The 72,089-nt window shown below is 38.6% G+C and overlaps 1 protein-coding gene and 1 long non-coding RNA gene across 3 annotated transcripts; one reads left to right on the forward strand and one right to left on the reverse strand.

Moving 5' to 3' along the window:
• Window positions 1-6,781: 6,781 nt before the first annotated feature.
• Window positions 6,782-21,198, reverse strand: LOC121312961. Its single transcript, XR_005949922.1, has 3 exons — window positions 20,840-21,198; window positions 19,585-19,718; window positions 6,782-8,934 (listed from the first exon to the last, which is right to left on the reverse strand). It is a non-coding gene; the product is annotated as an uncharacterized LOC121312961 (long non-coding RNA).
• Window positions 21,199-26,793: 5,595 nt separating this feature from the next.
• LOC121312962 (nuclear receptor subfamily 4 group A member 3-like) lies at window positions 26,794-54,997 on the forward strand. Of its 2 annotated transcripts, none has more exons than XM_041244978.1 (8): window positions 26,794-27,111; window positions 31,236-31,400; window positions 34,445-35,310; window positions 40,160-40,289; window positions 43,137-43,300; window positions 44,026-44,225; window positions 48,396-48,574; window positions 53,356-54,997. In XM_041244978.1, exons 1-8 carry the CDS (start codon window positions 26,940-26,942, stop codon window positions 53,628-53,630), a joined length of 2,151 nt encoding a protein of 716 aa, XP_041100912.1. In that variant the 5' UTR covers window positions 26,794-26,939; the 3' UTR covers window positions 53,631-54,997. The 2 variants fall into 2 exon arrangements, with proteins under 2 accessions (XP_041100912.1, XP_041100913.1); XM_041244979.1 differs by lacking the exon at window positions 26,794-27,111 and adding an exon at window positions 32,010-32,091 and having other exon boundaries at window positions 31,323-31,400.
• The last annotated feature ends 17,092 nt before the right edge of the window (window positions 54,998-72,089 follow it).

The following is a 72,089-nucleotide window of genomic DNA, read 5'->3' on the forward strand; positions in this document are numbered from 1 at the left end:
CGGTAATTGGTCATGGCACGGCTTTTTTCAGATAGTTTTTTTCAGTGTGTTTTTAATTGCACTATTCAGATGACAAGCCTACTGCCCAGGCCACTTTCTGATGTATATACACTGTGGGCAATTTATTAGAACCTGTCCACCAACTGGATTTAGCATTGCATTGAATTAGAGATGCAAGATAGGTTGATGATGTGATGGGACCTGTGATCCCTGCAGCACTAAAACAGTGTACCAGATAGTGGAAAACATCTAAACACAAAACATTACTGTAGTTTCATATTAATAATTCATAGGGCATGCAGTCTGGAAAAACCTTGGTAACTTGTAAAATGACCATACCTCGGCCCCAAAGGCTCATCCAAGTTGCCCCTATTGGTTCACATCGTAAGGTATTGTATACACAGGCCTCCCATGTCCTTTACAGCCTGTTCTGAGTCCATCAGCCTTTCACATGGGGAGTGGGCAAATCTCCATTAAACTTAGCATGGTCCTTTCCAAGCAGTTTGGTGACAAGATGCACAAGTGTATGAGTAAAGCATGTGTTTATTAATGCCATCAGAACCTCCCTCATATAAAAATAATGGTACAGCCATAACATATTGTGGCAATGTTGCCCTGCCCCTGTGTATATTTCGGTGTTGTATGTTGCGTGTTGCGTGTTAATGTTGGTGTAGTCATTGGTACACGGGATATAATAAGGATTATGCGCACAAATGTTTAAAATGTATATTTGTATTTAGGCACGAGGACTGCACAGCACTTCACGTGTAGGTAAAATGTAATGTGTGAGCACGGGGAATTGCACTTTTATTAATTCACGTGCAGTTGTACCGAGACTCCAACTGAATGATTGATTAGCAATAGAGTCTTGGTACAGCTGCACAAAAGCAGCATGTTTTCACTCACTCTGGGTTTTGTGTTCGGTAATAGATATAATAATTTCAGCTCACCGTGTTTGTCTGTGTAGTCTGTTTTGTTTTGGCTAAAGTGCCATGTCCTGTGTTTTGTTTGTCTTTCAACCGTTTATTTTGTTTGTTCATTTATTAAATGCTGAGAGCAACCAAGCGCTCAGCTTCACCAAACTCCACCTCTCTGTTTATTCTGTGTTGGTTCCTGGTTCTGGTCTGACGTCACCTACTACAGCCATCTTTTTGACACGTGGTGTCATTGTGGGATTACCAGCGCCTCCTAAACACAGACCAGAGCAGGAACGGCAGTTTTTTTGTTAAAAAAATAAATAAATTTTAAAAAATTAAAAAATGGCAGAAGACGCCGTCACCCTGTGGGAGTGGATCCAGGAGAATGCAGGGCTGGAGGCCCAGTCCATGCCCATAGCCATCTGGGTCCTGTGGCTGATGGACAGGGAGCGATGGGAGGCCTGGGAGCGAGAGCACACACCCAAAACTCTGGAAGAAGTTGAGGAGTTGGTCCTCTGCTACCTGAAGGCAGTGATAAAGGGAACTGCAGTTCAGGTAGCAGGGTCTCCAGAGAGAAGTCATGGGCCAGTATTGACTCCGATTGACCGCCCATTGACTAATGATGGATCGTCCGAGCAGAGGGAGAATGCCTGGTGTCCCCATCTCCACCAGCAGATGAAGAATGCCTGGTGTCCCCATCTCCACCAGCAGATGAAGAATGCCTGCTGTCCCCATCTCCACCAGCAGAGGAAGAATGCCTGCTGGTTTTTCCCCCAGAGCGAGAGCCGCACCAGTCCCCTGCAAGTGAGGGAGAGCCGCACCAGTCCCCTGTAACAAGGGTAGACTACACGCCGCTTCCACCTCTGTCACCAGGAGGTTACACGCCGCTTCCACCTCCGTTACCAGGAGGGTACACGTTGCTCCCACCTCCACCGCTTCCACTGCCAGGAGCAGAGCAGCAGGAGCTGTCCCTGCCTCCACCAGCAGGAGCAGAGCAGCAGCAGCTGCTTCTTCCTCCGCCACCTCCACCAGCAGAGGGCGAATGCCTGCTGGGTCCCCGTCCACCAGCAGAGGGCGAATGCCTGCTGGGTCCCTGTCCACCAGCAGAGGGTGAATGCCTGCTGGGTCAGAGGGTGAATGCCTGCTGGGTCCCCGTCCACCAGCAGAGGGCGAATGCCTGCTGGGTCCCCGTCCACCAGCAGAGGGCGAATGCCTGCTGGGTCCCCGTCCACCAGCAGAGGGCGAATGCCTGCTGGGTCCCCGTCCACCAGCAGAGGGCGAATGCCTGCTGGGTCCCCGTCCACCAGCAGAGGGCGAATGCCTGCTGGGTCCCCGTCCACCAGCAGAGGGCGAATGCCTGCTGGGTCCCCGTCCAACAGCAGAGGGTGATTGCCTGCTGGTATCACTTCCCCCACCATCAGGGGGAGAGGAGCAGGAGCTGCCTCTCCCTTCACCAGAAGGACCAAGACTGGATGCATAGGCTACATAGTCTGCTGAGGAAAGCACGAACTGCCCGACCGCAGTGGCCGAGGGCCAAAACCTGCACCCCAGCTTGTCCTGACTCCCCGTACATCTTCGCCCAAGGATGCCCACTTCGCTTCGCCCAAGGATGCCTGCTGCTCCACATCACCCGGGATTGCCTGCTGCTCCGCATCGCCTGGGGTTGCCGGAACTGCTTCACTAGGGGGTGCCATCAGCTCCTCTTGGCCGCAGGGGTCGGTGTGAGTGGAGCCCCACCAGAGGGAGCTGCCGGCTATGAAGGGGGAGAGGTCAGGAGACCACCTTTCCCCGCAGCAATTTCACTGCAGGAGTTCTGGGTGCTGGAGTACCCCCCAGAGGGAGCTGCCAGCTGTGAAGAGGGGGGGGGGGGGGATCACCAAGGGGCATGACCAGTAGCAGCCTGGCTATTGGCAACATTGCCACCCATGAGCCCCTTAAAGTCCCTGTTCTTGGCCTGGGACTTTAAGCGAGACTTTTGGGATTTTAAGGGGGTAGGTGGCCATATGTGCTACGCACAAGGAGAGGAGATATAATATTTTGATGTATTTTTTATTTTTTTTGTTATTAGTCAAACTTAAGAAAAAAGGTTACTGGCACATGTAGGTCATGTATAATGTCCCAGATTTCAGTTAAAAGATGTTTAACACTAAACTCTCAGGTTACAATAATAAAACCAGGAGGCAGAGCAATAGCATTGTGAAGTGAAAGGTAGCATTGTATTAGGTAGAACTTTAGACAAAGAAGAATTGTGAAAGATTGTAACAATTAATCCTGTAGTTTATAGAAGCTCTTCATGTATTACAATAACAACTCTAGAAGGTAGCTTCTACATTCTGTCAGCATTAAAAGGTGTCTGTAATTTGCATGAATCTGGGTCTCTTATGGTTCCCTAAATCTTTACAAACTTGCCTGGGCTGCAGATGCCAAACATAATTATTACTAATTTAGAAGTCCACACAGAAAATAATTAAGGGAGTGAAGTCAGATTCAGTGGCTTTCTGTTTTCAGAGGTGGGTGTGGTTCTGACTTATTCCACTTCACCCCTTTGTCTCTGAACACCCTATCCCTTGACCCACTGTGACTGTCCATTAGCCCTGTCAACAAAGCCTGCACCTTCATTCTAATGGTAATCATAGCTTTACAGACAAAACCCAAAATGTATACTTTCAAGTCTTCCAACCGGTTCACCGTTGAAAACCATGCTCTGCATCTGCACTTTGAGCTGGGTTTGTATGCTGTGTGTGCCTATTAAAATTGCTGCCTTCTTTCAGGTGCATGTTTTTAAGATGCTGACAGTTTGACCCTGTCAAGCATGTTTCCCAGCTGTAGAGAGGCAATGTCACTTAAGGCTCTGTTCTCTTTTGTCATTTTTCCTGACATTAGAAAATGTGACCGAAAAGACCTATGTGTTAAAGATCACCTGTCACAGAAACCACCCTGTTTTAAAAGTGGCACTGTTAGCAGGGATTTGATTATAGGACAGCAGTCATTCCAGGAAAGTGCTTTTTCTTCACGTTCAATTCATTTTAATTCCGTAACGAGAAGTAAACAGCAGCAGCACACAATAACGCTAAGTAACAAAAATAAATCACAGTTCATTTGTTGATAAGCAATAACATTTTCCACGTTTCAGGTCTGGATTTATTTTTTCTTCAGATGAGAAGCTTGTATCACACAGGTCTATGCTATAACTGTTACTGGGTGCTAGAGGGTATTTCTAGCCTACGTTTAAGTAACAAATCGTCTACAAAAATAAATAAAAGATGGAAGAAATATGTTTTACATCAATTACTCACGCATGTTTGGCATTTAATTATACCTCTGAGATTTCTCTTTTGTTCCATAGTCTTCAGCAGTTAAACACGTCTTTTGAGAGAATGTTAATGCATCTGCAGTCTGTAACATCAAAGCCACTGTCTCACAGGCAAATGCCCTGAGCAGTACAGTACGACTCTGACTGGCGCCTAAACAGGTGTGAACTGGGGCTGTGGCCATCTGTAAGGTGCGCTGTTTAGCAGTGTTAGAACCCTGTAAATGTTGACATTCTGCCTATTTTCAATACTGTAAATAACATTATAAACGATTGCAGTGTGGGAGCACTTGTTTGTGAAACTATTGTAGGTACATTAGATTGAGTCGCAGGGTGTCTGAATTTCCAGAGAAAATATGCACACACGGGTTTCACTTGTCTAGTTGTGCTATGCGATTGATGTTACTGATGTCTACTAGTGGTTTAGGTTTCAAACTCATCTGCTGCTGAGCTCTGCCTATTGACTACCAGCATTGCAATGTGTTTTTCATTAATTTCCATGTAAATTCCCAATGTTTGAACTGGTTTAATATCAAGGTTACTGGACCATAGCCCTGATGATTTATCTCTATTTCTTAATACAAACTATCATGGCTGGACTGATCTGAAGAGGTTGCTGGTGCAGTGAGCACTGAGCTGTTTAAACTGGTGTGTGGAAAATGGCAAAATATATCCCTCGTGCAAAAGCTTGCTTATGCTATGAAGCTATGATAAATTCAGCTGTTTTCTGATTTGAGGGTGGCAAAATATTTTATCATACATGGTGCACCAATGGATACTGCAGGGAAACAGTAAATTTTTTGAGCTAAATGAATAACTGAGTACAGTATCCCCACAACTTGTAATGAACCTCAGCACCTCCTACTTAAACATCCTGGGCCATATTTTCAAAGAATTTACTCCAGTCTTTAACTAACTCCTATTTTAGGAAGGTAAAACAATTGTTAAATTAAAATTAAATAAATAAATAAAAACAACTAAGTTTTATATTCCAAGTTCTCTTAAGCACTGTCTATGTATTTTATCTCATTTTGCAACATTAATATGATTTTTATCTCCTTTCGAAAAGTAGTTAATTAAAGAATGAAGGAAACGCTTTGAAAATAAGGTCCCCTACATCTTTAAAATGTAGTTTTAATGTACTGTCATTCCCATGCTTTTCTCCATACCAAGTACAAGATGTGAGAGATGGAATATGTCAAATTGCATGGTAGATGTGCGAGCACTCGCTACTTTTTAAAAAATTTTGATCAAAAGAATGATAGTAGGAATTTTTATTGATGTCGTATCAGTTATATCCATTGTAAGCAGTATGTTTACTCAATAATTCAAACAAGTAAGAAAGTGATATAAGTAGCCTCAGATTCCTGCCAGTGAATAAATGCAGCTTGATCAGGGAAACCTAGGGGTTCATCACACTAAACAACTTAGTTCCAGAATCACCAAACTAAGGGGAATGTTCTCTACAAGCCACAGGGCACCAGCTGTACATATTGAACTTCCCACTAGTTAACAGTTCTTGACCTGGCCCTTGTCCCTAATGGTCCTTCTCAAACCAGGTCCCGGATGTAAAGGTCAGTGCCCATCTCTTCTGTGCCAAACCAGCTGTTTGAAGAACACATGCTCATTACCCCAGATGGGTGCAGGTTTAGAATCTGCAACATGTTTTTTGGGAGCAGTGTGTGAGGGCTGGTAATTGTACAACTACCAATGAACTCTCAAATAATGACAATGACTCAAGGCAAAATTAAAAAATGTGACAAAAGCAAGTTGTTTTGCCAGAAGCCGCTGCTACAACTGTAAATGAAAATTACTTGTGAGGAACATCAAATGGGATCTTACCCTTCCGATAGCTATTTTGATTTAAAAAAAAAAAAAAAATGTTTGGTCTCTCAATTAGGAGCTGTTTACACAGACCTGTGGCTGAAATACCAGAATGACACTTCTGTACGCTTTTTTCCATTCAATGTGACGCCATTAAAATGATTATTTGAGAATCAGGATTTTAATAAAGCTGAATAATACAAAGGGGCTGCTTGTGTAATGGACTTCCTGTCTGCATCATATTTGGACAATGCCTGTATTTTTGTATGCTTGTTTTTATTACACAGCTCATATGAATGGCTTACCGACTATTTTTAGCTCACTTGAGCTCTTTGTAGGGCCTGTGAGCGGCAGTTCAATAGCTTTCAGAATACAAAAAATATAATTATGGCATTTTTTACCACTTGGGAATATTATGAGACCCACTAATGCTTTTCCCTGTGACACAAAAACACAACCTAAAGATATAATTTAAGACATTAAATTGAAATCCCAATATTTCTGTATTATTTCATCATCTCTTTATTCAAAGACCCTGAGCAGGGTAACACATACAGCCTCCTACGGTTACAATAGATTTCTGACCACGGTGGGTTTGGAGGTACATGACCATACATCATCATGACACAAACAGAAACTGTGCATCACAGTGACACAGAATAAACAAATCTGCAATTCAGGTTTCTAAGTTCAGTTCATGAGGGTTTTTTTTTTTTTTTTGGGGGGGGGGGGGGGGGGGGGTTTATCATGATTTTTTTTTAATTTTGTTGCTTCCATTTTTATGGGGGAAAAAAACCCTTGTTAGTGATCACCTAATGCTAATTTCCAATAACAGTGAAGAAGAACAAGCCTTTGTGCTCTAATGTGAAGCAAATTCACTGTACAATTAGCTAAAACTGTCTTAAACCATTTTAAAAGTCTACTCAGAACTTCAATACCTGCCACAAAGTTGTTTCTTGGTAGTATTTAACAGGTTAAAATGTTTTTTTTTTTTTTTTGTTTTTTTGCAAAGATGGCTGGATTTCACTATCACACAGTAGGCTTGAGCACATGGAAAATATTCTACACCCACCCACACACACATTCACTCTTATCAGCTCTGTTGATGCAATCTTCCTATCTGGCTGTTCACAGCCACCAACAGAGGTGTTACAATACATATAACCACACTGACATTGTAGACCTATGCACAACCTGGTCCTACAGCTGACCTTTATTGGAGCATTTTACAGCACTGGAGAATTCCCCTGGATTGCATGAACTACGTACTGGTGGTTTTGAGTGGAGTTATCTTTCAATATTACAAAAACATATCAATAGCCGTGCTGGTCTACATACAAGATGTGTGTATGAAAAAGTTTTTTTTTTTTTTGTGATGTTGAATTTGATTAGGATCTGCTAAAATATACATATACACATATAAAGACTAACTTTTGAGAACGTAGTGGAAATGAGGAATGTTCTTCTTTGTCTTCTATTTCCAACTGTCACCTTGCTAATACACTTCTGTCGAAAGCTACAAAGCTAAAATAGAAATCTACAGTTAGCATTGTTGAAAGAGTTAGGATCCACTGCAGTTTAGATTAATAATGCTAGAGACAGACTGTGTTCAGATTGCCTGGTGTCTAGGTTAAGCACTCATATTACAAACAGAAGCCACTTTGTGGGCAGTCCGGGTGAATACAGCTGAGAGGGAACACTGGGATATGGCATACGATAGTTATAGTCCAGGGGCTGTGTCATTGCACATACCATTCAGTAATGATACAGCCATTATTTGAATCTTCCTAGTCTTGTACATGTTAAACTCTCTCCCCTGCTATTACAAATATATTTGAAAATAAAAGTACACATGTGAAATGTGTATTTAAAATCATCAGTGTTATTAAAAATTTTACACTGGTCCCAAATTATGTCAGCACTGTAAAAGTGTTCCAGTCCTAATGTATATTCTCAACTTTTAATAAAATGTGTTTTTTTTAAATCAGAAATTGGACACAGTACATTAACAAGTTTTCATAACTACGCACACTGCAAGCATCTTAACTACTGTATTATGCAAACGAGTTTGGCTCGTCTGCATTTGTGGTTATAGAGCTTTTAACCTCACCTTACCTGCGGGGAACAGAGTCCATAACGGCAGTACATCACACAGCACTGCTAGTTGCACTTGCATAGTTGCAAATTAGTGTTGGAAGCCAGATCTTTTTAGTTTCCGTGCAATTAACTATGTCATATAAACATACTGGTATTTTTCATTAAAAAGTGTTGGGGAAATACAGGGTTGAAATCTTCAATGGTGACACGAAACTAACACAAGTAAAATTACACTGTGAACAAACAGAGCAATTACCATGCTGGTCTATCCAGCCCACTGTTGAGCTTCTAAAGGAATGTGGAATTCAGAATTCAAAAACACTCATGCAGGCAGGATCTTCAATGAGCGATGAACAGGTCTGACAGGTCTGGCAACTCCAAGCCAGTGTTCTCATCACTCCTCTTACCCCAGCCCTGCCTGTAATACAAACCTGCCGTCTGGGACCTGCATTTTGTTGTTGGACAGCCAAAGAGTTGAGGAGTTCACAACTGCTCCAGTTTATCTGTATTCAACTTTTGTATAACCACTCATCTGCTAGCTTCTAGTACAAGCTTTTTCCACAAGTCTGGAAGATATCTTTTGTCACTTTTGTCTTTTCCCCCAACCTTTTCAACCCAGACATTCAGTTATCCACGTTCCAATTGCTGACCAGGATTATTTCACAGTGGCTCACGTCAAAACATACACATTTTTAAAGTACAAACCTGCATATCAAAGAAATTATCCTCCTGGTATCTATTTACCTCCTGTCCTGAAGGTCACATGGCCTGGTTGCAGCTACATAACTGGACAAAAACAGATATTCATTGACATTTTTTACTCCACATTTAAGTAGAGCACCGCTGATAGTGTTAAGTATGCTTTTAAGAGGTAAAAGAATGGATTTAAAAATATTAGATAAAAGAAAATGTATGAATGAGAGGGGGCATTCAGCCCATCAGGTTCATTGTAGTTGAGTGATCTGAGAACTTTATCAAGTCGGGTTTTAAAGGATCCAAGTAATTCTGCCTCAACAGCATGACTAGGTAATCCATTCCACACCCTCACCACTCTGTGTGAAGAAGTGTCTTCTACCCTCTGTCTTAAATCTATCAACATTTAATTTCCAACGGTGTCATCTGGTCCTGGTTTCTGTGCTACTCTTAAAGTACTGGTTAGAGTTAACTTTGTCATCTCCTTTTAAGATTTTAAAGACTTCAAATCATGCCCCCCTTATCATTATTCTTTGCTCAAGACTAAATAGATTCAGATCTATCACTATGTTAAACCAATACAGCACATTCTATCACATTGTTTCAAGAACTTCCTGATTCTCAAGAAATCACATGATGCTGTACCATTTCACCTCTGCTATGCTATTACTTGCCAGCAACTAGTACATTAAAAGCACAGTTAATGCCATTAGAATTCTGACACACAGAAAAAAAAATAAATAATACAAATTCAACTTAGAACCACTCAGAATGCTGGTGAAAACATCATAAAAACGATGGCATCTGAAATGCATCCTTTAACTTTGCATGTACTTAACTATTTTTTTCCACTGCGATTAAAATCTCTTAAGAAGGGAGACCAGGTCAAACAGACCAATATAAATCAAAGAAAAAAATACAACCCTCACAAAATACAGTTTATCACAGATCGTACATTAAAAACAATTGCAAAATGGTAATTTACTAAGCTGAAGTTAGCTAGTCATCAATACTACCCTTACATATATACACTGATAAGCACTATTCATTAAACTGACATGCAACATAAAGCATGAACACAGAAAAGCTACTTCCAGGTTACTAATGAAAACACTGAAAAAATATCTCTCTATTTTGAGCTTCTCCAAGTACTTTTTAAAATGTAATTGAACCAGTGCCTAGCGGAACAATCAACTGCTACAAGTCTTAAACCACAGAGCGGCTTCCACTGGATGATAAGGGGAAGTCAATTGCTGTAAACAAAATCTGCAAATGGTTAATAGATTGTATCTCTAAATAAAACATTACATTGATAAAAAAAATACTATACTTGTCATTGAATGGGATCAGACATTGACTACTCTTTACTTTCTCTTGGATATGCACGAGTCAATCCAGAACAAGGATAGCAGGGTTAAAATCAAAACAATCACGATGGCTAACTTTAGTTACAACGATCGTGATCTGTCTTTTGTGCCAGAATTAACATTTTCAACAGTGGAAACTTACATTAAAACAAAATCCAAGAATTGAATGTACCCACAAGATGGACACCTTCACATACTTCCTACTATAGTAATTTCCCTTACGTTTTACACATGCAGTATCTCAAAAAAAAACAAAAAACAAAAAAAAAAAACATGTCACTCACAATAGCTCTTGTTAAACTGGTCCACAAAGATAATACAAGGATTTCTGTAACCACTGTTGGTGCAGCCTGGCACTGAACACGCAGTATGAACAGTGTAGTCCAGACATATTTTTTTGCTTGTTGGCAATTCTTCATCAGGGCACGCCATCTTTGTTTACTTTTTACTCCTCCTAGCCTCGCTTTGGGGAATGGATGCATAATATTTGACAGGGGCCTATGTATGTAAAGAAGACTAGAGTTATATTTTTAAAATTATTATAGAGTTAGAATAGCTGCTATATAAGAGTCGACATATTTAGCTCGAACCAATACTTCAAGCGCAGTACAGAAACCAGGACCAGAGGACACAGTTGGAAATTAAGTGGAGATCAACTAAGGACAGAGGATAGTGAGGGTATGGAATGAGCAACACATACATATACTCACACTATACTTTATATCATATATTATATGGTATGTGGAATATCTCCGCTATTCACTTCATTGAGATTCCACATACTGCAATAGAACAAAGGGTTTTGTTTGGACAACCAATGTCATGAAGAGTTAATTGACAAAATAACAGAAGCAGCCTGTGGCAGAGTGAAAAAACAATATCTTAAATAAAAGGAAAGACCAGAGAGTAATTGTCAAATAATTGCTTTAGCTGAAGGAAGCACCGAGTGTCTCCCTCACTAGTATAACTTCCTCAACTTTATCCAAACTTGAAAGACTTATTGGGGTGAAAAATCCACAGATTGCTATTGCCATATTGATTGGTTGATAGGGAGTGAGTAACACACTAACCAAGGGATTTCCTGGCCAAGAAATATAAAGGAATGATTTAATCCCACATACTAAAACAATCACCAGTGTACTGATTCCATGCTGAAGGAAAATGTACTGTGTGGGTGTGGTAGGATTATAAATACCATGTCTTAATTAAGGATGTGGGGCTGCAGTCAGATGCTCTCTATTCCAAAATTAAATTATCTAGTGCCCAAAAACATTCCTGTCTAAACATTTACATAAATATTATTTTATAAAGTTTACATGACAAAAACACTGAATCACATCCTGTGAGTCAGCAATCTGCTGTAAAAAAAAGTTTTCTTCAATGTTGCCTTTGTGGACTGCCAGGTTTCAAAGTAAGCTAGATTTTACACTTCAGTGAGGCACCCCTTCTTTGAGACATGGTGGCCTACAAAAGCCTGGATCTTCCAGTTACCAGTTATGTAAGAGACTGATTTAAATGCTGCAACAAGTTAAAACACACTCTTTGTGTGGGTGCTATGACTAGTTACAACACCTGTGTCATAATATGCTTATGAGTTCCACAGATAAGCCTCTTTGTTAGAAGTTATTTTCAGGCAGTTACGGAGAGGACTCCCTTTTTCCAGACTCTGATGCAATCTTTCAAGTCTCCTTTGCACATTTAGAATTAGACAGGTCCCTGCAGGGTGTTCCCACTTTCCCTTCTGATATAGTGTTCCAGGAATCTGTGACAGACACCACAGAGTAGTCAAAGTATCGGGAAAAGAATAATAGAATCCCACATTGATTCATAAGCCTCTTGTTACCCAACTGCTGTAGCTAGGGATTTCCTCTAAAAATAACTTAAAACTTTAACCACTGGTCCACACAGCCTCCTTTTTATCGCAAGACTCTGCCTGGACCCGCTCACAGGCCGGTCAGGTATCAGCCATCCAATTGCTCACTGCAATTCTCTGTCAACACACTCAGCCGGTAAGCAAGTCTAACAGTGTCTGGCTTGTTTTACATTTACACCAAACGGATGAAAGAAAACAAACAAAATACAAAAAAAAACACACAATCCTCTGCTCTGCCAAGGAGTCATTTGGCCCATCAATGCTCGGCCGGTTTCTAAAAGATCCTAATGATTCAGCATCCCCTACTCTCTGTCCTAAGTCTACCTCCACAATCCAAACCATCTACAGACTGAAAGGTGCATGCAGAGTTTAGGCATTGTAGCAGGGCAGGAGATAGCCTTGCACTTACTTAGTGGGGCAGGGCAGAAAAGCACTATATTTTGTTTATTATTTAAAAGGGAATGTATTTTGTTTACATTAGCACAGAAGAAATGTATTGAGCGATTTAAGTGTACTTTTGAGTTTAATTTAAAATACAATCTTTTGTTACTGTTTGGCAATATGGATGGGAAAGCCCCACCCAACAAAACTTGTGTGGAATGAAACTCGCGTGGAATGTGACCATCTCCGAAATTGATTCATTTTGTGATAATTCGGAGATGGGCACAGGTATAAAAGCCTGCAGCTTTTCTTTTTCAGGGTGGGTGTTCAAGAGGAGGAATGTGAGAGTGAGAGTGAGACGGGAGAAAATCAAAATCAAAACCAAAACAAGAAAGAAAGAAATTGCTACTTGTGCTGGGCTGACCAGCACGGTATTTGCTTGGGAGTTTGTGTTTGTGATTTGTTTTTGGATCAATCTTTTCCTTTGCTCTGTGAGCAGTGATTGTAAAAATATATTCTAATCACAACATTTTATTTTAGGTTAAAAGTCAAATTTTCCCCATTCATTACTGGTTTTTAGTAACCATGTGCAAACAATGAGGGGAAATGTTGTGGCTCCCGTGAATAGAAAAAAACTTGTTTAGAAGTAGTTGCTCTGTGCATTGAATGATTCAGGGTTATGGTTCGGGTTATCTTAGGTTCAGAAAACGAAGACGTGGAGTTTAGTGCTTTCAGATCAGATGATACAGACTCCACAGTCTGATTGGTTATGATTTCCAGTTAACTCAGACACCATATTTTTGTATTGAACATTTTAATACTATAGTGCTACTTTGGATGTTAATTCATTTTTTTGTGTTGTGTTTTCACAGTGGACACTGCAATTTCTTACTTGCAGAGATTATGTAAAGCCCTTTATTTTAGAAGATCGAAGATTCCATGTGTTTATATATTTTTTAAATGTAGCAACTTTTATTTTAGAGGTTTTTTTTTTTTTTTTTTTTTACCTACATTAAGCTTAAAGTGTAATGTTTGTTTTGTGAGATTTGAAATGACAAAACAGTCTACTTACTGCAGCAGCTTTGAATTGTATTTCCCCTGTCATTAAATATGTTAACTGCACTTCTTGACTCTTTATCATGACTGTATGCGGCTCTACTTTGAATTTTAAGCATGCCTAATTGTAAACATAATCCACCTAATGTTAAAACTGCCTGGGTGTTGAATTGGCAGAATGCTGTATTTACAGTACAGGTATATATTTCCTATCATAGGGTAAAAAAATATATTAAATTAGTATTACTTAAAAAAAAGAAAAAGGCGTCATTAGTTAGTAGCATAGCTAGTACTAAACACCATATGTTAAACAGGTAATAAGAGTGGAGAGACCGGGGAATTCCTGGGCAGACCTTGAGCGTGTGTAGGTGGAGGGACACACAATAGTGTAGGACGGAGACCCGGGCCGTGCAGATAGCGACGGCTGGGGTGACGATGCCGAGGGCAGCACTTTTGTTTTATAGTTTTATTACTGTGTTTTATTTTCTTTCGGCCTTTTATTTTCATTATTATTTCGGCACTTGCATGTGCAATGGACCCTGTACCTGGATTGGTAAACCCGTGGTACTGTTTACTGTTGGCAGTATCCAGGCCACGGACAGCAGCACCCTCTGCGGGCTAAAATAAAGCATTGCACCCAGAAAATAAAACCGGACACCTATGTGGTGCTTCCAAATACACCCTTCTGTCTCCTGTGTCAGTGAATACCCACACCCTTCCACAGTATCCCTTGAAATAAATGTGAATGAAGTAATGGAGGCGAGTTCTTTTGTGCTCTTTTAATTTCCTAGTTTCAACTACTGTTAAGTAAGTAAGTGTTACTATAAGTGTCGGAAGCATTTTGAATTTTTACCTACTCATATACACACACACTGCCGTGGACAGAGATGAGAACTCTGCAGTGCTTCTATTTCAGAGACAGGGCAGGGTCTTTCTGTGACTCTAAAAAAGTATTCAACTAACCCTTTACTGTTCTTGGAGGTGAAACAGACTGCTTGCTTACTAAATATCTTCTTCCCTTCAGCATATATTTGAAATAATTGTATTGCCTTACAAGACCAGTGCTACCCCCCATGTTTTCTATTTAAATCCCTAACAATCTTAGGGATAAGGACAAAGAGCAAATTAGTCATTTACGATTTAACGCATGGTCAAAAAATATTGTACTTTATGTTTCCCGTAACTGTTTGGCAACCCAAGAGCTGGATGACAATTACAGTTCATAAATGTGATTATTTTGTCTAATCCATCTAATGACTACCTTTACTCCTAAAGGTCACACCTACACATAGTATGTTTAACCTTCAACAGAACACCTGTCATTATTATCTTCCATGAGGTGTTCTGCTGAAGGCTAAACATGCATACAGAGAATTTGTAATTCATTGTTACCTGTGCAATACCTGTCTTCGGTAAGTAAAAATACAGATGGGACTGAATTAGTATTAACATTATTGTATTTAACTTAAAAAGAAAACTGAAAAAAGTACTGGTACATCTTAACACCCTTACTGGCTGATCAATACACACGGTTGACTGCCTGCACTTTCTTCAGACACCCCTTCATTGATAACTACATTAAGAAAGCCTGCTTTGCCCGCGCAGAAAAAGACACTCCAGCTGACACCAGTAGTACATTAGCATGGCATCTCAAGCTGCCAGTCTTGTAAGTCTCAAAGAGTTGGCACAGAACCCTCTAGAGTTTCCATGAGCAGCATGGTGATACAAAGTAACTTTGCAGACACACGTTTGGCAATCATTTAAATCAACGTATATAAAAATTCTAGTTCCAAATACGTATATACATCCGTAGCACACTATCAACAATCCTTATACAAAACAAGACAGCAATTATGATTTTTACACAACTTTAACCCCATTTTATACAAGCAAAACCACAGTGTCCTATCACTTCCGGGGAGAGAGAGCGCTTCAAATCAGCACTTCCCTGAATAGCAGTATGCATTTCTCTCTCTACCCAGGACAGGCTAATAGACAGGCTATTGTGTGAATGTGCAGGACTGTTGTTTTTGGTGTGGCCAGGCTGACAGGAGCCAGGAATACCTGTTTCAATAAACCGTGGATTCGAGTACCTGCAAATTGTGTTTTCGCTACAATATTGATTTGGCTTGTGCGCAATGAAAATCGTTTTGGGAACAAAAATGCCAATATTTATTATAAGGTGAAACACAAATATATAGACCCTGACAAAAAAAAATATATATATATACAGTGCCTTGCAAAAGGATTCAGACCCCTAACCAGTTCTCTCATATTACTGAATTACAAATGGTACATTGAAATTTCGTTCTGTTTGATACTTTATTTTTAAACACTGAAACTCAGAATCAATTATTGTAAGGTGACACTGGTTTTATGTTGGGAAATATTTTTAAGAAAAATAAAAAACTGAAATATCTTGCTTGCATAAGTATTCAACCCCTGTGCTGTGGAAGCTCCCAGTTTGCACAGATGAAAGAAATTGCCCTAACGAGGACACAATTACCTTACCATTGGCCTCCACCTTCACATTTTCTGGATAAAAACCCCACTGTTGAAGGATCATTGGTAAGGCTGTGAATCTTAAGGAAAATGAAGACCAAAGAGCATTCTACAGAAGTTAGAGATAAAGTAATACAAATGCATAGATTAGGGAAAGGGTACAAAATAATATCCAAGTGTTTGGATATCCTAGTGAGCACAGTTGGATCAATAATTAGGAAGTGGAAGCTGCACCACACCACCTAGGCACTGCCAAGAAAAGGCCGTCCCTCAAAACTGAGCGCTCAAACAAGGAGGAGACTTGTGAGAGAAGCCACAGAGAGACCAACAATCACTTTGAAGGAGCTACACAGTTCAGTGGCTGGGAGTGAAGTAATGGTGCACCAGTCAACCATATCAAGAGCTCTGCATAACACTGGCCTGTATGGGAGGGTGGCAAGAAAGGAGCCGTTACTCAAAAAGTACCATCTGAAAGCACGTCTGGAGTTTGCCAGAAAGCATGAGAGTGACCCAGCTGTGATGTGGGAAAAGGTTTTGTAGTCAGATGAGTCCAAGATAGAGCTTTTTGGCCAAAACTCAAAGCACTATGTGTGGCGCAAACCTAACACTGCCCATGCCTCAAGACACACCATCCCTACAGTGAAGTATGGTGGTGGCAGCATCATGCTGTGGGGATGCTTCTCATCAGCAGGGACTGGGCATCTTGTTACAACTGAAGGAAGAATGGATGGAGCAAAATACAGGAAAATACTGCAAGAGAATCTGCTTCAGTCCGCTAAAAAAACTGAAGCTTGGGAGGAAATTCACCTTTCAGCAGGACAATGATCCCAAGCACAAGGCCAAAGCAACATTGGAGTGGCTCAAGAACAAAAAGGTGAATGTCCTACAGTGGCCGAATCAAAGTCCTGATCTCAATCCCACTGAGAATCTGTGGCACTATTTGAAAATTGCGGTCCACAAGTGTCGTCCAACCAACCTGAACAACCTGGAGCAAATCTGCCAAGAAGAATGGGCCAAAATCACTCCGACACTGTGTGCAAAGCTGGTACATACTTACCCCAAAAGACTTAAAGCTGTTATTGCAGCGAAAGGTGGCTCTACCAAATATTAATGTGTGGGGGTTGAATACTTATGCAAGCAAGATATTTCAGTTTTTTATTTTTCTTAAAAATATTTCCCAACATAAAACCAATGTCACCTTACAATAATTGATTTTGAGTTTAAGTGTTTTAAAATAAAATATCGAACAGAACAAAATTTCAATGTACCATTTGTAATTCAGTAATATGAGAGAATTGGTCAGGGGTCTGAATACTTTTGCAAGGCACTGTGTGTAATATATATATATATATATATATATATATTATATATATATATATATATATATATATATATATATATATATATATATATAGTTTTGTTGTTTTTTATTTTATTGTTCATTTTTATTGCTTACTGTTACTTAATATTTGTCAATGTTTGTGTACATGTAAAGTGCTTTGGGGTGATTTATCATGACAGACGTTATATAAAAATAAATACTGATTGATTGATTGAAACAGATAGAAATTGTATCTTGTAATCATCTTGAGTGGATCTGGGTTTCGTTGCTCCAATATTTAGTTATTTCCATTTTTTTCTAAATCTGCCTTTAACTGCCTTTGAGTTGTCTGGAGAATTCTGAACATTCACACAAATCATGAGATAGTGTAACCTTTCAACCCCAGCCCCACCTTCTCTGTCTATATAAATGTAAAGCAAGTGAAGAGGGCAGAGCTGTAAGGTCACATTGTCACAGGATTTGAATGGAAAAAGGAAGTCACTTGAGACCATTTCACCGAGGTTTGTTAGAAAGACAGCAAACACCATAAAACAGTATAGGAAATGTAAAAAAAATAAATAAAATCAAATGACGTTTTTGAAACTTCAATCACTTGTATGATATTTGATCGCATTCTAAGGATATTCTAAGTACGTCATTCCGTTTACTTTAACCCTCATAAGCACACGTTGGAAAAATGACTTTCCTGGTAACCTGGGGTGCAACCGGACCCCAGAAATAAAACATATAATTAACAACTGGAGTAAATGAATGAATGAAAATGTGTATACGAACACTTTACTTTGCTTTTCCTTTTACTTCTATCCATCGTTTGGTATAAGGTGTTGTTTATGTTATCCACAATGGATAAGATGCCAAATGCGCACAGCTGTTTCCTAGCAAGTGAAGGCACCACTGTATTCTGGATGCTGTAGTTTATTCTGGTAACATGTCATCTGGGCATGTGAGATATCATTAGAAAGCCCCAAAAGCCTCCTCTTTCATTATCTGTTGTAGTGACTGAGTAATAGGCAACAAACGAAACTTAGGAGATGACATGTCACATGACAAGCATTAGTTTTGGTTTGCTGTAGTTTCCCTTAGGAACATGTGTTCAGGATGTACATCATTGAAAAGCTCCAGATCTGTCCTTTCAAACAAGCCTTGAAGCTAGGAAGCTAGCTACGGTGCCTGAGATATTCACACGAAAAGGTTGGGCCTGGCGATACACTATGCCTGGGGTCCAGACCTGAAATAATTTGGAAAATACAGCCTGGCTATCTGGAGTAGACTTATCCTTTGCATAGTGTAATAGGGTGGATGCCTGACAACTACCTAAAAGGAAACAAATATCAAGTCACTAGATCCACATAATAACTGATACTAAAGCACAGTGGGGTTATCTTATGAGGATTAAACTGCTGTAGAGGATTAACTGCGTAATTAATATATATATTATATATATATATATATATACTATATATATATCTATAATTATATTATATATAATGAGGACTCATATATATAGAAAGGTTATGAACAAATTTTTTTAAAAAAAAGCAATCCTACAGCTGCATAAAATATATATATATATATATTATATATAATATATATATATATTATATATATATATATATAAAATTTAGTACAAGTTTTGTCAAGTTTATGATAGAGTATGTGGACAGTTTAAAAATGATGTGCAGTAGGGGCGGAGGTGTTGTTCTTACGCAGTGAAAGATTCCCGTACACTTTCACTGGGTAAAGTGAAAGTGTCAGGGAGAAAAAAAGCGGCTTTCATAGCGGGTGGGGGATCGAAAGCACGTATAGTTTTTTGCAAAGCAGAATCATAGGAGACTTGGGTGGGACAGAAACTAGCACGATAGTGTTTGTGTTGTAACATTGCCAGCAACTGTCATTGCCCGTATCAAAGACTATGGTTTACTTACTTACAGTTTATTATTTCTGGCCCTTCAATGGTTTGGTTGTTGTATGTGTGCTTTCTTACATGATTCGGATTTAGAGAAAACTGTAATTATACAATATTGGAAAAACAAAAATGAAATAGAATGATAGAAACACCATCAAACAGTGAAGAAAGAACTAATTTTAAGAACACAATTAAAATGACCTTTGAAGCTAGTTACTCTTTAAGATGATGCTATAGTAACTTTTGGCCATGGTAAAGTACTTTTTCATGCTACAGACTCATCTAGTGTCAGTGGAGATGTGTATTCTTAACATACCTTTTTCAATAGGTCCTATATGCTGACGTGACAAACTGCAGACTCAAAACTGACAACTCCTGTAGCTTGAACGTTGAAGCCATGGGTTCAAATCTCTCAGCTGCACCTGCTGTGCCAGACCTGTAAGCATTTTCCTAAATGAGAAAGAAAAGACTAGTCACATAATCACCAGTCACAGGCCAATTACAGTGCAACTTAAACCATGCTTCTGCGAGATACCAGTGGAGTCTTTTGTATACATGTTTCAACTTCAATCCTTTCATCCTAGTCTGTCACTAGCATAATAAGAATATCAGTCTAGGATTTCATATTTTAGCACAGTGGCCAAACAGGTACCTTAACCCTTTATCAGCGTGACAGCATCCTTCATTGTTTTGCTGCTGAACCTTGCTTTTCTAAATATATATTTTCCTGTTAATCCCGTTCGTACTGCCAGTGCTCATTACAGAGAAGTTTGTTTTTTAATATCCTAGCTAATTATGTCATTTCAAGAGAAAGGATAAAAAAAAAAGATGTCAAGTGCACAGAGAGATACATATTGTATTCTATTGGTGTACCCTGTACAGATAGCATATGCACATGTAGAATACGATTTTCTTTTTTTTTTTTAAGTCCTGGACGCATATACATAGCGCTCACCACTGCTAATGTTACAACGTTTGTTTGTTTTTATAAAATAAAATAATGTTTTAAATAGTGAGTTATCAGATATTTTGCTTCTGCGTTAAGTATTTCTAACGACTGACCAGTTTTCCAGGTGGATCCTGAGTCTCCTTGGATAAAGAGCTGTTTAATGTTTTTGAACTGTCGGTACTATGTATTTAAAACTATATATGTACCTACTTGTTATTACGTGATTTGAGTCTGATTATGAACTTTGCTGGTTAATTTAAATTATGAGGATATTAGTTACACAACATTAAGAACACCCCAGCCAGAACTCAATACTACAAACCAAAACCACTTTATTTAAAAACAAACTCACACGGGATTTTCAATATAAGAACCGTAATAACCATGCTTTTTAAAAAGACACTGATTTCTTACATCTGTGCCCTCGGCTGGTGAGAATAGTTTGCGCTTGGGATTCTGAACCTTTCTACTGTGTGTCACTATCTAGTATATGCTACAGATGTAAATCTTTTTTTTTTCTTTTCCTTTCTTTGCCCTTTCTCTCTCCCTGACTTCCTTGTTTGGAGATATTCTGAAATTCTCTCCGAGATACATGGAGTCTTCCGGTCTCCAACGTACTTACGTAAACTGTGGAATATCTCTGGTTCAGCTTCTCAAAATCTTCCTCCCGGAAGACAGACCACATGACCACAAAGCGCGGCGGCGGCAGTACGCTCCCCACAGTGAGTCTGAGTGTACGTAATGAGAACGTTCCCCCCACTCAACGTCTCATGATAGCACTTTGTGCAGCGCGGGATCACATGTTTGCATGGAGTACAGTCTGTTCTCTGTATTGAAGTAACCTCAGATTATGCAGTTGAGTACTCTATTTGTCTTCCTCAATCCATTGCACACACAAATTCAGAATAGCAATGTGATGAAGAAGATAATGTTCAAAATAGAAAGTTGCACCAATAAATACATTTCTTTTGTTCCACAGCCTTCTGCTGCAAAAAGTGAGCTTTTTTTGTTGTTGTTGATGGCCCGTTTTCTTGTTTTTTTTTTTTTTTTTTTTTTTTTTCATTTCCCAGTAGCGGTTGGAGGTTATGCATTCATTTTTTTTTCGAAATGTTTTTTTTTTTTTTTTTTTTTTTAGATTAAATGTATTATATTTTGAGTAAGGAACGTATAATAATAATAATAATAATAATAATAATAATAATAATAATAATAATAATAATAACGTGGCAAACTGCCATGTTCGGTTCAGCTTTTGAACTGCACACTTCTATGCCGCAAAATGGACCTAGTTGACAACCATCTTACATAAAACCCCAAGTTGAATATCCCAGAGTTCAAAAGTTCACCCAGTGTACCGCTGCTACAATAACAATAATACTGTAATAATAGTAAAGAATGTAAACATCTTTTATTTAGTTTGAATTAAAATGGAATTTGAAATCTATATTTTTGGTTCTAAATATTGTAATCTTGTAATCTTGCCTGGTGTGGCTAAATGAAAGATATAATCTGACGACGACACTTCGACCCGAATATATATATATATATATATATAATATATAATATATATATCTATAATATATATATCTATATATATAATATATATGGTATCAGTTATGTGCAAATTAAGAATGATATGTGAAAAGTGTACCTTACACTGGACATTGCCATGCGAAGCATTTGTGACAGTAATGTATTAAGCAATTTGCACAGTGAAGCCTGTGTGAAGTCATGTAATTTACTAAATCTGTTCACCAACACAATGGAACAGAGCCACATAACCAGGTATGTACAACAGCACTGTCAAGTTTCATTTCATACATAAGTTTAATCCTCGCTGATGCTCGCCTGGTGAACTGTCTCAATTTTAAAAGGTCACAATCCCACGGTGATTGAAGCTACCTATATATGAGTCCTCAGGCTTTTGTGTCTCACTACAATCATCATGGCTAGCCAACTCTTCCTTACACAATCATGAACGTGTCTCTTTTAACATCAAATGTTATCTTGTAACACTTCAGTCAAGATAAAGCCAGACCAAACTCCCTATAAAAAATATGCTTCAACTGTAACTGCCAAATGTTAGTATCAGTTCCAATTTCCTCTTTGCATCGGTGCAGTTATTAAGAATTAACTCTGAATGTTAATTTAATGCTGCTTCCTAATCCCAGGTTGGTTCTTGCAAATGTTGAAACCAGGGATGCTGGTTTTCTGGAATGAAAAAAATCATTGATAAAATATAAATGTTTCCATGATTGCAAGAATGGGGTTTCCCTTCCCAGCCACAATATAGATAAAATAAGGAAGGAGTTTGAATAACAATTAACACAGGGTTTATTTATTTATACACTTACAAAGCAATAAGAAAGCCTGGTTTATGTACTTCTGTATTCTGGAAGTAGTTATACTGTATGTGTATTAAATGTAAAGATAATTACATACATTGTGTTAAGCAGGCTTGAGCCATCACCACCCACTTTCTGGTGGTCTGCAAATGTTTGCCATTCCAGAAGCACCCGTATGGCTGTCCTGAGGGGCATTTTGGTTCATGCAGCCCCTGCACAAATGGGGAACAAGGTGCCCCATTGTGAAGCCACAGACATCTTCCCATGGCTGTTGCTGAACAGTTTGCACACATCTCTCACACAGTATATATAAGGTTAGCAGGAGTTAATGATGCCATATCCAAATCAATTGCTACCGGAGCTTTGTTCTTATAGAGTTCTTTCTAAAAATTCAGTCAGATGTAGGTGAGTATATCAACCCTTTAAGAGTCACTCAAAATGTTAAGGATGTTTAACTATATTTCTGTATGTTTGTTACATCAGAGGCTCCTGACATAGGACAGCACAGTAAAACACTCGCTAGCTATAACCACAACTTCCATGTGTATTAGTTTTAACTAAATAGTTTATTTACATTTGACTGGGCTGGCATTCGGCTTCTTCTGTTTTGGTCACCACTCAAGAGTTTGTGAACTTTTGGTTTTCATACCATGTTCCTCATTTTACAGTATATGACATATCCACCTAGAAACTGGCATTTAATGCAAACCAATAAATTCATGAGTCACACTACACACTGGGGGAATTCCCACATGTTCTTAATCTTGTAGATATATACTAATATATATCTATAATCTAGATATATCTATATATTATATATATATATATATATATATATATATATATTATTATATCATACTAAAATTCAGAAGGATTAAAATCTATGAGAACAATGCTGCTTGTTTTAGCTTCATCACAAAAGGCAGTTTAAAAACAAGTACTAAATCCAGTTAATAATATGTTCCATTAAGTCCTTGCTGAAAAAGCAGTTCTGCTTCCACTAATTTTAAATATCTTTATTTTTATATAGTGCCGTTCATAGTGGACCAACATCAAAGTGCTTTACAGAGGTAGGCTGTGAACTGTGCATTATATGCAGAGCCACTTACAATAGGACACTGATTTAACATCTCAGCCGCAGAATGCAGCACAAGTAGGTTAAGTGACTTGCTCAGGGTCACACAGTGAGTCAGTCAGTGGTAGAGGTGCGATTTGAATCAGTGACCTTCTGGTTACAAGCCCTGGACTTTAACCAGTGCCCTCCCCAGCCACCCCGAGGAGGAGAATCTGCAGCCGTGACTGGCAGGACAGGTCAGACATTCACATTGTCTCAACTACCAGTCTTGGCAAAGTCTACGTTGACATAAGTTTTAGACACTATTTCATTATCTGGATATTGTCGATAATTTTAGTCTTGATGTTTTATTGTACTAAACCATAATTATTTTAGAATTGTGCTTCTAAAAAAGGATATGTGCCACTGCTACCGAGATGTTGTTCTTATATATGCTGGGGGTACCACTACCCCAGCCAGGCGGACTGCTTATTAAAATTATTTACATGACTGAAGATGTTTAGTATGTAGAAAGCAATCCAAGTGTGGTACAACATGCAACAAAATGCCCCATCCTCAAGCACCACAAACCAACGGGGGAGTTTGACAGGTGACACTGAAAAGGGTAGCCTTTCTGTCCAGCAATGGACACATGGGGAGCTCCAATAGGCGAGGATGCTAGAGAAGGCAGCTCTACAGTGTTGCATCATGTATTAGAAATTCTACTGTACAAAGAAAAGGCGATCAGTCAATATAAATGGTGTTAAAGCCATTAAAGGTTACGAAAATTAATTTTAAAACCTTAGCAGCTCTGTGGTAAGGGTGTTGGGCCACTGTGGACTTCTGCAGTACCGGCTGCATCTCATCCTAAGGAATATCTGGGACAAACAATTGAAGTTAAAAGAACACCTTTTATGTTAAAGCTGTACCTGGTCACTTATACAATAATCCACAATTGCATCTTAAGTTAAAATGCACCTTTAGTTTTCTGATTTGAATGTGCCTGTTGATTTTATTATCCGCTCAGATCAGCAACGATGACATTTTTTTTCTTCTCCCAAACAAGCTTTATTCAGAGAACAGGTCATAAAAGTGCATTCTAAATATAAATATTGGTGATTGTACCCAAGGTTCATTTTTAAACAATGCATTAAACAAAACAAGACAGCAATTAAAATTAGTTATTTTTTAATTGGCGATAAATATTAATTCACATTAGGTCCTGGATATGCAGTCATATGCAGTATATCTACAAGTATACCTACAAACTCAGGTAGGACTTATTTAATTCTATAGTAAGCGTGATCAGAAAAAAAAGAATGATAATACAGTAATGTTTTTACAACCTTGATTGGAAATGCACCACACACTTGTCGACAACCTATACAAATTCATAATAGAGACAGGAGAACGGACTGTTTATAACACAGAAGCAATAACACACACACAAACACTTCCTACCCCATAAGGAATACAGACACTTCCTACATCTGCCTATATTCCTTACCCCCTACCTACCATCACTGGTACCCAACAACACAGACGATCCTAATAATAAAATGCGCTTTAAATGTCTGAACTACAGTCTTTTTTCGGTCGTGATTGTAAATAAATAAGCCCCAAAACAAGCCCTCAAGACTGTAAAATATTCTCGGCCACATAAAAAATAAATGAAAGGAGACACGCTGCTACTAAAAATACCTGTCGACGACTATATTTGGTTTGGCAGGATCACAATCAACTTTCTAAAATAAACGGGTCCGCCCCGTCACAATAAATGGGATCTATACGATCTCAAAACGCCGAACTGGCCCTGTGCTAATTTTAGTAACAGTGCTTGCGTCAATCACGCGCCTCAAGTGCGTCAACGTCTCTGCCCCGCCCTTGCGAATGGAACGTTTCTGACCATTGGCCAGAAGTCGTTTTGTTCCTGGGATACCACCGAACATGTGATTGGTTGAAGCTGCTTTTCTTTTAACCCAGTCAGAGAGCCCCTCGTGTAATAGTTTGTTGCTCGTCTACGCTTGATACTATTTCTTCACGAAGTAGTTTTGCAGTCAAATTTAGGCGAAAATTCCGACCATCCAATTAAACCACTTGCGTACTTAATAAATAAATAAATAAATAAAAATAACTTTTTTTCTGGGGTGTAAATTTAGTCATTAAAACTGTCTAAAAGTATAAAATATATAATTCATATATAATATATATAATATATATATATATATATATAATATACTATATATATATATATATATATATAACCGAAAACATCCAATAATATGAATCTTATTATACTGATATGGTAAACAGGTCTGTGCCTCCTGTGTAACAACCAGATCTGTTCTGTTTATATACATTTTAGAGAATTTCAGCAGTCGGAATGTACACACATTGAGATCACTGGTTAACTGGGCACCAAATGCGTTGAAAACTTTTACTTGCCGGCAAGCTTTTTTTTTCTTTTCTTTTCCACATAAAGAAGTGTCACTATGTAGATACCCCGCCTTTGGTTAGCCAACCCCCCGACACACACACACACATCCTTTCCCCTCATTTATAGTCGTTTTCTTAATACATTGGTATCAAGATACTTTTTGTTTACACAATCGAGTAAATAAAATAAATAAATACATGCATATATAAATACATAAATGTATTGGTTCACTATTTGTATACACCGTTACTACAGAGGAAGAGCAACACATGTGTAGAAATATTTATGTAGCACATACTTTTATTTAAACGGGCTGTCCTTTACATACACTGTTGCTAGTCTGTTTCAGCCTGGGCTTCATATGTATTATACGACAACTACTACTACTAAAATAAAACTAATAAATAGGTATTATTATTATTATTATTATTATTATTATTATTATTAGTAGTAGTAGTAGTAGTAGTAGTAGTAGTAGTAGTAGTATTAGTAGTAGTACAGTAGTGCTAGTATATGTACATATGAACCCTCTCGCTTCATTTTTTATAGTGGTTCGCACTTGTAAACCATAAATCGATCTGGCACAGTAAAACAGGCGTTTGTGTGTCTACTGTAAAGAGAAAAGCTGAAGGGGAGTACCTTCTTGACAGCTACAGTGAGTGACGTCACCTCTCCCATGGCGTCATATTGACGTCTCGCATTCCACGGTGTAAGCGCTCTCCATAAATGACTACTAGCAATTGGACTTCTCTCAGTACTCAAAGCTCAGCTCACCACATAAACAAAGCCACATTGCAACTTCATCACAGCGCATCACCATCGTTATACCAACACGGAGACCAGCTGCAGGGTAACTGGATCGCACAGGGTCCCCAAACCATTTCAAATGCAACCTGAGAAATTATTCTATATTACCTACAAAAGCACTCCAGCAACTACTACTACTACTACTACTGCATCCTTTTTTATTGTTTTTTGTTATTATTATTCTGGAAATCTACACGCAGCTTTAAGGAGGTTTATCTCAAATGTAAAGACGGAACCGACACAGCAAGCAAGTACGTATAAATCATGATTCGTGGACTTTATGAAACTTGGGGTATGCTAGAAAATGACAAATATTGGATATTCTTTTTTCTTTATATATATATATAAACGATGTGTGTGTGTGTGTGTGTGTGTGTGTATATATATATATATATATATATATATATATATATATATATATATATCTATATATATATATATATATATATATATATACACACACACACACACACATCGTATACATGTCATGTTCTGTCTTGAAAGTCTATTTTCTTTTTGGATATCTGGCGACAACAAACTGTGATTATACGAATTCATTAAACACAGAAGGAGAAAGGACTGTATATTATTGTCAGTTTTATTGCGTCGAATGAAAGTGAGTCGGCGAGTATTGAAGGTATTCTTGCTAGTTGTCATGGAAATGGAACGCCAGTCGGCTGAGTAGTGCCTTACACTGTGGTACGAAACGACTCATTTAGTAAAAGTTGCTTATATACTATACATATGATTCTAATGAATACGGTGGAACAGTTTGAATGTAGATTATATTCCTTGAGTTGAATTATTATATGCCGAGATCATCACTCACTTATTACCAACATGTAAAAGGTAATTAGTTTGGTGACGAAGTATCTTGTGTATCATAGATTTCTGAGACATAGCTCAACACGTGTTTATAAATTGCCGTGAAATGACTTTCTTTCTTTCTTTCTTTCAAAAAAAGGAAAGGAAAGAAAGAATACTTTCTTATTCTTTCTTTCTTTCTTTCTTTCTTTCTTTCTTTCTTTCTTTCTTTCTTTCTTATTATGCATGCTTCTTATGCATGTTGTAAACATTTAACACTAAGTTACGTTATGATGTTCTGAATTATAGCATTCGTCTTTAGTTAGTTGTGATGACAATGTACGGTATGTTAAACTAATGTGCGGTATGTTGACTAAGGTAATGTGATCAAAAATTACACCTGTTACAAAAGTTATAACCCTATGCCTTCTCTCACTCTGCGACACGCGTTGATTTATTCTAGTTATAATTTATTTTCCTTATCCTGCTTAACCGTATACTATAAATCACGGCGTTTAATAAAATAAACAAATAGATAACGCCAATATTATAGTCTGCACACATGGTTTATAAACATTTAAATTGCAGTTGTGTGTGTGTGTGTGTGTGTGTGTGTGTGTGTGTGTGTGTGTGTGTGTGTGTGTGTGTGTGTGTGTGTGCTATAAAATGTGCGAATTAAAAAAAAAAAAAAAAAAAACCCCATACGCAGTTTGTGCAGAAAAAAAAAAGTTTTAGCCGGGTAACAAGATCCGATAAGACCCGTTTCTTCTGCTAATTTACTGTACTTGGAGATGTGTATTTTTGTTTTATTTTATTTTATTTGCCTGTTAGCCTTGCCGTCTGGGTTATGGGAGTTTGGGGCCGTTGAAGTAAAAAGGTGCGTGTTTAAAGCAACATAGACCGTTCTCTAGGTTACCATCTGATTTATTTCAGCCTGGTGAGCACGAAATTAGCCGAGTTGAGGGTCTGCTGAGGAAAGAAACTTAAGTGGGGTTTAAATATTCACAAAGAGGAAAGGGGGAGGGGGGAAATCAAATTGGAAAAGGCTGTCTAAAAATAGAATATATCTGGGCAATTCATAAAAAATAACGCGTAAACCTGTATAAAGTAGATCATGTAAATAACGTGTAAACCTGTATATCGTAGATCATGTACATAAACGTAAACCTGTATATAGTACATCATGTAAATAACGCGTAAACCGATATATAGATTATGTAAGTAAAGCTTAAACCTGTATATAGTATATTATGTAGATGACACGTAAACCTGTATATAGTAGATCATGTAAATAACGCATAAACCTGTATATAATAGATTATCTAAATAATGCGTAAACCTGTATATAGTAGATTATGTAAATAAAGCGTAAACCTGTATATAGTAGATCATGTAAATAACGCATAAACCTGTATATAATAGATTATGTAAATAAAGCGTAAACCTGTATATAGTAGATCATGTATTTAATAAAACAAGGATGAAAGAGTTATAATTGAATGGATTTACCGCGTGTGTGTCTGTGACAATCTGGTCAACATTACCAATCGGAAAAGTTGAATCAACAATGGAAAATATAGAAAGTGAAAATGTTATTGGAAATAGGATATTATAGTGTGTGTGTGTTCAAAATATTACGACTCATTATATATACAGTAAAATACTGCTCGCTTTCAGAGGATTAAATATCTAGACACGTCTTTAAAAAAAGCCCAGAAAGTTAATGTTTTATTCTGACCGCTTTAAAGTCGTAATGTTTTATGATAGAAATCGAGGTTATTATATTATGTGTTGCTTTTCAACAGTAAGGTGTTCGTGTGAACAGTTCTTTGAAGTGCATATTTTAAAGCCAGGCACAGAGGTTTAATATTAATAGCCATTTGTAAAGATTCCCGTTTCTTCCTCTCTGTCTGTCTGTATAATAAGTATTTTATTTTTCCACGCTTTCAAAGAGTCACATTTTATTATAAAAACTCTCGTTTTTAGTAGAGAGGGGGCGCTAGACGCGTAATGAGAGCCTTTGTGTCTTCGTGTCAGAAGTGGTTAGTGAAAAAACAAAACAAAAACTTCTTGTAACCGAGATCCAGGAACTGAGTCTGCAACACAGATACAAAGTTCTTGAAAGTGAAATTATTTCTTTACTACTATTGGGTTTAATCATGAGTATATCTGTGTACATTGTTTTTTTTTTTCATTTTTATTAAATTTGTTTCTCAATATAAACCAAACTTCAATCTCATGGATTAATAAGATTTGTTATGTACTTTTAAAAAGAGGCAAGCCACATATATTGCAACCAGTCCAACTGCTTTTAGCTTAAAGCGAATTGACCTACCGATTTAACTGATCGAAGAAGATAAACATAATTACATCATGTGATATAGGACTGTATAACGAGGCACAATCGGCGTTCCTGACCGATACATTTCAACTGATCTATCGGCAGCTGTTGCAGAACATTCATTTATGATTGTGTATTTTTGTACTGTTAATGGTTGAAATGCAAATGTGCGTTTTATTTTAACCTGCTTGTCACACAGATCAAAACATTTAGATTCGATAACTTTACTCTCATACTATTTTGATAATTATTTCTTTGGAATATTTTGGAACTATACTGTCTTAATAAAGGCTAATTTTTTTTTTTTTTTTACATAAGAACTGTTTTAAAAAATAACGTTTATTATTATTATTATTATTATTATTATTATTATTATTATTTGTACACTGATTTTTTTTTTTTTTTTTTACTGAACCCTTGTTTAGGTTTTAAAAAGGACAATTATTATATTCAGTATAGAGCTCTTATATATTGTATTACAAATTAGAATGCTTCATAGTTGAAACGCTATAGGGATATCATGCATCGTATTATGGAACCAATAATAGTTAGACTCTTCTGATGTTTACTGGCTATAGTTCTTTATGGAACCCCTAAACAAATATTACAGAGAAAGTGCGAATGAAACCATATACTGGTAGTTCTTGATAGACTATCCATGAACCTTATTGTATTATTTAGCGAACGCAGTTGATGTGCTTCATTGAACAAACGCATTTGCTTCCTTTTGTGGTTTACACCACAGTTAATTCACGCGTTTTGGTCAGTGTGTGTGTGTGTTTTTTTTTTTTTGTTTGTCTTGAGTTGTTAAAATAAGCAAACCCGTTCTACAGACTGGGCTGTTTTTTAAGTATCTTGACAATATGAATTGTATTATTTCTCGGGAAAACAGAAACGCACATTTAAAATATTAAACACGTGTTGTAGGTGTTTTTGTTGGGGAGCATTTGTAATTTTGAAGTACGCATTTTAAATTATAAACACGTGTCAGCTTTTGAAGATTTAATGGGTATTAGTGGAAAAGGGGGGAAATAATTTATCACAGGTTATTATTATTATTATTATAGTTCTTTCTTGATAAATATTTACCATAAGTAGCTTAGGCCTATACTATTAACCGGTCTTTTACTTAATTCTCCTCTGTTGCTGTTACATTTTCTTTTACTTCAGAGTGCAATCGCGCTGAACTGATCACCTCTTTATTTTTTTCTTTTTTACCCCCGTTTCTAGACACCGGTTCGGAAGAGCGCCCCCAGCCAAGCTCCGGTTCTGAAACCAGGCTAACGGGAAGTTCTGCATCCGCTGCGGCTTCTTCTGCGCTGTCCAGACATACTCCTCTCGTCACACCTCCGCCTGGAAAAACAAGCACGATTCAGCGAGCAAAATATCAACCAGGCAAGGATATCTTACAGCAGGATGTAATTTGAGTGGTTTAATATGAATAGGCTAATTCTGTCAGGTTATATATGCTAACCGTATGCGTAATTCTTCATATTAATTCAGTATAAACCAGTATTCATTATAATATCATATTGACAGTAACTGCACAAAAACAACATTCACAGATGATAGCCAATATATATAATTTAGTGGTCTTTTGTGTCAGGTCGATGGAAAAATCAAGCACAGCATTTGACAAAAATAGTCTACAATTAAAATGTCAATCTACAAATTAAACATAAAACAGTGATATTACACTTGTAATTTAGTGTTGGGTGTATACAACTATGTCATTTTTAACTTGAAAATAAACAAAAACAAATAAAACCATGGCCCATCATTTCTCTGTGGTCTGGGCACGACGTACGCCAAATGTCTGTCCCGCTGCTTGAATTTATGGGTCTCTGGCCTAATACAGCAGTACCATGACCATTTAAACTAAAACAAATGATTCACTTGACAAGAGTTTTTTTTTTTCCTTTCAGTTTTATTGTTTGCTTTTTTTAAATGCAATTCATATATTTATTATTTTATTTATTTGTTTATTTATTTTTGTTCATATAGATCAATGAAATACTGAATATGAACAGGCGTGCTCAGTTTTTGGAACGGATGCATTTTGTCCACCTAAAATGCAGACCTCGAGGTAGAGACTATTTTGTCAATTATTCATTTAGTTAAAAAGTTAACAAAGTTAAACATTTTTGTTAAAAATTCAATTTTGCTCGGCTGAGAGAAATTCTAACTGCGCTCGCTCATGTCACCTGACTTTGTGGAAAACCAAAGCACATTTAAAAGGGTGTTCCACTAACATATTAACTTAGCTGTGTGATAGACTAACATTTTGGATTGAATTTGATATTAAAACACACGTAACACAATCTATAACATCTGTAGATTATTTACATTAAAACACACACACATGCTGAACGATAAAGCGCGTTATACATGGAAACATGTGTTGGTCAACTGTGTGTACAAGTCATTATCACAAAGCAATGATGTCACTGACTCAGACGCCTTGTCACTTTCTCTCGATATAATCCGGTCTTTCCAGTGCAGGGCGAGTCACAAAAGGTTTACTTTCCGATTAGTAAAATTGACACAGCGTAAATTGTACATCGTGTGTTGTCTCAGAACTTGCAGATATGAGTCTTTATTTTGTTTTACAAATAACGCTGTAATTTTTTTTTTTTTTTTTTTTTTTAAAACGAATATTTGCAACTGCCTTGCTTACAACTGGTTAACCCTTTTCTGTTCTTCTGCAGTGAGGAATATGTTCCTATGTTTGTATATTGGGTCTATCTCTTGTGAACGTGATGTTAATTTCAGTTTTAATTAAACAAATACATAATAAGAATAATAAGAAAATGAAGAAACCAGACAAGATCCAGCATTCCAGAAATGTGTACAACTTATTTATTTATTTATTTTAGGAAAATTAATATAATAAGCTTTCCATGTTTACTATATAGTTTATAGTTACAATTCTGGTCACACTTTAAAATCGGTTGTTCTTGTGCTTCTAAAATCGGTTATTCTTGTTATTATTCTATTATTATTATTATTATTATTATTATTATTATTTGTTTATTTAGCAGACACCTTTATCCAAGGTGATGTACAGAGACTAGGGTGTGTGAGCTATGCATCAGCTGCAGAGTCTCTTACAACAAGGTCTCACCTGAAAGTCAGAGCACAGGGAGGTTAAGCTCTGGGTCACACACACCCGGGACCTCCTTTTCTTTAACAAGTGGACAACGCAGCCCCCTTAAGGGTTTAAGTGTAAAATACAGCAACATGTTTACCTGATAAAATAAAATAAATAAAAAATCAATGACAAGCATTTTGTCTTAAAGTCTTTCTCAGGACTTCATCGCTGAAGCTGTAATTTAGAAATTTACTGGGAAGATTTATATCCCTTAAAATTTACCTTAGAACTGTCTATGGAGCAGGCCTGTTTCACAACTGTGGTTCAATTTAATCTGCCGGTCGCAGGAGGAGTACACACTGCAGAAACGTCCTCCACAACATGGCAAAGGCATTCATGTCCTAAAGTCTTATACTTAACACAAGAAAACAAATTATTTCGGAAATATTAGTGATTAAGGGCGACCCTACAGAAAAGCTGTTGTTACAACTACATTTTCCTTGTTGAATGTTCTCTCGTGAGTGCACCTAATCATTTTCAAAACGAACGTGTATACGAGTCAGGGCTTTTTCTAAAATCAGAACAGGCTATGTTCTGGCTTTGTTATGTAACTCGTAGAGATATAGGTCTGGGATTGTGTCCTGGTATTTTTACAGCATTGTTTAACAATTTGCATGCATACCAATGTGAGGGATGCTTTATTATTTTCTGAATTGGAATTGATGGTAATGGTGCAGGATATACATCTAGACAGGGATCTGAAGTCTGAAATTAGGTTTTGTCAGCAGATCATAGGACACCAAGGGCTTTATACATAAGGCAGGGTTTGTCATTGTATTTTATATATACAGGGTGTCACTGGCATCATAGCCAGTGTCATATAATATGCTGACATGGGTAACACACCTCATTGACTATCTGCACCAGAAATCAAAATAATCTGAATTCCTTCTTTCCTTGCTTCATTTGACACCTGAAATAAATAGCGACACAACCTGTAGTATCAATTATTCATAAGATAGCTGACTTATTGCTAACCTTAAAAGTCTGCTAATTCGGTAACGCACTGTTTACTACACAATACACTTTTTCTTTATGTCCTTCATCACTAAAAATGAATGATCTCAAATCTGATTTGAAAAAAAAGGACTTGGATATAAAGGAATTTCCAGGATTTAGATCTTGGTAGAAATTAAAACCTGGAGGATTGGGACTGAGCAGCATACCAAAAGGAAGCCACAAAGCCAGACTGATAGCAGCTTACTGCTATGACATCGCAGTGCCAGCCAGCAGTTGTACTTTTAACTGCATTTCATGGTCTGTAACCAGCTCTGCCTTTCTCTTTCAGATATGCCGTGTGTGCAGGCTCAGTATGGCCCGTCACCACCGAGCTCCAGCTATGCTACGCAGACCTACACTTACACAGGGGACTACAGCTCTGACGTCATGAACCCGGACTACACCAAGTTTGGCATGGACCTGAGTGGCACAGAGATCACTGCCGCTGCCACCACTTCCCTGCCCAGCTTCAGCACCTTTGTGGAGGGCTACACCGGCACCTACGAACTGAAGCCCTCCTGCCTGTACCAGATGCAATCCTCCGGCCAGAGACCCCTGATTAAGGTGGAGGAAGCCCGTTACGCACCGCCGTCCATCCAGCAGTCCCAGTCTGAGGACCCCATGCCCAGCACCTCCATGTACTTCAAGCCGTCGCCCCCTTCCACCCCCACCACCCCTGGCTTCCCTGGCCAGCATGGGCCCTCATCGATGTGGGATGACTCCCTGACAGCTGTCCCCCAGGCCTGCATGGCACCCAGTCACTTAATGGAACCTGTTCCACAAAAGTCGACTCCCAGGTTCTCTCTGTTCCCTCTGAAGCAGTCCCCCCCACACACAGTGGGATCTGGCAGTCACATGTGCTACGAACCAGGTCTGAGCCTTCCCATGGGTCCCGAGAGATCCTCTTCCTCTGTGGGGCAGCAGCCATGCTTGGATACACATTTGTACCCCCTGCACCTGGGTAAGGTGAGCGGGCTACACTTCACCCCACTGACAATGGGCCAGAGCCCTCAGATCCTGGGGGAGAGCAGCCTCCCCTCTCCTCCCAGCCGCTCCTCCTCATCCGGGGAGGGTACCTGTGCGGTGTGTGGGGACAACGCTGCCTGCCAGCACTATGGGGTGCGCACCTGCGAGGGCTGCAAGGGCTTCTTCAAGGTAAGTGAAATGAGTCTCTCATCTATTACTGAACTGAACTAGTGCAGCGCTGGGTTGTAGGGTAGGGCACAGAAACATGCTTTTTTCAATATGCAATGTATTGTGTTTAGTATTGTTGTTGCAAGGAATTGGATTACTTTTCATATACAGTACATTTTTTGAAAGACAAAAGTTGCATGGGTCTATGAAGTTGCCTGGCCAAGTCTTTTAAAAATATGTAGCATAGATAGGAATCTTAACATTGTGCAACAGTGACCAAAGCAGTATATATATATATATATATATATATAATATTATATATGATATATAATATATATATATATATATATATATAATATTATATTATATATATCATATTTTATGTGGTTATTGTGGTGCTTTTCTTTAGTGATTATTGGTTTTATGGGTGCAAGTTAAGAAGATCTTGAGTTTGATGTTCCTGGAACTGTTATGAAAGAAATCAAAAGCAACAGTTTACAAAAAGTTTCATAAATATCAAAACATGCTTTTTTGAAGTAGCTCCTGAATTAAAGCTTCTTAAATAGGGCCCATTGTCCATGCAAACAGTGGCTCGATCCTATGTACAAGTGGCTGTGGGACTTGGTCAAAGAATAACTTTCTGATTGTTGTAGCTGTCAGAACAGTAAAGAGATGTTTCTTATGGGAAAGAAGCTGTTGCAATGATGTTCATAGGTATCAATCTGGTATAATAGCCCTTATACTGTAAAAGTGTCCCATAATAAAAGCAAAGAAAAGTTTAATAAACATACTGAAAGCATGGTAAGCAATTGGAAATCCATAGAGTGGTAAACTGCAAAACTTTAATGTAACTGTATGTACTGGGTACTGATAAAGCTAGGAGTATTTCTTACACAATACTTCATGAAAATAATTCCATTAGTACCAGTTATGTTTTGTGAATTTACTTGCAGCATGTTTCAAGTGTGCAAAAAATAAATACTCAAAAGTATGTACTGCTCTTGCTCTTTAACAGCTTTTGCAAGTTGTTACTACTTGTATTGAAAAATATTTTTGTCTTTTCATATTCAGATAAAATGTCACAAATCATAAAGTAGTATATCGGACCCAAACCCTATGGAGAGTTAAAGGCATCATCATGATGAGCAAATTATTAAAAACAACAACAAAAAAAAAAAACTATTCTTACAATACACCAATAAAAAGGGTACCACATGAAATATTATTAATAAGACAGGAACACAGATAGCTTCAGTTTGGATTTGGTTTTCCTGCAAATGTTAGTATAGTTATTGTATTTTAATATTGTTATTGTATGAATAAGCTCTCAATTGTAACGTACTTGTAACATTGTATAACCCAAGTATTATTTAAAAAATAAATAGCAGTTAGTATGAAAAAGTGCTCCTATACCTTACACTGAAAAATATTGCTACATAAAAGCACACATTTGTAGTTTTTTAAGTTTGGTAGATGGCACTGTCTTCATATAAAACCACAGTAGAGTACCTTTAAGTGACTTCATGAACATTTTTTGACTACATAATCAATGAAAAACTTTTGTGAGCAATAATAATAAATGTATATTATATATTTTTGTTTTTTAAAAAAAATCTGTGGATTATTGTATTGTGAATTTTAAACAGTATATAGTCACGTATTAGTAAATTGCGATGTTGACAAAAATTGTTAATGAAAATAATACTGCAGCAAAATTAAATAGGCACTTCCTACAATAAATTCCAGTCAGATATTAAAGCTTGAACCTTAAAAAGGTTAGGTGAATAATTAATACATTAATAATTATAATGCATTGCATTGTAACTAATAGTGCATTTTTAAATAAATTGTTTGTTTTTCAGCTTTAATTATGTTAAGTTGATTTTTAATTATGGAAACTTGCTTCCCCTCCAAGCATTCAAATACACAAATGTACCTTCTGCTGGTAAATGCTAGCGTTGGTTAGTCTCATCTCAAAGTGTGTGTGTGTATGGGGGTGGGGGGGTGGGGTTATATCCCTGGAAGCTCTTTTAAATTAAGCACGAAGTATTACATGCCGCTTCTGTCTCTTGTGTGTAAGCATGTTATTGCGAGTGTTTATGGCTGACAGCTCTCACAGAGTGAAGTGGTCTCTTGTTGACTGGCCTGTAGTGTGAGAAGTGCTTTACCTGCTGTTAAATGGTGTTGGAAGCTGTGGAAATCCTTGCTGATACATTACGTAGCTAATAGATTACCAGAATGTTAATTGTTTTAACTTTTTTTTGATACCTTATTATTTCTTGCTATGATCGCAGTATGCAATTTAAACAAATCAAAAAGAAAAATAATTGAGACTGGAGTGAGACTATTTAAGTCGTAAATTTAGCGGACAACACTCTCTTTCACCTGTGAATGATCATAGCTCTTCACATTCAGTGGTGCTCAAAAATATATAATGATTTAATTCTAGCCAAGGGCAGCATATTCTAACAAACGCTGCTTGAAATGTATTTGGTGGCAAAAATAGCATCATCCAATGGAAACCAATGCATAAGTGACATCTGAAATAAATAACACATAAAGACAATGTGATGGGGTGCAGGTTTATTTTATTCCAAAGTAACATGGTACAAATTATTATTTTTTTGTTCAAATATTTGTTCAATTAATATTTGAACATGAAAATGTTTGTCCCAGTACTATGAACAGGAAATTCCAGAAGTACACACAGTAACACCACAAGAGCATAAGCTAAAACAAGTCACATCATTTAAAACTGCATGAATATGTCTTGCACACGTCTCTAGATCGAACTAAATTGTGACTGAAGCGCCTAGCTGAGACAACATTGAAAATAGATGCGTGTCACCATGAGGATCTGATACAAATGAATACAATAAAAAATAACAAGTCTACTGCACTGTGTGTTTTTTCTTTCTACACAACTGACGAAAGGATTTTGTCTGAAACCTGAAATAAATTATTTTTAAATCATTTAAACCTTTTGTGTACATCCCCAAAACCTTTTTTTTTTTTATTTTTGCACACTGCAGGTATACCTCCCTTTATATATATATGTGTGTGTGTGTGTGCGTGTGTACTGTAATGATGGCAGAAACTCTGAAAGAATGAGAAAGAGAGAATCTGTAAATGGTTAGGAAACAGAGCACACCTGGTGAGTGCAGTGCAGCTAATGCACAGGGTTTATTTTGTATATGCACAAACCGCAAGAGGTTACCTATTTGCTACATGTTTTCAACCGGCTGGAAACATACCTTGCTGTAGCAGGGTGACTTTCCTTAAATTAAGCAAAAGTAGACTTCTTTAGAACATCGTTTTTTAAAAAGGTTTTTGTTGATTAAAAGCATTTGTTTTTTTTGTGGTTAGTTCTTTTTTTTTTTAGTTAAAGATGTTAAGATATTTGATCTTATAACTTGTTTCCATCAGTTTCATCTGAAGCATTCAAATTAGACAATGTTAAAAAGCATGATAGATCACCAAGGAAATGTATCAACAGCTCATCTCCCAAACTGCACTAAATAGATTAATGGAGATTTGTAGATTGTTTTCCAGTGAATAGAAATAGGAATAAATATAAATGTTTTTAAAAAGGACTTCTAAATTTAGGGTTAGATTTACTTTGCTCAAGTTGTTTCTTACTAGGTAACAATGTCTGTACATTTGGTGTTTTTCTAGTTGTATAGTTGTCTAGTTAGTTGTATCGGTGTCTTAGCATTAAACAGATGGTAGCTGTAATGCAGTTTGAATTATGTTTGAAAAGAACTGCTGAGTTTTGGCCTGGTTACCAGAATATAATATTTTTTTAATTTATGCACAAAAAAACATGATCTTACAATTCACTGTAACAACAAATAACACTGATCTCAGACATTTTTTTTTTAATTGTTTAATTATTATTGTTATTTATTTTAAATATGTATTTAAAGTAACGACAGAATTTTGAAACGGAAAGAAATCTGTTCAGGTATGAAAACTTAATTTAGGTGACCATATGCATAGCCAGTACTGTATAGTAAAGCAACAAAGCAAAGTACATTCAATCAGAAAAGCCTGTCAAACTTAAAAAAAAAAAAAAAATCTTAGAAATTCTTTTTTAATTTACTGTAGTTTTTAGGCTTAAGTACCTAAAAAAAAAATCACATCTCCTTAATATTATCATATAAAAAAAAAAAAAAAAATATATATATATATATATATATATATATATATATATATATATATATATATATATATATATTATAACGTTCTTAAATTGCGTAAACGATTAAGTCCTGTAAAATAACATTAAGTAAATAAATAAATAAATAAATGGATAAAAGGTTTATACAAAGACTACGTGTGTGACAGTGTGACTTATTCAATTAGCCGTTGTCATATTTTTTCTCCTTAAAACAGTGGTGGCAATAGAAGAGCACCCTAGATCATTCTGAATTTTTTTTAATAAGGTCAGTAATCAACTTGGGAGGCAGCCGAGTAGAAAATTATCCCCAAAGGGATATTAGAAGGTGAGATATACAACCCCCCCTCCCCCCCGCCCCCAAGAATCATGTAATGATCATGTAATTTCACAAATCATTTTATCATTCAGCGCGGCCTGTCTCCTGAGACTTGCTTCAGCATGATCCTCCCTAATTTTCACTGTCAGCGACTAACACTAATACAAATACAATTGTTTTTCCTGAAGGCTACCATGTTAGGAAATTCATTTGTAATTATGCCAATGGCGCCTTTCACATTGTAATTAAAATCTGACCTGACGGGTTCTTCTCTCAAATTCAACAGTCATCTCAAACTGTCTCTCTCTCTCTCTCTCTCTCTCTCTCTCTCTCTCTCTCTCTCTCTCTCTCTCTCTCTCTCTCCCCCTCTTTAGAGAACGGTGCAGAAAAATGCAAAATATGTTTGTTTGGCGAACAAAAACTGCCCCGTAGACAAGCGCAGACGGAACCGGTGCCAGTACTGCCGGTTTCAGAAGTGTCTCAGTGTGGGGATGGTAAAAGAAGGTAAGGAACAAGCACCTTGGGTGGGAACAGAGTATTTTATTTTATTTTATTTCAGCATTGCTGCTGCTGCTGCTGTAAGTCTAAAGTCGCAAAATGAGAAATAAACAAATCTGACTTTGGAAAAGCCTTTGGAATCAAGCCCCAGTGGTAATACAACTGCCTCTTTCTAGACCCAAGTTGTATCTTTTTAGGTCTGTATAAGATTCAGAATTCAAAAGATACATTAGAGTTTGAAGGTAATGTCAAACATGTGTCAGATTGATTGTGATTGATGTTTACTCTATACAAACTTAATATATGTTCAATAGAAAATCACACAAGTTTATAGATTGTTAGATTTGAATGGCAGACAAAAGGGCAGCACGAGAAATGCAAACATGTGCTTCCTGCTCCATTGGATAATTAACCTTACAGATGTTGGAGAGCAAACATGATTCATAATGTGTTTTGTTTTATTTGGAAAGGAAAATAAACACTGCTGTTCTGTAAAACTGTAATTTTATTTGCAGTATTAAGTTTTAATACTACAACTGCCATAACCTCTGTAACCATCATACACAGTTGTTTTTTTATGCTAGGAACTAAAACATCATATCTGCACCACACAAGAACGAAGCGCTAATAGTTCTGTTAATGGATCCCAGCATGTCTTTCAATTCATGTAGAGACTGCTGGAGCTGTGGTTCAAACCTTTGAGGGCAATAAGAACCTAGACTGTATTGGTCAGTCCTGGTACCTTAGAACTGTGTCATTTGTGTCTTGCTTCAGTATTAGCAGACATGAACCTCAATGCTCCAGACAAGCTGCAAATATTAATAAAAAAAAAAAAAAAAAAAAGACATTTCAACATTGATAGTTAATGATTGTCAACTCTGGCTCGATCAAATCATTATGTGAGCCTGTTAAAAAGGAGGTGCTTAGTGATTGCACAGAAAAATGAGCTGTGGAATTACAGCATGGGGTTAATGTAAATTTGAGTGTAAAATTAAACTGCAATACACTGCAACTTTCCTTCCTTAAAAGGGACCGCTATTAAAAGGGACTGCTCGCAGCATTCATGCCACACAGTTTTCATGCTGTATTTTGCAACAAGGTCAATCACAGCCTTCTTACATTAGCATTGTAATACAGTTTAAACCCATGCAATTGGAAATTCCTGAACAGTATATAACTTGCAGCAAAATTATAAATGACCAAACCTATTTTCATGTCACAAGTTACAGAGCTGGAATTTAAAATGCAGTTTGTTTAATATTATTTGATGTCTGAAGACACTGCCGTCTTAGATGTGAACTACACCGGTTTACTTATTCGTGGAAATGCATTCTCGGCAATTCTGATCTGCTTGCTTTCTCTGGTGAATTAATGCAATATCGAAAGCAAATACTCTGCTGCACAGCATGGCTTGATTTATAAATAGCTCTCAATTGGTCTTCAGGAGCATTCCGGGTAACCCTGGAGTCTGTTTGTAGCAGACCACAGGGTGGTTTAAAGAGCAGCTTGATATGAATATGAAACATCAGCGTTATCCTAAACCATGCATATCTCTAGGTGTTCTGATTCCCATTGTATCCATTTCTGGTCACCACATCTTGGTGACTTTTTAAAAATCTAAAATAGAGCTTTCACAATCATGGCTAACCTCCAAGTAACAACTGGTACACCAGAGTGTGTAACTACTAACTTGTCCTCTCTGCAGCACTAGTGGATGTACAGTTAGAAATACATGAGTTTGAAAAGCCACCTAGAACAGATGTGGTGTTTCCTACATCCATCGGGGGTGTTACTGAGTAAGAAGTGAACCTGGCTCACTGACAAATACTGTCCTAAATAAAGATGTCCAGCAGTGTACAAGCAACAATCATAACACGCTTAAGACTCCCACAACAACCTGCCACGTCTAGAAAGAAAGAAAAAAACTACCAAGCACATGCCACTGAAGCAATTTCACCTCCTTTATTAACTGTAGATGCTGCTGCAGTATTAATTGTATAAACATAGAAAAATTACTGATAACATCTCCTATTTCAGCTTGGCCTGGTGAATGTAAATAGTTTCACCCACAGCAAACAAAAGCAGACTAAGTGTGTCATTAACATACATGTCATTGTGAAACTGTACTGATTTGAACATTTTCAAACCAGGTGATTCATAATTTGAAAAGGAAAAGCTAATATTGACGGCTGTGTGATTATTAGTGGGGATCTTAATTAGACATTCGCTACGGGTTTGGTGGAAAAAAGACTTCCTGGCTGAGCTTAGTACTTCTGTGAAAGTAATGTGCTTTCTATATTAAATAGAAAGAATGTTATAGAGGGTGCTGTAGGATAGAAGCTGATATACACTCCATAAGGAAGCTTACAGGAGGCTCTGTCCTGGAGTTGGTGAAAATCAGCTTGTATAGTTAAATGAACATCACAGACTGGACATCTCTTCAAATTAACCAAAAAAAATCCCATAGTATAGTGGTTGGCTGTTCAGTAAAAGTAGAGTGCTGCTTGAATTGAGTAACAACTTTATCATGTAGCTTAAATTGTTGGGCATACTGTCTCTTTAATTAGCATTATAAAATAGTACACTCAGTTGAGTTCTTTGCACACTAAGTGGCCCTATGGTGAAGCCAGTGCAAAAGACAAATAATTAATTGTAACAGTATTCAACCTGGTTTCAGGAAGGAACAGTTGTGTTATTGTTCTTGCTGAGTAGTTTCTTGCTGGTGTTACGCTGCTAAAATGAGTGTCATTTATGAAAATTGCTCTTTGCGCTTGCCCCAAATGTGTCTTACTCTCACCCTGTTGTGATTGCTGTGCTGTCACTTCAGTGCTGATTAATGATGCTCTTCTCTAGTGGTCCGTACTGATAATCTGAAAGGGAGAAGAGGTCGTCTGCCCTCCAAACCAAAGAGTCCCTTACAGCAGGAGCCCTCTCCCCCCTCTCCTCCACTCAGCCTGGCCAGTGCCTTAGTGAGAGCTCTCAGCGAGTCTACACCCAGAGAGCTTGACTACTCCAGGGTGAGTACAGGCAATCCTCCCATCACTGTCTCTATCCCTGTCCCTCTCCTCACTGTCACTCATCTCCCCTTCCTCACTTGGTGTCTCTATCCCCTACCTATCTATCTTACCTTCTCACTCTGTCCTGTTCCTCTCCCCACCCTCTTTCCCTCTCCCTCATCTCTGTTTAGACACAGCTACTTAGCTCTGCATAATTTTGCAGATCATAGGAAATGTGGATCTGGAAGTCTTTATCTGCCTGACTAGTAGATTCAGTCAGCCATCATACAAATGCACTTACATCTCAGCAGGTTTCTAAGCTTACAGCAAGCAGCAGATAAGTAGGCTCTATTTCACTGATGTAAATACCGCTGCCCTTTACCTCCTCTACTGTATCATGCTGTAGCTGCCCTCTGAGCTATATCTGAAAAGCTCACTACAAAAGTGGCATAGCTTGATTCTCTGATCTGTCGTTGAAGTATGCTGTTTAGCAGGAATAACCACTGAGTTGAGTATGAATGCTTGGTTTACATTTGCGCAGTGAAACTGCATTACGATTATCTAGTGTATGTTAAAAAATAGTTAAATTAATAGCTTAATTACTTATTAACTTACTTAGTGTATTCCCCTATTACTACATTAAATAAACAAAGTAAGTTACAAATGTAGCGTATGCCCCCCAACCCCCCCCTAATTCCACCTTGCCCCCGTCCTGGATTGCATGACTGTCTTCTCCTGCACCTCAGTTCTGTGCTACAGACCAGCCAGCTGCCTCCACTGATGCCCAGCACCTCCAACAGTTCTACGGCCTCCTCACTGTTTCGATAGAGGTGACCCGGACCTGGGCCGACAAGATCCCAGGGTTCAGTGAGCTGCCCAAGGAAGACCAGACCCTCCTCATAGAATCTGCTTTCCTGGACCTCTTTGTGTTAAGGCTTGCAAACAGGTAGGGAAGCGCTATCTTCTGCCATTGAGAGGATGCATTACAACCACATTTCAGTCCTTGCTATTCATTCCTGCTGAGACCTCAGTGCTGAGGTTTTGTGAGAGCAGAAAGGGCACGCTCAGGCGTCTTGCATTCTTCCCAAATGAATAAGTACCTGTGGCGTGCCTGTAAGCCATCACAGAGAGAAGTGTGGGTTGCCACAGCAGTTTGCTGACGAACTAAAAAATGTTGCTGTGGAAAATCACGGAATATATCTAGTACATAAGATTCATGGTCCACGTCTTGAGTTTAAGATACATTTTTATTCGAATTGTAATGTGTAAAATACACTTAATACGCAGTAGTTACATGCTTCCAATTGCCACATAATTAACTTTACTTTTATAAAACATGCTTGGTGTTAATGTTCAGACACTGGTCCAGTCTAATATGTTAGCTTTAGGCTGGTGGTATTTTTGCAAGGTTTAGATGCAGAAGTAGGTGTTATTCTGTTCATCCTTCAATGGCGCTCAATAACAAAGAGAATTGTTGGGCACTTGGTCTTTGTGTAACCAGTTTTCCAAGTCAACAGAGTTTTGCTTTTAGAAACACTCCTGTTTAGAGTTTACCAGACAGCTGTGTTTTCTTTTTTCAGAAGATGCTTTTCATTGTATTGTGTGTTTGAATTGAATAGTGTGAATTGTCTTTCTTTAATGCTAGCATATTGCTGTCAATGCAGTTGCTGTTTTAATTCCTTCATGAGGTTTTCCACATCAGATTCGAATGGTGGACACTGTCTGCCATTAGCAAATTATTTTAATGTCAAACTGTTTGAAGATTGCTTTGGCTTGTAAGTCTTTATTTTCTGTCTTGCTGGTCGGCTAAGTTTCAGTTATTTGCTGCTGTTTTCTATGTGGCTGGCGCTAGTAATGGCTCAGCTGTTTGTAGAGTAAGCAATCAATTAGCTCAGCCAGTCTGTCTAATAGTACAGGACAGTCAAACTCTTGATGAAAAATATATTGGCATTATGTTGCAGTCCAAATACTTTCCCAATATGTTGCCATATCATATGTGCCAGTCTCTCCCCAAATATATACATTTGATATTTTTCACCCATAAATAGTATCTTATCGTATCAGATACACGTTTTTCACGTGGAGTGGTGAACAATGCAGCAGCTTTGAAAATCTCTAAAATACAGCACCCTAAAGAAATTGAAAAAAAAAACAAAACAAAACCTGAGTAATTTCTGTTTTATTCTGTTATATTTGTCAGTAATGTTATATTATAAAGTAAAGGTAGCTCATTTCGCTACCCTCAGTGTCTTGTTATTTTGCTATAAACTTATTCTGCTATAAACTCTAGCACGCTATACTTTATCACTTATACATCCATTATTCAAAAACAGGAAGAAAGTAGTAAAGGATTAGATTGTCATTTTAATTGTTGAAGCCGTAATTACAAACCTCTCCCAGTGTACTTATTAATAAAAAAAATCCTACATCATTATATTACTAGTTCACGTATCAGCCTGCACTGTATTCTTGTATAGGTCTCCAATCTAGTATAAAAGGGTCGTTCTGAGTCCAAAAGTCTTTTTACAAAATTCTCCAGACATGATTAAATAAAAGTTACTAATACTGCTCTAGCATGTGCGCTTTTTTGATGTTCCATTTCAGAATATTAGGGACACTGAAGTAGCAGTATTCCATTAGACAATTAGACAGTGGAACTTAAGGCGTGTTCACTGAGCCCTGGGTTCATATAAATGTGTCAGTGCTGAGGACCTCTGTATTTCTGATTCGGGCTTGCTTTTCAAATACACTGTTTACACACTCCTCTAGCCTTTAATATATACTGAGTGACTTGTGCCGCTCTTGCCTCTTGGGCAGATGGCTACAAACCTAAACCTATTAGCCAACATTAATAAAGCACATGCTGGCTGTGCACCCAGGGGGCAGACACACAGCCAGGAAATGTGCATTTCATATTTATACCTAAGACTTGTCTTCCACTTGCTGAGGATGCCTGGGCAACTTGTTAGAGCTTAAATTATAGATGCGATTGACTTTGTTACAGTGAAATCACTGGGCACCAGTAGTAACCAACTACCATGGGACTACTGCACTCCAACACACAACAGAAAAGGTCTTCCTAATATGTTTGTGTCTCACTCACAAAGTGATTATCTGACTTGCCTAAATTAGCTTTATTACTCATGATCTTATGATGAAAGATTTAAGGAAATTTTGTTTAACAGATTAAAAGTTTACATTTCTGTGGGGAGCTCTAAATTCAAAGCCCAGCAAGGCTGCTATTGTGACTTCTCAGTGCTACAAGCTTCCATTGAAATATGAATAATAAATACAGATTGGAACCCCCACACGTGCAGCATACAGCATTTTTGGTAAACTGCTTCAGTTTAACAGGTGAGAGAAGCGCAAAGCAAAGGGCCCAATCTGTTGAGCTGCAGTGGAGATAGAGCAGGCTAATTCTCTGCTCAAGCTGTTTACTGATCCCGCACTGCAAAGGCAGCTTACATGACCATTTCCAGGACAAATGCACCATGAGGATGATTCTGCCCTTCTTATAAAACCTGCTTTTTCAGAGATAAACAAACCTACCTCCCCCTTTCCCTCCTCCTCCCTCACCTCCACTTCCACCTCCTATGTCCACTTCTCCTCCCTCACTTCCTCTTCCCTCACCTCCTCCTCCCTCACTTCCCCCTCCGCACCTCCACCCTCACCTCCTCCTTTCCCTCTTACTCCCTCACCTCCTCCTCCCTCACTTACCCCTTCCCCACCTCCTCCCTCACCTGCACCCTCACCTCCTTCTCCTCCTTCCTCACCTCCACCTTCCTCACTTGCCCACATCCTCCCTTACCTCCTCTCTCCTCCTCTACCCTCACCTCCTCCTTCCCCTTCTCTCTCACTCCTCCTTCACTTACTCCTTCCCCTCCACCTCTCACCTGCTCCTTCTCCTCCTCTCTCACCTCCTCCTTCCCCTTGTCTCTCACTCCTTCACTTACTCATTCCCCTCCTCCTTCTCCTCCTCCCTCACCTCCACTCTCACTTCCTCCTTCCCCCATCCTCCCTCACCTCCAACCTCACCTCCCCCCTCCCCTCCTTTAATTAACATAAGAAACTCCTATAAGTATCTCCTGTAGCTCCTCTTCAGTGAGTGTGTGTGGGGTTAAGGAGACAGTTACTATATGCCAATTACAATGCTTGAATAGACAGAACGTGAGAATCTTGAGGTTAAAGAAATAGGTATTTGTGAATACCCATGAGTATATCAGAGCTATGCAAAAGTAGCAGGGTTCCAGAAAATATAGTTCCACCTTCCCATGTGTTGCTACAACTGTTTAAATAATGTACCTGTCATTTTTCTTTTCATTGTTAACATCTTGACAACTTTGTACACTTAACTGGCTGCTCTAGTGCACTGGGGTTTGAGATTCCCTTATAAAAGTTTACCACAGTAAAAGCATAGCAAAGCGTAATAAAGCATAGTGAAAGCATGGTTAAGCACAGTATGGTAAAACATATTAATTAACATAGTAAACCAGAGTAAATGATGGGTATGCATGGTGTTACCATGGAAAAAGGATGGGAAAAGTGCAAAAATACCATGGTAAACTTGCATAAGGGCCTCTAAATCACTGCAAGAAAAACAAAAAAACAAAACAAAAAACAAGTGCTCTGACTTTTCTGTTCCGTACCACATCATGGGTCGTTATTGCTGTGTTACCTGTTTGACAATGTGGGCAATACTCCTTACACTATCAGAGCACTAGAGCGACATTTTGAAAAGAGCTTCGAAACAGGCTTTAAAATTATAAGTGTAAAATGTTGTTAGGTGTTAGATGTTAACAATGAGAAGAAAAATTGCAGGTACGTTATTTAAACAGTTGTAGCACCACGTGGGGATGTGTAACACTATATTTTTCAGAGCCCAGCTGCTTACTGTTTAACATCAAATTCAGTGTTTCCATGGTAAACATTGCCATTGGTGGCTAAATGCTGTCATTATGATTTTGCTGTAATTGATTATACTGGGGTGGTGTATCATCAGTACTTCAAACTTAACTAAAAGAGTCTGTCTGAATGTTTCAGTGGTCAAGAAAAGGCAATATCGTGACTGTAGGGTGCTAATGTTACACAAAATGTTTTTTTTCTTTTCCCACTCCAGGTCGATTCTTGCCGAGGATAAGTTTGTGTTCTGTAACGGACTTGTGCTGCACAGATCTCAGTGCCTTCGTGGGTTTGGAGAGTGGCTCGACTCAGTCAAAGACTTTTCTTCAAACTTTCAAAGCCTTAACCTGGACATCTCCACCTTTGCCTGCCTGTCAGCACTTATCATATTAACAGGTGAGTCGGCTTGCATTAATAAATTCCTCGTTTTTCTAGAGACTATCCTGTTTCTCTTTCCAGCTTGGTACCAGTCTGGCAAAGGTGTTTTTACTTTCGTGGTATTTCCCCTATGAACGTTTCCCCACAGTAAAAGCACAGCAAAGTGTAACAAAGCACAGTGAAAGCATGGTGGTAAAACTAAGGCAAGCATTGTAAAGCACAGAAAAGAGCAGTAAGGCATATTAAAAACAAAAACATGTCAAAATAGGGTAATCTATGGTAAATGCATAGTACAACCATGAGAAAACTGCAAACTTACTGTGCAGATGTATTGTGGTAAACTTTTATAAGGCAATTCCAGCGTAAGAGTCTCTTTTTTATCATTATTTTAAAGATTGTTATAAAACGATTTCTATATTTTAGCCTATTGGGATGGCAGACATGCTCTTAATAAACCCCATTATCCCTGGAGGAGGTGTAAAAGCATCATCTAGAGTGTCTGTTACAGTTCTCCCTGTCTTGTTGCGTTTGGATAATTACGTCTTCCAGGGATTCAGTTGGAGGTGGGCAGTGTTAAGGTCCAGCTGTATGGTGCAGGGAAGCCATCCAGCAGCAGTTCAGCAGAACCATAGTTCTTGTTTGCTGCTAAAGCATTATGACTCCTAACTCGTTGCTGCAGTTGGTTGATGTGGTGCCACAGTTGTTCTGTGGTTTTGTTCCTGTGTTTTTCACATGTCTGCTTCAAAGTGTTATGATTTGGGGTTTGTATTTCCCATCCTGCTCAGATGAAAAATATATTTGCATAAATGTGTCAAACAATTCTTCACAGGTCAATAAACCTACCACCTTTGAAAGCTCTGTATCTTTATACTGTTTTGATGTTAAAAATAAATCAATAAAATGATCAGAATCCACAAGAAATAGGCATATAGTTTTACAAGCACTATAAAAGGTGGTTCCTGAACAGTTGCTGCAAACATATGAAATATAAAAGCAACTCACTGTATAGTATGATTTGAATTTCAAGCACATCGCCTCAGGCATGCCCTATGAAAATACTTGGGAGATATTAACAGATTTACCTCTCTTTGACCCCATGCAATATCAAGCTAGCGAGAACATCACTAGCAGCCCTGCTGCTCCCTTTATTTAAACACTGGCCTTTGATCATCCACTGACTGGCAGGGTTTGTTTCACTGGGACTGCATTAAACTGCATTTATTTACAGTATCATTTTACATATTTGTAGAGAAAATTGTATAGGTGACTGTACAATGCAAGCTGTTATCCACTCCAGGAGAGGTCCTGGTTGAAAATCAACAATTCCAAACAGCACCCTCTACTAAATGTTTTATAATATATAATTAAATACAAATAATTAAACACTATACCACATTTTAATGTCATTTCTATTTGATACAATTTGAAACAAGCCATCTGACCCAAACTATCTGCCACAAAGACATTTCAGATGGCTGTATCACATCAATATTAGGGTCTACCGTACCGTATAACAGGAGATTTTGTATGGTATTAAATCTGCAGATTTGCTACCTTTGTAGATTTTGATGGTTTTTGAATTGGCGTTTTTCACTCTTAGTACGTTCACAAAGAAAAATGCCACAGGTTTGTATTTCTACTTTTTAATTTCAAAAACATTAAAATATATGTTTACTTAATGAAATATGTCTTCTAAAACAGTATCTAATTTACAGTAACTCATCATAGCATCTGCAATGTCACTGCAGAAACATGGATAAGAACAAAGAAGGTCTTCTAAAAATGAGTTACAGGCTCATTATTGTCATACAGTACTTCATTTTAAGATACCAGTAATTGGAAAGGATTAGTAGCTGCAGTACACTTTAACGATAGGCTACTAACTCTTAGTTTTAAAACGTAGCTTTGGTTCACTAACATAACACAATGGAATGATCACAATATCATTTAGTAATTGTAGGACAGTATTGCCACATATGAAAAACTAACAATAAAGCCGAAACAAAAATGCTATAAATTTAAAACTAGTTAATAGACTAGTAAGCACTGACAAAATCACATTTTTTTATATACAGTGCAGAGCTAATGTTAACATTGTTTAGGGACTTTGCGATACCTGCCCGGTGGATAGTAGTATCGACAATAACAAGCCAAAGCACATTTGCACCATTGTTACACATTTTCTAACAAGTCTGGCAATAACAATTTTGGCTGCTACTTTACCCCTTGTAAAAAAAAAAAAAATAATAATAATAATAAAAAATAAAAAAATAACACAACTGCTTAACCTAAAAAAGAACAGTCCTACATAGTAGCAGGCGCAGTTTACAGTGTGCAGTGTCTTAATAGTAGTATCTACAATGAATTGACAATAACAATCCAAAGCAAATTTGCTTTTGTTACAGACTTTCTAACAAATCTGGAATAAACTGTTTTGGCTGTTACAGCACTTAAATAACCCCTTGTAAAAAAAAATAACAAAGCTGCTTAACAGTTGCACAGGTACCACAGTGCCTCATCGCATCATAAATTCCAGATTTTCTAAATCCATTGATGTAAATGCCTGGTCTGCTTTTAATACCAGTCTGTCGGGGGCCGGGATCGCTCGCTGTATGCCACACTCAGATTGGTGGAAGAATTATTCGCAATACAATCAAAACCGCTAATAAAGCCAAAATAAATTCCCCGCCAAACTTTCCCGTTATACAGTATATTATATATGTATATACAAATCATCCATTACATCCAGTAAACATTTGTGTCACCCTGTATTGACAGTGCTTTTATAAAAAGAAAACAAGAAATGAAGAAAAGATTTTTTGTATAATTGTTGTTTTTTTCCAACATTTCCTTCCTGACTATATTTACACTAACCAAATGATAAAGCAGCCACTCGGGGTTACTGATGTCAGCCCCGTTGAGCCATGATATGTGTGCATGCAGCTGTTTATTACTGCATCAGTGCACCACGTAACTCTGTCAATAAAGCTCATCATATGCATTGCATAGGTAGTCACACAGTTGTCATTGATTACTTGTTAATGTACTGTACAATTAATGGGAGCCCTGTGCCTGCAGTGACTTGTATTAGGCTGCTGAAGCTGGGACAAATAACAATTTGCCAAAACGTTTGCCTACCTAAATTAGTTTATTACCTTTACTGCTACAACTACCACTACTACTATAGCACAACTACTAGATAGCACTTTTATGAACCGAAGGCTCTGAAAGGTTTTAACAGTGTTTTGTTGACAGAACTTTATTCTAATAAGCAGCCAAAATAATGGGTTACAGAATTTGATGACTTAAAAGGAAGCATAACTGCTTACATAACTGACAGTTTGGTTTCACAGACCTAGATTATAGCAGTGCAGTTGCAACACAAACAGACTGCTGTCAATGTGCCTCATTCGCTACTCCGCAGTCCCTCTCTGCTGGGTTACCCTATTGACTGGAGCTCCTTAAGTGGATTGGATACTGAAGAGGCAAAAGTTTTTTTTTGTAACATCAGTGTTTACAATGCAGGTCTGTACCCAATATCGCCTCTTTCCTTCACACAGACAAACATAGTAGCGTGGAAGTTGAGGTGTGTGTATGTGTTTGGAGGTGATAGACAATTTGGAGTTATACCGTATTAGGATTCCCCCTGCAAGCAATGGGGAAAAGCTCTAGCTGCTGCAGTGCAGCTGTGTGGAGAGAGTCCCAGCAGAGTTTGCATCCTGGCCAGGATGGAGCTGACAATTGCACTGCATGGTGAAGGATATTGATCTGCTCTTGAGTTTGCTGAATTAATAATGGTTACCATAGTTATTGAACACTGGCAGCTGCTGGTGGAAACTGAGAGAATTCAAAAACCCCTTCTCTAGCAGCGCTCCCACCCACACGCCAGACCCTTGCGTCCTCCAGCGGTCGTGGCTTCAGCTCTTTATTCAAATAGATTTTAGACATGGCATTAGGTGGGATTGCATACACAAATTGATTGGGGCAGACCAATGGTTAAAAGAGTTTGGGGATCACAGCTTATTTCAGTGGGCAGTTATTTTTGAGACAGTGGTAGCCTCAATGCAATCCAGGATCTCAAACTGGGGTCTGCACATGATTCTCAGGAGGTTCCCAGGAAATATTGGATCATCTGTTTATTAAAACAACATATATGTTTAATGTACAGCAAAAAAGTTCTGCATTATTGCGGTGAGAGACAGGCCTTGTGATTCTTACACATACATAAAACATCTACTTTCACTGCAGTACAGCAGGATAGTACAATCAATAAGTAGCCTTATACAGAACCAACTGTAGTGTTGCATTCTAGGTGTCTACTAGTGTGTGGGATGTGTGGCACTGTGGTTCCCATGGCGATTAGCAGGTTTCCAGGTCACTCAAGGAGCATAATGCGAGATTTGTCTGTCATCAAGCAACATGTTTCCCAGGGCACTCATTCTCTCCGAGTGCTTAGGTCAAGGCCATGACTGCTCAGCCCAGAACAGCTCTACTGCGAAAGCTAATAGACTTACAGTTATATAGCACCTTTCATGGCTAAAGACTTCCTAATTCGCTTGACAAGAAGACAATTAACAAAAAATATGAATCTTAAAATTGCATTGAAATAAATATAAAAATAAAAAATAAGCCACACGAATAAGGCATGGTTTTGCCATTTCAGCTGGGTATCAATTGAGCAATACAGGTTTTTTTTTTTTAAAAACTGATTAGATTCTCCCTTAAGATCAGTTAAATATATCTGTTAAGTTTTTTTTTTTTTTTTTTTTTTTTTTTTTTTTATGTTTGTGCCCCTACAGAGCAGCGGCATGGGTTAAAAGAACCAAAGAAAGTGGAGGAGATGCAGAACAAGGTCATCTGCTGCCTGAGGGATCACTTGAGCTTCAGCAGCAGTGGAGGTAGTGGGGCCGGTGTGGAGAAGGGGTCGGCATCGCTGTCCAGGGTGCTGAACATGCGGAGCGAGCTGAGGTCCCACCGCAGACAGGGGCTTCAGCGCATCTTCTACCTGAAACTAGAGGACCTGGTCCCACCACCGCCCATTATCGACAAATTCCTGGACACTCTCCCCTACTGAGCAAGTGAGTCAGCGAGGCAACTCTCTGTCTCTATCTCTATCTCTCTCTCTCTCTCTCTCTCTCCCTCGGCAGCAAACTCCCCATGGAGGTAGAGCCACTCACTTCAGCAGCCCTGTCTGGTTTCACACAAATAAATGAGTAGAATAAGAGAGAAGTGGAGAAGAAGAACAACAAGAACAAGAAGAACAAGAATGAAGAAAGGAACAGCCCAGACACTTCATGTTTGTGGACTTCTTACTACTCCCTGACTTTTTTTTTTTTGCAGAACTGTTAACACACAAAAACTGCTTTGCTGCTTATATATTTCCTTTTAAGGGTAAATCGCTAACAATGGCACTTTCTTGCACGATGCTGTCCTGGCAGAGAAAACAGCATAACTCTTTGATTGTGGTTAGTCTGTAATATCCTTAAGAAATGTCTCCTAACCAAGCCATCGCTGGCTTAGATGGAAAGCACTGTTACAGTTGTATGTAATATAACATCCCAGAATATTTGTTTTTATTATTATTATTTTGGGTAAAATTGATAGACATTTCGTTATTTGACAGTTTGACTTAAAATGTTATCAAGAAAAAAAAAAATGTTGTTGAAACGGATGCCTTTGGCGTCTTTCTTGTCTAAAGGGTGCAGATGGTTGGAAGTAAGTTTTGAATTGTTACGCATTAAATGGAATACATCAAAGGAAACATGACGAAGGCTCTTAGCTCTCATACTCAAGTGCATTTTATGAAGTGCTATCTTAAAAACAGCCTCATTTGTTTATTTTAACTCTAATTTATTTTAATACTAAGACATGAAGCAAAAAGCTAAAAATAGGAAATGTTCGCACTAATTTTATCGACAAAGTTACATGAACTTGAATTGCTGTAGTGGAGATTTTACTGATTTAGAGTTAGGACAAAGAAAGAGGATGAAGCCGGGACACTGCGAATTAGGACAAGCACCGTTTGCTTTATCAAGAGGAAAGAGGGAAGTTGTTTTTAGGTCATACAGGGTCAGAGACGGAAGACTGTTTGTTTGGTTTTCTGCTTTTTAAAATAAGGTTGGCACGCTGCTCTCTCTTAGAGTAACCAGCAAGGCTTTCAGAGAAGTGCAGGAGCATATGTGCTAGACAGGGTACAGAGGCCGAGATTATACATTCCCAGTTCGTACTCTTTTTTTCTATGTTTATACTGTTGATGCCATTTATTAATATGAGATGCATTTGTTGCAAAATGTCTTTATTTGTACAAAAAAGATTATATGCATGGTAAATTGTAACGACATTGCCTGTATTTATTGCAAAGACTGCCAGCTCTGAGTTACTCCAGGACTTGTTCACACTGACTGAAAGACACTGCTGCCGTCCTCCATTACACAGGAACCACCAAAAAGAACCTTGGTAATATCTAGAAGTCTTTATCACGTGTTACAGTGTGACCATCTTTATATCACACAATCAAATTGCATTGAGGCAAAATGACGTCAGAGTTGCCCTAAAAGATCCAACTTGGATTGTTAGCTATAACTCATGTTTGTTTTTTTTTGTTTTGTTTTGTTTTTGTTTTACTTGCTATAGCAATTAATGTTTCCCAGAATTCAAAGAATACATCAAATAAAAATAATAAAAAAAAGATGTATGGCCCATCACTGCACACTAGATTTTCAATATGTCTTCAAAGAAACAGAAAATCAGAAACCTGGTTCACAACCAAGATATTTTATAGTCAATTGTTCATTAAAACATTTCTATTGCACCCACTAGAGTGGATTCTTCAGTGAAAGTATGGATAGGTATAACTCATGAAGAGATATTAAATATTCTTAAATCGTTCAGTCAAATCAGAAAGGTTTTAGCAGCGTGAGCAGCCGAACAGCACTCAACAGTTTTGGCATTTATCCCATTCAAATAGTAATTGTTAAATCAGATTAAATACAATAAAATGCAGTGTAATAGTAATATATAGTTATTAAGGAGAGGATGTGTATTTATCATTACTGGCTATAAATGCACAATAGCAGGCAATCCAAATACCAATGGCCAGTTTTTGTGAGTACAGTAAATGTGGTTCAGAAGTACATTACCCCCCAGTTCATTGTGATAAGTACATAGGCAGGTTAGCAGCAATTACAAACTCTTTTGTCTGTTATGTCAATTTGCAAGCTTTCCATTCATTGAGATATAATAGCTGTATTTGTAAAGGTTTGTTAGAGTAACTGTGTCTTTATGTAGATGTGTGCAGTAGGTTGTCAAGGGGTTCTCATAGCATTATTGGAACATCATTGATTGGAAAGTTGACATTTGAGCCTCGCACGCAAGCACAATCAGCACCTGATGTGTATAAGAGAAACTGCTCAGGGTTTTCAAGCACAAAGTCTTAGCAACCAGAAACAGCCATAGCCAGGGCTCACCCAAATGCGATTTACCCGGATATAATATAAATAAAGGCACTCATGCAAGCATGACGATTCATAACATTTTAGTATATATATATATATATATATATATATATATATATATATATATATATATATATATATAGTACACTGATGCTCAAATGCAACACTCAAGAGTTACTCAAATATTTTAAACATAGATATCAAACAAAATCACAGAACATGTGAACAAAAATACAGATCAAAGAATCATGATAAGTTTTCAGTATGAAGCATGACACAATGTCAAAATGAAAACATTACAAAGTTACTATCGGGTATGACCTCCCTGAGCAGTAACACAATCTTGGCAGCGTTGACGTGTAGACCTGATCAGTGTCTGGATAGACTGCTGTGGGATGTTCCACCACTCTTCCTGTGCAGCTGCAGCCAGCTGGCGAAGGTTGGCTGGTCACGGTTGTCTCCTGTGGATGGCACTGGCGATTTGGTCCCATAGATGACCGCAGACTCAGGTCAGGAGAAAAAGCTGGCCACGGCAAGACCTTGACATTGTTTTCTTGAAGTCATGCAATTATAATTCTAGCACTGTGTGGTCTTGCATTGTCCTGCTGGAAAATCGACACTTAAGCATTGGCTTGCAGGAATGGAAAAACTGTTTCCTCAAGGTCAATATATTGCTGAGCAGTAAGGTTGCCCTCAATCTGCACCAAAGGTATTCTTGTGTTAAAGGAGATTCCTCCCCACGTCATCACACTTACACTGCCCCACCCGTGGCTTGAACAACGCAACAGTCACCATAATTGTCCTAGGCCTGTGTGGTGACCCTCTGCCTATCAGGACGTGGCTTGTGCCTCACAGAGCCGGTTTCCTGGTTTCTCTGGACTAGTCTACTGATTGTTGAAGCCGAACATCTCATTATCCGGGCAAATTCTCTCACAGACAGGCCGCATTAAATCATGCCGATAGCAACCAGGTGATCTGCATTCCTCATATAGGGCATGGTCATATCTTTCACTGTTCTTGTGTTAACTAAAATCATGTCTTCTCAAATGGCTATTTATACAGATTCTTAATCAACTGATTTTGGCAATTTTAACTCAAATACCGAACACTGAGCAACTGGTATTTTTATGAAATCACATGACTTGAGCTCAGTATTTTGTTATCCGAAGGAGCAATACTACTCAAACAATCAACTAACCTAGCTGCTCACAATTTAAAATGTAGATAACATTATGTATGTGCCCATTAAGCTATTGATGTAAAAGTTAGACTTTGTTGTGTTTTCATTGTGCATCAGTATATATATATATATATATATATATATATATATATATATATATATATATATATATATATATATATATATATATATATATATATATATATATATATATGTATGTGTGTGTGTGTGTGTGTGGTGTGGTGTGTGTGTGTGTGTGTGTGTGTGTGGATCAGCCTTCACAATTCACAATGACATGTATGAAGGGGAAAAGAACAAGCATATAATAGTACATACTAAAGTTTTCTCTCAGAATTCCTTTATCATTATATGAAAATCAAAAGATGATTTGTACTGAATTGATTTAGTAATTGTTATTATTATTTTAGTATTAATATTATATTATTATTATTAGATTATTAATATATTATTATATTAATATAATAATAATAATATGTCAGACAGGATGGGATTGTTGGTACACCCAAGTTACCTGACAACCCCCATCCATTAAATAAAAAATGGCAAAGAACCCTTATGTGGTCTACACGGCTGCCATAAATCCCATAGTACCAACATACAGTCTGACAATACTAGAACAATATGGGCTAGATTCTCAAAGTTGTTTACTCCAAATTGTTATTAGTGCACTTTGTTTCTGAATGGAAAACCAATAAAGTAAACATCTCAAATGAATACAAAACAACTTAATACGTCATTCAAGGCCCAGAATTAGTTGTTTATATCAGGTTTGGTAGCTTTTCTGAATAAAACGATTTGGAGTAAATAGCTTTGAGAATGTAGCTCTATGTGATTCATACAGGCAAGGTCACATACTTATTAAAAGGTTGACAAGACAAAGAAGCATCAACAATTCTGAATTTTTATAGTCCGAATTCCATTGACATCAATGGACCCTCAATATTAAGGCCACCCCAGTGTTAAAATCACTTTTTGTTGGTCCGTTGACTGAACATAATCTACAGGTTTCTGTGTAAATAGTCTAGAACATTTTGTTCTAATGTAGAGTGTTTTGTTTTTGTTGTCAGTGTGAACTCTCCCTTGTTTACAGGCTGAATTCAGGAATATCCCAGCGGTTGTAGGAGAGTGCCTTGCATTTATTGACAGCAGAGTGTCTCGAAGAGCCATTGAGCTCCTTTAGCATCAAGACAGTGTGTTGTGTTAATATGACTGCATTTCTCTTTTCTCAAGTTGTTTGTGTACATAAAGAGATTGTGTAAATTAAAAAAAAAAGACTACATTGATTAAACTTTGATCAGACTTTGATTTGAGCTGGCTTCTATTCTTTTGTATAATCATATTTATTCTCTTTTACACAAATTGGTGCATTTTGGTACAAAGACCAATTTAACCCTGTTTCCACAACCATTCTCAAAAGTATTGTATGTCATTCAAGGAGGCTTCTGCAGCAACTGTACCCCACAACCTCTACACGCAGCAAATAGGGGAAAATGTTACCCTCCACTTTTGTATTTATGGCTGTTTAGGATTTATCTGATGCCTTTTGCAAAAATGATGTTGTGTGCTTGAACAGGCTATGAGAACTCCTCTGTAGTAAGGTATGCTCTTTTCATTAAGTAACCCAGACAGGTCCATTGAGAATATATAAGTGCTGTCTGAGCCTTTATACACCAAGGGAATCAAGGTGCATCAACATTCAAAACACGACATGGTCCAAGGCACTGACAGACATATTCCCCCTGAACCAGGTCTAAACTCCATTTAATCACAAAGCTATAGATTCAGGTAGGAAATACTCAGTTGGCTGGTCTATGATACTACTTTCTGGGGTTAAACAAATCATCCCCTGGTTTGGTGGGTTGCTCCTCATGAAGTGATTTCAATGCTGTTTGTCCTTCCTGTTCTGATCATGATGCATAACAGACATGTCGAACACAGGATCTAGTCTATGGTCCTATAAAGTACCTCTGGCACAAGGTTTGCCCAGTCATTATTTGTGCTAACTGGTCATGCTGTAGAGGCAACTGGTATCCGCTTTCCTTCATTTTAAAAAAGATAACCTATAGCACCTTAAATGGGGGAGGGGGGCACTCCTCTGAGCCTGACATGAGCCTGTGAGTAACATCATGAGTGGATTGAATTGGTCCTGCTCTCCGTGGTCTCTGTGCAGTGTTAAACAGGCGTGAAGGGTCCTGTCATCCAGATGGTTAACACAGAGTTGTTTATCTCTCCTGTATCAAGCACCTGCTGTTGAATTTAACCAATTAGTAGAAATCATCACAGCCCCTCATTATATCCTAATCCCCACGCCGAGCTCCTATACAGGCTGGTAGGCTGATGTAGCTACTTGACAAGCGACAGGATTCCACAACATCGGCCCGTCAAAGCTGAAACAACAAGGCATCCTTTCACATTAATTCCACACCTCAGCCCCTTCCCGACTGAAACAGGATACATTCTCCTCGTGTTCTCTGTGTGCTTCGTTTACCGAACTTGGAGAAAGCAGGGCCAGGTGCCCAACAGTGGCATTACCACACGACTGCAATTCATTTTAGATTGAAGATCCATTTCTTCAGAAAACAATATACCTGCACAAAGAGGTGCTAAACACACGACAAAATGTATTTTTTTATTAGTTGTTTGTGATTTACTGTATTATCATATACCTTCATAGTGTCCACTGTTTTCAAACCATACTGCAGGACCTAACTAGATGACAGGGCCATCATATTGGGGATAAACAAAATGAAAGTGAAATGTAAACTTAGCTATAGTCATGTATAGCTAGTGGCATAGCCAGGATTTGGTTTCGGAGGTGGGAGGAGATTTTTGCAGTTGGGTAATAGTTAGTTAACTACTGTGATTAATGCATACATTTTCTGGGAGATTAATTTTTTTAACACACATTAATCGCACTCCTGTCTTGTCCTGCTTAGCATACCAGAATTTATTTCCTGAGGCATTAACATTTTAGTGCATGCCAGGATTGAATGAGTGTAGTTATTGTTTGATTATAAAATGTCTCACAGAACTGCATTACATAGCAAAGCATTCAAACAGAAGGACTTGTGAATGGGATGTTTATTTTTTAAAAAACTTTCTGATGGTTCATTGGCTAGAAAGAGGGTTACTTGTGTCTGCTGTCAAAGTGAGTTTCAGTTTCGCAGAAGTGCATCTAGTCTACTGTACCACCTGCATGCTAAACATGCTTTCACTTCTCAAAATACACTCCAGTAGTTTTTCTACTACAGACAACAACAATACAACAACAAATGAAACCCATCAGTTTCGATAGAGTACTCTTTTAGAAATTGAGGATCGCTGCAAACCCATGAATCAAGCTAAGCATGATGCTATAACCAGTGCTGGAGCTCATTTGGAGAGAGAGAACTGGCCCGTGCTGACTAAGTGTCTTGACTTTATATTGTAACAAGTGGAACGAAGGAGCCAGACGACAGCAGCAAAATCTCCTTCGCTAAACGGCAGACTTTATTTAGAAAGGGTCAACACACAACAACACAGTAGCGTGCAAGCTGCCCCTTTGTACAGACATAACTGTAAATGCAGATTTCCTTTTTTTTTTTACAGCAGCCCATCACAGGTTACACAAATAAAAGAAACTTTTTCAGCCAAACAAAAACAGCTTAAGAAAGAAGGTAAGAAACATAGAATGTGTGTGTGTGTGTGTGTGTGTGTGTGTGTGTGTGTGTGTGTGTGTGTGTGTGTGTATATATACACACACACACACAGGTAGTGGACAAAAAAAATGAAACACCAATGTAAAGTCACTTAATAGGCCATTGGGCCACCACGTGCGGCCAGTAAGGCCTGTATGCACCATGGCATACAGTCTACCTGCCTCTGGAATTCTGCAGGAGGGATGTGGCACCATTCTTCCACGAGAAAGTCAATTAACTCACGCCTGGTTGATGGAGGTGGAAAACGCTGTCTCAGGCGTCATTCCTAAATATCCCATAAATGCTCTATTGGTTTCAGATCTGGTAACTGAGAAGGCCATGACATATGAATAACATTAGTGTCATGCTCATCAAACCATACAGAACCACCAGAACCCTTCACTGTCGGAACCAAGCACTCAGGGCTGTACAGTTCTTTAGGCTGGCGCCACACATGCTCTCGTCCATTTGTTGAGAACATGGTGAAGGATGATTTATCTAACCATATCACATTTCTTCACTGCTCGATAGTCCATTGCCTGTGCTCTTTGCACCACTGGACTCGCAAACGTGCATTGCCAGGTGTGATGAGAAGTTTGTGCACTGCAACCGGACTATGGTATCCTGCCCTGTGGAGTTCTCGACGGACCGTTTTTGATGAAACTGGCTGCTCGCGCCCCAGGTTGAAATTTGCAGTCAACTGATCTGCAGTTGCTTGCCTGTTTTGCCTTGCATTTCAAATTAATGCACGGATATCACAATCCAGGAGTTTGCGCTTCCGCCCACTGCTGCCCTTTGCTGATGATGTCTTTCCCTCAGAGTTCCATGCTGACATCACCTTAGACAACGTTGCTTATAAAACATCAGCAAGTTGAGCTGTCTTGGTCACTGAAGCTCCTGCCACGCGCACCCCAACAATCAAGCACCCCTCTTTCAAAGTCACTGAGGTCTCCTCTTGCAGCCATGATCGCCATAATTATAGGCAACCAGGCCTGTCCAGCATTTTTATACGTGATCCTAAGCATGCTGGGATGTTATTTGCTTAATTAAGGCATGAGCCACACCTGTGTGGAAGCCCTTGCTTTCATTATACTTGGTGAATCTCATTTACCCAGGTGTTTCCATTATTTTTTCTACTACCTGTATGTATAATAATAATACGGGTCAAACTATATTACCACAAAAACACCTCTCGTTGGTTTTGAGCTAGCAATGCACTCGTGGATACGCCACTCGTGCATTACGGCTCAAAATCAACTTGAGACATATTACTGTGTGGTAATATATTCTAACCCATATATATCATTCTATTTATATGTATATTAATTTAATAAAAAGCCTATAGTTTCATGAAGCAAATATGTTATTGCACTTGACCATATAATCCTTGTTTCCCTCCACATTAATATATTATTTTTTAATTAATAATATTATACAAAAATAGTTAAAAAAAAGGACCAGAACACCCTGGGTGCGCTGATCCTTTTAAGATTTAGATAACTGTCAGAAACAGAATTATCTGTGGCAATATGATTATCGCTAATAGTTTTTAAGTATGATAAATAATCAAGACTAATCACATTATCTATACTATCGCAATGGTTGTGGATATAAAATGCAATGTGGCTCGTGACTGGTGAGAGCTGTGGTGGTGCTGAGGAGGTACAAATTCCTTCTCTCTTGCTCAAGCCCTAGCGAGATAACTCCTGAATTAAAATGAAGAAGCCGCCATTTTATATTGCTAGCTTTTAGATATCTATTACGATACTACTATATAATATATATTATATATATATATATATATATATATATATATATATATATATATATATATATATATATATAGTATATAAGTTTTAGGCTCCCCCCCCATTTACCCCCCAGGGGTGAATCTGATATATACGACCGTCAAAACAAATCGATGCCCCAGTTTCTCCATGTTCTGGGGGGAAAAGAGGACAATATACGAATGACTATATAAAACTTATACACTTGGAAGATCCAAAAACAAAGGTGATCAAACAGGTTTTTTGTTTTGTTAGTTTGTATACAGTTGGAAGTTTGTTGTTGTTGTTGTTGTTGTTGTTGTTGTTGTTGTTGTTGTTGTTGTAAATAGTTTGATCTGTTCATTCAATAAATCTTGTACTTTAGCACCAAAACCAGCTGTTTTTGCCTGCCTTCCTGCTGGAACATCCCAAGCCATGGGTCACACTATTACATCTATAATAGCTTTCCCTTGATAGTTTTCTGAATATCTAGTTACAGAAGTTGACCTTGTGTGAAACCTGTATCAATCTTGTGTAATAACTAGTTGACAAAAATTAGACTGCTTATCTGCAGTTTACTGGGACAATGAAATGTCACAATTTTCTGGAAACACTTTTGTTCTCACGATTCTTTCTATGTGTCCTAAAAGGGGTTTAGTTGCTTGTTGGTTTTGAAAACATGCTGGAAATTGTTAGTTATTTTAAATGATTATTCCATTCAGTATCATCACCACCGTTAATATGTTTTAAGAGCAGGTTGACAATTTGTCTTGTGAGAAAAAGCTAGCAGCTCCAGCAGCATCTACAACGATTCACACATAAACACAAATGCTCCTGGAATAATAAATTGTTAATAAAACTACCAGTATCTGTTTCCCTTTCTCACTAAATTTAAGGCCAATAAAATATATGTATAATGCTATAGTTATTGTGGTCCAAATAGCAGCCATGACCACACTGCCTTATGACCAGTTTTGCGGTATGAATGAATGCTTCATAATTGGGGAGCACTGTGTGTGTGTGTTAGTTGTATTTGTATCTGCAGTAATGTGCAGAAACCCTTTGGTTGCATTTGCATCTGAGTGATGTGTGAGTTTCCCCACAAACTACCAAAAGAAAGAAAACCATTATTACCATTCCTTTTGGTCCCTTCTCTATTGTCAGAGCTTTTGATTAACCACAAGTGCGAAACGTGATAGACATTGAAATGTTTTTTCTTAATTTGGATTGAAATGTGGTTGGATGTAACATGCCAATATGAAAAGTGACAGGTTTGGATCCTTTTGAATTCTGAGGCATTTGATCCTTATCACTACATAAGAGCTTAAGATGAAGAATTGATTAACGGCATTGCTGTGCTAACCGGTGAAATGATGAAAAAGTTTTCAAATGTTAACAGCTTTTAACCTTTTCTGTTTTAACCGCACATTCAGAATTTCCATCCACCCACTCAGGTACTGTACTTGTGTAGTTGTAATATGTATATAAGAACCGTAACCTGTCCAGATCCTCAGGTTGATATACAGTGAAACCAGTCAAGGGACCAACAAAATGTGGCCGTAATAGTGGGGTTAATATCAAGGTCTTAAACATTGAAGTCAATGGAATTGAGATTGTAAAAATATGGCCTTAATTACAGAGTGGTCTTTGTACCAAGGTGACCCTTATGCAAGGTCTCTCTGCACTCAGTGGCAAGCCATGAACCCTGGGAGCTAGGCTAGCTTGAGTTCACCTTGGCATTGAGTCTCTACAATGTTCAAAGGATTTGATAGGTAAGGTCCCTTATTTGAGGTTTTTCAGTTTCAGTTTTAATTGGTTTTGACCCCCATTACCTAATCCCCTTCAAACTTTTTAATTTAGTAGTCGCCAATTATTTTTTGTATTTTCTCCCAATTTAGAATATCCAATTAATTTCAGGCTCAGCTCATCGCTACCACCCCCCACACTGACTTGGGAGCGGCGAAGACGAGCACACGCTGTCCTCCGAAATGTGTGCCACCAGCCGACTGCTTCTTTTCACTCTGCAGACTCACTATGCAGCCAACACAGAGCTACAGCGTCGGAGGACAAAGCAGCTCTGGGCAGCTTACAGGCAAGCCCGCAGGTGCCCGGCCAGACCACGGGGGCTGCTGGTGCGCAGTGAGCCGAGGACACCCTGGCCAACCTAATAAAGTAAATCAGTATTTGACCGAGGGAGTTCCATTATTGGTGAGTTATGCATTTATTTACCTTTTACTACTATTTACAGGTGCAATATTAGCATCACCTCTCAGTCATTCTTTATTCACCGTTTCATTACTGAGTAATAACAATGTCAGACTTCTACAGAAAACAATTGGAGAGCACTGTATGGTTGTTGTATATTATTTGATTTAATATATCCATTAATGGGAATATCTTCACTGAAAATAAATACCTACAAGAACAGTTACAAACTGCCCAGTTACAGTAGGGCTGCTGCTAGTACACAAATTATTGACTAGTCAATGAATAGTGTTAAAAGTGTTGATCAGTGAGAACATTTACACTGGTGTGCAAAAAGTGAATCTTATTATTAAACAGGGCCAGTCCCATCTGTAAGCATGCAGTACCTCATGCTGACTCCAGCTCTAAGAATGGACTGTCTATGAAGCTAATCTGACATTATTAATTGAGCAATTGTATACAGGAAATAACCTACTGAGGCACAGTATCCCACTTACAGGGGGTATAGCCTGTTGAGAGCAGATAGAGTCTGTTATAAGTAAGGTTTTTACCCTTCCCCCTCATTAGCAAATAAACACCATGTCACAACAGACCCTTTCTCAATATGACCTTGGTGTTCCCAGACTTTATCTTCATGTTCATTCAGACCTGTAATGTCATACTTGTTTTCCTCATCCCTTCACTTTCGGTGTTACAGGCAATAGCACCACACCTGACCCTGCATAGATTCCTTCAGTATGTGCAATACAGAAGGTAGAATACTAGAAGCTAAAGTAAATTCCTATTACCTGTGCAATAAACTACACTACATTATCCGTTTTCCATAGTAGCCTATACTGCCAACACAGGCAGAAAATATTGCTGACTGCATGCTTACCCCAGTTATACAGTTGACTTGCTCTGATTTATAAAAGGGGAATCCAACTGTAAAAAAAATGGAACTAAGTAAATAAATAAATCCCACTTCCAGGTAATGAAAGTCATGTTCTCGCCAATACGGCCTTTTTACTGCTTACATCTTCTCTCCGGTTCCATTTTTGTGCTGTGCATGATAGACACAAGTCGGAAGAGATAGAGCGACACACAAGGACCTGCCAGGGATTTCATTTACAAACAGAACTTTACAGACAGCAGCTTCTCAGCTGATTTACTTGCTGATCTTCTCTTAAGATATGTATTATCTTATTTTACTAAGCCCTTGAGTATCACTGCACCACCAAAATCAAAGAAAACACCTGTCAATATACCTGCTGTCATGAAAGATACTGAAGACATCGCTTTTGAACTCTTTGTGCCCATGACAATTGATGAATGGTTACAAAACAAAGCTGCACCAATTCATAAAAGCAACTGAAGAAAAGAAAAAATTGACCCGTCACACTGTGGTACAAAAGAGTAACGTGCCTGAAAAAAACTTGAGTTGAAATGAATACCACAAAACAAACAAAATGGGCTCTTAAATGCTTCAATAACTGGCTTTCTGAAAAAAAAAATACAATTTGACTTTAAATGAATTACAAAAGAACAGTTATATAATATCGTCAGCGATTTCTATGGCACAGTCAAACATTGTAAAGGCGAGCAATATGGAATAAGTAGCTTGTTGGGCTCCATGCTGGATTACCCAGACATAAAAATAACCTCCTGCTAAGTTTGTCCTGGAGTTCAATGAATGACACAGAATTCCCAACTTCAAATAATGTGTTTGTGGACACAATTAAAATACTGAGACGAGAAGGCTAGGATAAAACGTTAGGTTACTTATATAACCCTGGTTCCCTGAAAGAGAAGATGAACACCAACGACATTGTGTATGGGATATGCCTGCCCATTGGATAGGTATCGCTGAGCTTTCTACACCAAAACTGCTGATAGGCCCCTTCCTGGGATGATGCACTGGGTCCCGCCCACCGAGGGATTAAAACCGTCATCCTGAGGAAGCCATTTCTTTTTTTCCATCGAATCTGTGAGGGCGACCGATGTGACCTTGTGGTACATAATACGGCATTATGTATGGGATAATGTATACCAGAGCCGTCGCGAGGGAGAAGGAACGGCAGCATATGAGGGATGTATCAGAACCGCATAACCCCAGGGTTAGTGGTGTGAGCTTACACCCTCAAGGAACCTTGTGCTAATGAAAGCAGGGCAGGATCTACCACATTAAGGCGGTAGAACCTGGAGAAAGTATGCGGCATAGCCCAGCTAGCCGCAGTACAAAAATGGGCAGCGAGGCCCCTCTGAAGAGGGCCCAAGATGTAGCCAACCCTCTACTGGAGTGTGTGGCTACCCTCCCAGGTGAGGGCAAGCCAGCACCATCATACGCAGTCGAGGCTGTGTCCACAATCCAATGTGACAGATGCTGCTTTGAGAGGGGCTGTCCTAGGGTCCGTGTCCCGTGACAGACAAAGAGCTTGTCTTACTGATGCAGAGCTCTTGGCATATCCATGTAGCATCTCAATGCCTGCACCGGGCAGAGGACAAGGATGGAATGGAAGGACTCTAGTTCAACAGACGGATTAATACTGCCATCGTCCCAAATATACATACAGGAGCTGTGCACCGACAGGGCCTGTAACTCACTGACTTGCTTAGCAGAGGTGAAGCCAAGAGGAAGGTTGTCTTTATAGACAGATGCTTTTCTGTGGAGTGAATAGGCTCAAACAGTGTTTTCGTGAGAGCCGGCAGTAGAACATCTAGGTTTCACTCGGGGAGGACAGGTCTCTTAGGAGGGCGTAACCTCTGAGCTCCCTTGAGAAACCGGGTCATCAGAAAATCCACAACCTGAGATACTGAATCTATGGAGGTATGGGATTCAGTGTGGAAGGTGATCTTCCAGCATCGAGCATGGGGCAATGGGGCAAGAAAGCAGGTCATGACTTGTAGTCAGACACCAAATCTGGAAATACTTCCATTTGTACGCATACTGCGACCTAGCGGAGTCTCCCCTAGTGCTCTGCAGAGTAGCAATCACCACGTCAGACAGCCTTAGGGCTGTCCAGTGGTCCCTTTCAGGGCCAGATCTATAACTGGAATCTGGCAGGCTCTTGATGCCAGAGAGTGCTTCCTGACTGACTGAGGAGATCCAGACAAAGCGGGATCTCCTAGGGCTGGCCTCATAAGAGCTAGCATAGAGTCGAGACAATGTTCTCTTGGGTCACCGAGGAGAACTGTCGCTTTCTCTAACTGGACCTTCTCCAAGAAGGCCGGGAGCAACGGTATTGACAGGAATGCATAGAGGAGTGTTCTGGGCCATTTGTGTACAAGTGGAAAGATATCCTCCACCATCTCAAGGCCGCTGAGCACATGCAAGACACCATCAGGGCTTCTGCTGATGGTAAGGAGGCGCTCTCTGAGGCAACTGCTTAGGGCAACGGCCCTGGAATTGCCTCCTGGAACTCTGTTGCGCGAACAAACCACGGCCCACGTTCCTGGCGATCTGTGGAGGGGCTCGGTTTGTCATCACCGCTGAGGCCTGTAGGCGGTGTCTCAGGTCATCCAGCGGAGCTGTTTGTACTGGGACCATTCTTGTGATGGTCCTCATCTGAGGGGCTTGCCAATGGCTCGACCTGCTTCGCGCTGGTACGAGGGACGTCTTCATGGAAGGTTTTGGAGTACTATTCAGCACAGACATTTGCAGTTATATTCTGCGTGTCGGGTGCTGCTGCGGGCACCAAAATAAACTACAGCTAATTAACATGCCTGTATTTCTGATTTAAAAATAATAATAATAAAAAAAACGATTTCCTATATGAGACAATTTCTGCAAATGTCTGTGCAGAATTGTGAATAATGTAATCATTTCTGTGATCACAGAATTCGGGAATTCTGGTAGGATTGTTGATTAAACCTGTTCATTTATGATTAAAACATAGCTTAGTGCTGGATGTAAAGATGTACGCAAAATAAAATAAAGTATGCAAGTATGCAACTTTCTTATTACGTACTGTTTCACACATGCTAACATTCTGACAATTAAATGCAGTTCAATATTGAACACGTGATTTTTGGTATGTCTGATGTTTATAAATAAGGGTTAAATTAAGGTGTGGGGAGGGGAGCCCACAATAAGGTCTTACAGTGGGGTTCAACTTCCTCTTCCTCCACCACTGAGTGGTTGTCTTCAAATTGAAAGGAAACGCAACATCACTTCGCAGTAACGGAAAGAGACATTCAAATGATTAAACCTTCAGATGCCCTAAACCTTGACACAGCTACTGGTCTTGTAGTAAAGTTACATTTCGGATGCAGAGAAATGGAAGGAAACAGACAACTAAAAGCTGGCTCTTTTATCATAAAAACAGATGAAAACAGAGCTAAGTATGCCTTCGTGACCTTTAAAAACAAAAAATAACAACAATCCCTATGAATGGGACAAAGAATCTCACCGTGATTCATGTTTGAAGAGCCCGGAAACCACTTGTATCCAGTAGCTTCATTGGAGAAGTACTTATTAAAACTTCCAGAAAATCTCCCTTCCTTTTATCTGTATCCCAACAAAGCAAAACAAAGCACCTTAAACTATTGCACTGTTTGGTATACAGTAGAGCCAATGGGATTGAATTACCTAGCAACAATGTTACCTAGACTATACACGAAGGCAGGCACCTCACAGATATATAGCCTGGCAAGGTTTTTTGATAGTTATTTTAAGTTAGAAAAATGAACTGAAACAAATCTAAGCAAGGTTGCTATACTTATTTTTTTTAAAAAAAAGATTATTTACTGAAACAAAAAATTAAAAACCAAAAAATTGCAAATGTTTTACCTGAATATTATTTTTAGTTCATAATAAGGACTATCTTCTGTTGTGGAAGGTTATACCTCAAAATGTTAATAAATCTTCAGAAACTATATTAACTCTTCTTTCTTTTTTACAAAACATTTACAAATCCTTTATAAAAGCAATAAGGCACTTGAGGGCATGGGTTGTGCTGAATATTGTCACTTCTTGGTTGGCTGTAGCCAGCACTCGACTGCGCCTCATGTGTAACAACACACCAAGAAGTGACAATGTCCAGCACAACCCATGCCCTCAATTGCCTTATTGCTTAAGTGAAGCACACCCCTCCCCAAACACATAGCTGAAAGATGAGTTTTATTTAATAAAATCACAATTTCTTAAACTACAATCTTTTTTTTTTGATTCCCTTCGTCAATCTTAACAAATAAGGTTTTTTTATAAACATATTTCTATTTAAATGCTGTTTGCTGTGGTCTGATTTATTACTACGATGATGATGACAATGCTGATGATGCTGATGATGCTGATGATGATGATGATGATGCAGTTCCCTTTCAATTCGAAGACTACCACCAAAACATATTTACACTCGTGCATAATACATGATATTAACGTAATACATGAAATAGTAGCAGCAACACAGCAGTTAATAACAGATATCAGACTTAAAGAGCATGGAAAGCAAGAGAGAACAGGTGGGTCTTGAGAGTTGATTTAAAGTGAACGACAGTGGGAGCATCACGCACCAAAGCTGGAAGAGAGTTCCAAAGAGTCGGAGCGATGAAGCTAAATGAGTGTTCTCCAAGTGTGATGCACTTTTGCTTGGGGATAACAAGCAGGCCAGAGTCGGAGGACCTCAGCTTGCAGGCAGGGACATAGCGGTTCAGCAGGTTGAGGAGGTACTCGGGACCTGTGTGATGAAGGGCATTGTAGGTGAGCAGGAGAGTTTTGAAAATAATAACTTTATAGATAGCCAGTGCAGCTGTACAAGATGGGGGGGTGATGTGATCACGTTTTTTACATCTGGTAAGGATCCTGGCAGCAGCATTCTGGACTAGCTGCAGTCAGTTTATGGTGTGTGCCAGGAGACCACCATATAGAGAGTTGCAGTAGTCGAGAGGAGACACACGCATGACAAAATATCTCTGCATCTGGGAGGGAAAGGTAGCAAAGGATTTTGGAGATGTGGGCATCAAAGGAGTGGTTGCTGTCAAGAAGTACACCAAGGCTTTATACTGTAGGGGAAGGCAGCAGCAGACAGTTTCTGAGGTTCAGGGCAGCTTTATTTAGATTCTTATGTTGAGTTTTAGATCCTGCTAGAAGGAGTTCAGATTTTCTAGTGTTTGGTTGAAGAATTGGCAGACATCCAGGCCTTGATGTCTTGAATGGAAGCCGAGAGCCGGGCCATGGCAGAGGGGTTACCAGGATCAAGTTTTAAGTAGAGCTGGGTGTTGTCAGTGAAACATGAGACTGTGTTGGCAGATGAGGTGACCCAAGGGAAGCATGTAGATATTGAAGAGAAGGGACCCAAGAACAGATCCTTGGGGGACACCACAAGTGACTGGGTTTGCAACACCACTGCGTCCAGCATAGAAAACAGACTGCATGCTTCCAGCTAGGTAAGAGAACATCCAGGAGAGACTCCACAGAGATTCCAGCATACTTCTCAAGGCAGTCAAGAAGAATGCCATGATCTATGGTGTCAAAAGCAGCTGTTAGGTCAAGGAGGACAAGCACAGAGGGAGCATCAGCATCAGCATTGAGCACAGCCCTTTCGAGAGTTTTTGAGAGAAAAGCGAAATTGGAGATGAGATGGAAATTAGATAAATCAGCCGGGTCAAGGGAGGGATTTTTGAGTAATGGCGTAACTCGGGCCAGCCTGAGGGCAGCAGGAACCGAGCCAGAGTACAGGGACAGGTTGAGACTGTGCATAATGGAGGGAACAAGATCAGAAACACAGAGACGGACAAGATTAGTCAACCAGAGGTCCAGGGGGCATGTGGCAGTAGTCGATTTCAACAGTATTCCGTAAACAGCAGCAATGGAGAGAGGGGAGAAGTAGGAGATGGCAGGAGGTGCAACTGAAGGAGCGTCAAGGTGGTCGAGTAGTTAACTGGGTTTGTGGTGGGCGAGTGTAGAATAGATGTCGATTTTGTTCTGAAAGAAAGAGGAGAAATCTTGACAGGTAAGAGAGGAGGATTGATGAGAGATGGATCTGTCAGTGACTGGATGTAGGATTTCGTCAATTGTCTTAAAGAGAACATTGGGTTTACCGTCTCCCTCCTGACCAGAAAGGGCACTGTGTAAGGTTGGTACTACACATCCCCATAGAAGGGTCGACTCGACGGTGGGTGGACACAGGAAGTCGGCCATCTTGGAGAAAGCACATAGCTGCATGTACTCGAAATGAGCTCAGCTGCAGGTCAGGCAACGATTGGTTACACTGGGGCGCCGGGCTGATTGTGTAGTACAAAGGGAACACAGCT

This window comes from Polyodon spathula, chromosome 3 (genome assembly GCF_017654505.1).
Source record: "Polyodon spathula isolate WHYD16114869_AA chromosome 3, ASM1765450v1, whole genome shotgun sequence".
Classification (NCBI taxonomy): domain Eukaryota; kingdom Metazoa; phylum Chordata; class Actinopteri; order Acipenseriformes; family Polyodontidae; genus Polyodon; species Polyodon spathula.

What these genes read in the sequence shown, in the direction of transcription:
- LOC121312962 (XM_041244978.1), top strand. Translation starts at nt 26,940, where the DNA reads ATGCAACCTGAGAAATTATTCTATATTACCTACAAAAGCACTCCAGCA. An exon ending in GCGAGCAAAATATCAACCAG is followed by an intron (nt 31,401 to 34,444) that starts GCAAGGATATCT and finishes TTTCTCTTTCAG; the next exon opens with ATATGCCGTGTGTGCAGGCT. An exon ending in TGTGGGGATGGTAAAAGAAG is followed by an intron (nt 40,290 to 43,136) that starts GTAAGGAACAAG and finishes GCTCTTCTCTAG; the next exon opens with TGGTCCGTACTGATAATCTG.